This window comes from Nycticebus coucang, chromosome 12, assembly GCF_027406575.1.
Source record: "Nycticebus coucang isolate mNycCou1 chromosome 12, mNycCou1.pri, whole genome shotgun sequence".
NCBI classification, from domain to species: Eukaryota; Metazoa; Chordata; class Mammalia; order Primates; family Lorisidae; genus Nycticebus; species Nycticebus coucang.
Window position 1 is genome coordinate 50,171,140 of NC_069791.1, and position 72,089 is coordinate 50,243,228.

Below are 72,089 nucleotides of genomic sequence, written 5' to 3' on the forward strand. Positions count from 1 at the left end.
TCTTATTTCAGAGTGGAGTTCTGACACTTGGCCTCTCCTACTCCAAATCCCATCATTCCCAATACTCTCTGTAAACTTAATTCTCTGAGAGAATTTCCTTTTGTAGTGCTTGGCTGCAGAGGCGAGCCCCACTGCACGTCTGAGTGGTGCTTAAGAAGGATTTATTTACATTCCTTCTCCAGAGTGTTTCTTATTGCATTGATAAAGAAGGTTCCCATCGTGCCATCCCACGGAACATAGTAACCTGGTGGATTTCCTGTCCTTATGTGGTCTATCCATTATGTCATGGCCACTTCTCCAAGTCTTTTTATATTCTCAACTACCTGCCACAAGGATTCTGACATTTTAAGGGAAAGACTTCATGAAGAAGACTGCCATGGCAATTGCAACAACAAAAATAAACAAATGGGATTTAATTAAACTGAAAAGCTTCTGTACAGCTAAGAAGACAACAAACAAAGCAAATGGACAATCTACCCAGTGGGAAAGGATATTTGCATATTTTGAATCAGACAAAACCTTAATAACTAGGATCTATGGAGAACTTAAATAAATTCCACATGAAAAAGGCCAGAAATCCCATACATCAATTGGAAAGAGAGATGAACAGAACCTTCTCTAAAGAAGACAGACAAATAGCTAGCAACCATATGAAAATATGCTCATCATCCCTAATTATTAGAGAAATGCAAATTAGAACCACTCTGAGATATCATCTAACCCAAGTGAGAATGGCCCATATCACAAAAATCTCAAAACTGCAGATACTGGCGCAGATTTGGAGAGAAAGGAACACGTTTACACTGCTGGTGGGACTGCAAACTAATACAACCTTTCTGGAAGGAAGTATGGAGAAATCTCAAAGAACTCAACCTAGACCTCCCATTTGATGCTGCAATCCCGTTACTGGGCATCTATACAGAAGGAAAAAAAACCTTTTATTATAAAGACACTTGTACTAGACTGTTTATTGCAGCTCAATTTACAATCGCCAAAATGTGGAAACAGCCTAAATGCCCCTCAACCCAGGAATGGATTGGAAAGCCGTGGTATATGTATACCATGGAATACTATTCAGCCATTAAAAAAATGGAGATTTTGGGCAGCATCTCTGGTTCAAAGGAGTAGGGCGCCCTCCCCATATGCCAGAGGTGGTGGGTTCAAACCCAGCCCCTGCCAAAAACTGCAAAAAAAAAAAAAAAAAAAAAGAAAAAGAAAAGGGAGATTTTGCAGCATTTGTATTAACCTGGATGGAGGTGGAACACATTATTCTTAGTGAAGCAACACAGGCATAGAGAAGCAAGAATCCTATGTATTCAACTTCAATATGAGGACAATTAATGACAATCACACAGTGGGGCTGGGGGAAGGGGAGAACAGACAGAGAGAGAAGGAGGGAGGGGGTGGGGGAGAGGAAAAGAAAAAAGTGACTAATTCTAACATAAGTTGGATTTAATTTTGACCAAAGTACGGTATTTGAACAATAATTTTTAATTCAACTTGTTAATATGTTGTTTAGTGAGATATGTTTGTAATTTCCTCTTATAATAATATATTTTTTCTAATTTTAATATCAGGTATATCCAGATGAAGTAGAATGAATTTCAGGTATTTCTTCTTTTTCTATTGTCTATAAGATTTGGCATGATCTGTTTTTTTTAAATTATCTTTGATTTTTATTTATAAATATTAGTTATCTATTTTTTGAGGCTTTGGAGAAATAAAGAATAAATAAATAAATAAAATAAACAAAAAATAACAAAACCAACTCTTACCATTTGGAGTAAATAAAAATTTCAAGCATTCGTTTTCAGGTCTGAAAAGATATATGTTCATGGGGTTCTTTAAACTCTAGAGTTTTCAAGGCAATTTTATCTTCTGGAAAAATAGATATCTCTTTACAGTTAAAAAAAAAAGATAATGATTTCCAGTTTCATCCAAGTTTCTGCAAAAAATACTATTTCATTCTTTTTTAGTTTGAGTCATACTCCATGGTACACACACACACACACACACACACATACACACACGCACGCACACCCCTCACATTATCTGCTAATCAGTTGAGGTATTTAGGATAGCTTATTCATTTCTTTGTAATTGTGAATTGTGTTGTGATATATATTTGGTACAGGTGTATTTTTTATGAAATGACTTCTTTTTCTTGGGTAGATACCCAATAGTGGGATTGCCAGATTGAATGGTAGGTCTTAGTATTAGTTCTTTGAGGAATCTTCATACTGTTTTCCATAGAGGCTGTACCAGTTTACATTCTCATCAAAAGTATTTAAGCTTTCCTTTTCATCACATCCATGCCATCATCCTTTTTTTTTTTGGCCGAGGCCGGGTTTGAACCCACTACCTCTGGTATATGGGGCTGGTGCCCTACTCCTTGAGCCATAGGCGCTGACCCCCCCCCCTTTTTTTTTTTTGAGACAGAGTCTCACTATGTTGCCCTAAGTAGAGTGCCGTGGTGTCACAGCTCACAGCAACCTCCAACTCTTGGGCTTAAGTGATTCTCTTGCCTCAGCCTCCCAAGTAGCTGGGACTACAGGCACCTGTCACAATGCCTGGCTATTTTTTGGTTGTAGTTGTTGTTTGGCAGAGAAGCTGCCAACTCCAGTGTATGTAGTTGGCGCCCTAACTACAGGTGCAGAGCCCCCCCCCTTTATTTTTTTAAATAATGGTCATTCTGACAGGGGTAAGGTGACTATTTCCGTCTGGTTTTAATTTGCATTTTCATGATGTAGTGATATTGAACATTTTTTCATGTTTTTTTAGCCATTTGTCTATCTTCTTTTGAAGAAAACATGTTTATGTCTATTTATACTTTTTGATGAGGTTATTCAGTATTTTCCAATTATTTTATAGCCAAAATATTTATCAGGGAGGAAATGGAGGAGAAGCCAATGTCCTTTAAGCAACTCCAGAATTATCAACGCATTTGTTCTAAGAGAGAAGCTGTGAAGGGGAAAAGAAAAGAGAATGGAGAAGAAAGTATACTACAAAAGAATGAAAAAATAAGATACAGCATTAAACGCTTATGAGTGGCCTCAATTATATAACTCTGGTCACTTTTGAACAAGGAAATTATGCAGTATAAAATTTAGAAGTAATGGACAGATGATGAAATTGTCTTTCCATTTGGGGACAGAGAAAATATAGAAATTTTTCTGGAAAATAAACACATCCTACATTTATTAACAAGAGATGCTATCCAAGCAGTATTAGAAATCCATGTGTAGAGAAACACCGAGATAACACAGTCATGTTTGAGTGAAATCTAGTTTTGTTCTTAAAAGAAAAAGAGTCAAAATATAAAAATAGACTCAATGTATTAAAAATGTCTATCATTCCAGAACATTCCTTATGTTGCTTTGCAGTTTATCCCCCACCCCTACAACCACTCAGTCACTGACTTACTATTAATAAAGATGAGGTTTGCTGGTTTTAGAATTATATGTAATTCTAAATTACATATAATAATTATATGTAATTGCCTTCTTGTAAGTTTGTTGTCTTTGACTCAACATAATATTTTTGAGTTTTATCCATGTTCTTGCATAGATCAGTATTTAATTTATTTCTATTGCAGAGTAATACTTCACTCTGTAGATATGTGGGTCACTATAAAAGTTTTGAGACAGACTCTGTTATGGTCCATTTTTCCATTTGCAAGCAACAGCATCCTTTCTGATTCACCCACGCAAGTTTCACCTTGCTGGGCTTATTGGTATTACTAGAAGGGCTTCATTTGTTTCTACCACAAGGATTTTTTACATTTCTTGATTTTTATGTATCTGAAAACTTTTGCAATGACCCATGTATATAACAATTTGCATTACTCAATGAGTTTTTTTCCACTTTTTGCCTATTATAAGTAAATTTAATATAAACATTTGTGCAAAAGTCTATCTGTGGACATATATTTTCTGATCTTCTAAAGAAATATCTGGAAGTGGAACTGCTACGTTATGTAGAAAATATGTTTTATTTTATAGATACGTAAAGTTTTCAAATCTATGTACAAAGGACTTAATAAAAAAAAAAAGCTTGTGCTATTCCCATCATTAATGCAAGAGAGTTTCTTTTGCTTCACATCAATAGCAATGTTTGATATGGTCAGTCTTTTAAATTTTAATCTTTCTGGTAGGCATGCAGTGAAATATAAATGTAATTTTAATTTACATTTATACTTGTAAATGTAAATGTAGTTTTAATTTATCTTGTTTGTGACCCGTTTAAATATTTTGCCTAATTTATTAGGGTTATTTGTTTTCTTATTATGAGTTGTAATATGTATAAATATAAATAAATAAAATGGGTTACAAAATGGTACAGAAATAATATGGAAAAATTCCATTGTCAGATACACATATTACAAGTACTTTTCCCATTTGTATAGGACCTTTCACAAAATCATTCTCAAAAATCTTAAAAATCTGGAACTTTCTAGAACATTCTAAAAATCAAGAACTTTCTTTTTTTTTTTTTTTTTTTGGCCGGGGCTAGGTTTGAACCCACCACCTCTGGCATATGGGATCAGCGCCCTACTCCTTGAGCCATAGGCGCCACCCAAGAACTTTCTTAATATTAAATGCTCTAAGTCTGAAAGAGTGACATATTACCTGGTTAAGGTCTAGCCTTTTTCCTTAAAAGAATGTTTGAGTCCTGTGCCATGAAAGAAACTACATACCTTTGTTATAATCTTCCCTTCCTGGCCAGTAACTAAGAGTAAGTGCTAAGCCTTGTAGGACACAAGTGACTGTACTCAGAATGAATTTGGGTTTAGCTAAGGCCGATATTTTCCAGTGTTTTTCTTATGCTTTCTTTGAGGATTTTTTTTTTTTTTTTTTTATTGTTGGGGATTCATTGAGGGTACAATAAGCCAGTTACACTGATTGCAATTGTTAGGTAAAGTCCCTCTTGCAATCATGTCTTGCCCCCATAAAGTGTGACACACACTAAGGCCCCACCCTCCTCCCTCCATCCCTCTTTCTGCTTCCCCCCCCATAACCTTAATTGTCATTAATTGTCCTCATATCAAGATTGAGTACATAGGATTCATGCTTCTCCATTTTTGTGATGCTTTACTAAGAATAATGTCTTCCACGTCCATCCAGGTTAATACGAAAGATGTAAAGTCTCCATTTTTTTTAATGGCTGAATAGTATTCCATGGTATACATATACCACAGCTTGTTAATCCATTCCTGGGTTGGGGGGCATTTAGGCTGTTTCCACATTTTGGCAATGGTAAATTGAGCTGCAATAAACAGTCTAGTACAAGTGTCCTTATGATAAAAGGATTTTTTTCCTTCTGGGTAGATGCCCAGTAATGGGATTGCAGGATCGAATGGGAGGTCTAGGTTGAGTGCTTTGAGGTTTCTCCATACTTCCTTCCAGAAAGGTTGTACTAGTTTGCAGTCCCACCAGCAGTGTAAAAGTGTTCCCTTCTCTCCACATCCACGCCAGCATCTGCAGTTTTGAGATTTTGTGATGTGGGCCATTCTCACTGGGGTTAGATGATATCTCAGGGTTGTTTTGATTTGCATTTCTCTAATATATAGAGATGATGAACATTTTTTCATGTGTTTGTTAGCCATTCATCTGTCATCTTTAGAGAAAGTTCTATTCATGTCTCTTGCCCATTGATATAAGGGATTGTTGGCTTTTTTCATGTGGATTAATTTGAGTTCTCTATAGATCCTGGTTATCAAGCTTTTGTCTGACTGAAAATATGCAAATATCCTTTCCCATTGTGTAGGTTGTCTCTTTGCTTTGGTTATTGTGTCCTTAGCTGTACAGAAGCTTTTCAGTTTAATGAAGTCCCATTTGTGTATTTTTGTTGTTGTTGCAATTGCCATGGCAGTCTTCTTCATGAAGTCTTCCCCCAGGCCAATATCTTCCAGTGTTTTTCCTATGCTTTCTTGGAGGATTTTTATTGTTTCATGCCTTAAGTTTAAGTCCTTTATCCATCTTGAATCAATTTTTGTGAGTGGGGAAAGGTGTGGGTCCAGTTTCAGTCTTTTACATGTAGACATCCAGTTCTCCCAACACCATTTATTGAATAGGGAGTCTTTCCCCCAAGGTATGTTCTTGTTTGGTTTATCGAAGATTAGGTGGTTGTAAGATGTTAGTTTCATTTCTTGGTGTTCAATTCGATTCCAAGTGTCTATGTCTCTGTTTTTGTGCCAGTACCATGCTGTCTTGACCACTATGGCTTTGTAGTACAGACTAAAATCTGGTATGCTGATGCCCCCAGCTTTATTTTTGTTACTAAGAACTGTCTTAGCTATACGGGGTTTTTTCCGGTTCCATACAAAACGCAGAATCATTTTTTCCAAATCTTGAAAGTACGATGTAGGTACTTTGATAGGAATGGCATTGAATAGGTAGATTGCTTTGGGAAGTATAGACATTTTAACAATGTTAATTCTTCCCATCCATGAGCATGGTATGTTCTTCCATTTGTTAATATTCTCTGCTATTTCCTTTCTGAGGATTTCATAGTTTTCTTTATAGAGGTCCTTCACCTCCTTCGTTAGGTATATTCCTAGGTATTTCATTTTCTTTGAAACTATGGTGAAGGGAGTTGTGTCCTTAATTAGCTTGTCATCTTGACTGTTATTGGTGTATATAAAGGCTACTGACTTGTGGACATTGATTTTATATCCTGAAACATTACTGTATTTTTTGATGACTTCTAGGAGTCTTGTGGTTGAGTCTCTGGGGTTCTCTAAGTATAAGATCATGTCGTCAGCAAAGAGGGAGAGTTTAACCTCCTCTGCTCCCATTTGGATTCCCTTTATTTCCTTGTCTTGCCTAATTGTATTGGCTAGAACTTCCAGCACCATGTTGAATAGTAAAGGTGACAGAGGACAACCTTGTCTGGTTCCAGTTCTAAGAGGAAAAGCTTTCAGTTTTACTCCATTCAGTAAAATATTGGCTGTGGGTTTGTCATAGATAGCTTCAATCAGTTTTAGAAATGTGCCACCTATGCCTATACTCTTCAGTGTTCTAATTAGAAAAGGATGCTGGATTTTATCAAATGCTTTTTCTGCATCTATTGAGAGGATCATATGATCCTTATTTTTGCCTCTGTTAATATGGTGGATAACGTTTATGGACTTGCGTATGTTAAACCAGCCTTGCATCCCTGGGATGAAGCCTACTTGATCATGATGAATGACTTTTTTGATGATAAGCTGTAATCTATTGGCTAGGATTTTGTTGAGAATTTTTCCATCTATATTCATGAGTGAGATTGGTCTGAAATTCTCCTTTTTGTTTGGGTCTTTTCCTGGTTTTGGTATCAGGGTGATGTTTGCTTCATAGAATGTGTTGGGGAAGATTCCTTCTTCCTCAGTTTTTTGGAATAATTTCTGCAGTACAGGAATAAGCTCTTCCTTGAAGGTTTGATAGAATTCTGGAGTGAAGCCATCTGGACCAGGGCATTTTTTAGTTGGAAGCTTTTTTATTGTTTCTTTGATCTCAGTGCTTGAAATTGGTCTGTTCAGGAGGTCTATTTCTTCCTGGCTAAGTCTAGGGAGAGGGTGTGATTCCAAATATTGATCCATTTCCTTCACATTGTCAAATTTCTGGGCATAGAGTTTCTGGTAGTATTCAGAGATGATCTCTTGTATCTCTGTAGGATCAGTTGTTATTTCCCCTTTATCATTTCTGATTGAGGTTATTAGAGATTTTACTTTTCTATTTCTAGTTAGTCTGGCCAATGGTTTATCTATTTTATTTATTTTTTCAAAAAACCAACTCCTTGTTTCATTAATTTTCTGAATGATTCTTTTGTTTTCAATTTCATTGATCTCTGATTTGATTTTGGATATTTCTTTTCTTCTACTGAGGTTGGGCTTAGATTGTTCTTCTTTTTCCAATTCCATAAGATCTCTTGTGAGATTGTTGATGTGCTCTCTTTCTGTTTTTCGAATGTAGGCATCTAAAGCGATGAATTTTCCTCTCAAAACTGCTTTTGCAGTATCCCACAGGTTTTGGTAGCTTGTGTCTTCATTGTTGTTATGCTCAAGGAAGTTAATGATTTCCTGTTTTATTTCTTCCTTCACCCATCTGTTATTCAACAGAAGATTGTTTAATGTCCATGCCTTTGGGTGGGGTTAAGCACTTTTGTTAGAGTTGAGTTCCACCTTTAGTGCCTTATGGTCTGAAAAGATACAAGGTAAAATTTCAATTCTTTTGATTCTGTTGATATTTGTTTTGTGTCCCAGGATATGATCAATTTTGGAGAATGTTCCATGGGGTGATGAGAAGAATGTATATTCTTTATCTTTGGGGTGGAGTGTTCTATATAAGTCTATCAAGCATAATTGTTCTAGGGTCTCATTTAAATCTCTTACATCTTTGTTTAATTTCTGTTTAGAGGATCTGTCCAGCTCCGTAAGAGGTGTGTTAAAGTCCCCTGTTATGATGGTATTATCAGATATCATATTGCTCAGACTGAGTAAGGTCTGCTTCAAGAATCTGGGAGCATTTAAATTGGGTGCATAAATATTTAGAATTGAAATATCTTCTTGTTGTAGTTTTCCCTTGACCAATATAAAGTGACCATCTTTGTCTTTTTTGACTTTAGTTGCTTTAAATCCACATGTATCTGAAAATAAGATTGCAACTCCTCTTTTCTTCTGAATTCCATTTGCCTGAAAAATTGTCTTCCAACCCTTGACTTGGAGCTTTAATTTGTCTTTTGAAGCCAGGTGTGTTTCTTGCAGACAGCAAATGGATGGCTTGTATTTTTTAATCCAGTCAACCAATCTATGTCTCTTCAGTGGGGAATTCAAGCCATTAACATTTATTGAGATAATTGATAAGTGTGGTAGTATTCTATTCGTCTTATTTGGTGAGAGTCCATTGCTTAGTTTTATCTTTTGCATCAGTGTGGAGGTTAGGTTCTGTCCTTTGACTTTTGAGTTCTTACTTTGCTGCTGATCCATTGTGGTGGTCAGTGTGCAGAACAGGTTGAAGTATTTCCTGTAGAGCTGGTCTTGTTGTGGCAAATTTCCTCAATGTTTGTATATCCGTAAATGATTTGATTTCTCCGTCAATTTTGAAGCTTAGCTTAGCAGGGTACAGAATTCTGGGCTGAAAATTGTTCTGTTTAAGTAGATTAAAGATAGATGACCATTGTCTTCTTGCTTGGAAAGTTTCATTAGAGAAGTCTGCGGTCACTCTGATGGATTTGCCCCTGTAGGTCAACTGGCGCTTACTCCTGGCAGCTTGCAGAATCTTTTCTTTTGTCTTGACTTTGGACAGGTTCATCACAATGTGTCTTGGAGAAGCTCGGTTAGAGTTGAGGCAACCCGGGGTCCGATATCCCTCTGAAAGCAGTGTGTCAGAATCTTTGGTGATGTTTGGGAAATTTTCTTTTATAATATTCTCTAGTATGGCTTCCATTCCTCTGGGGCATTCTTCTTCCCCTTCTGGAATTCCTATAACTCGTATGTTGAAACGCTTCATAAAGTCCCATAATTCTGACAGTGAACGTTCTGCTTTCTCTCTCTTCTTTTCTGCCTCTTTTACTGTCTGAGTTATCTCAAGAACTTTGTCTTCTACCTCTGAAATTCTTTCTTCTGCATGGTCTAACCTGTTGCTGATACTTTCCATTGCATCTTTAAGTTCCCTAATTGACTGTTTCAGTTCCTTCAGGTCTGCTATATCCTTTTTATATTCTTCATATCGTTCATCTCTTATTTGATTCTGTTTTTGGATTTCCTTTTGGTTATTTTCCACTTTATTAGCAATTTCCTTCATTGTTTCCATCATTTCTTTCATTGTTTTCAACATGTGTATTCTAAATTCCCTTTCTGTCATTCCTAACATTTCTATACTGGTGGAATCATCTGCAGTAGCTACCTCATGGTCCCTTGGTGGGGTTGTTCTAGACTGGTTCTTCATGTTGCCTGGAGTTTTCTGCTGATTCTTCCTCATGAGTTATTTCTTTTATCTGTTTCCTTGCCCTAATTTTCCTTTCACTTCCTCTTGCTCTTTAAGTTCTTGTGCCTGTGGAAGTTGTGGGCGGGTTTAGACGGATAGAACACACGCGATCACTTGCCGGTTTTCCACGGTTTTAGTCCTCCTCTTCGGGTCCAGAAGTCTCTCGCTGACTCCCTGTATCCTCATAGGAGTGATGATAGGCAGTTCCCACCAGCCAGAGATGCCTGGAGTCCTATCTCCCCAGACTCACGGTGCCCAGATGCAAGGAAGCTGTTACTCGGCTGCCATCTTGCTCCGCCTCCTTCTTTGAGGATTTTTATCATCTCATGCTTTAAATTTAAGTCCTTTATCCATCTTGCATCAATTTTTGTGAGTGGAGAAATGTGCGGGTCCAGTTTCAGTCTTTTACATGTGGATATCCAGTTGTCCCAGCACCATTTATTGACTAGGGAGTCTTTCCCCCAGTGTATGTTCTTGTTTGGTTTATTGAAGATTAGGTGGTTGTAAGTTGTTGGTTTCATTTCCTGGTTTTCTGTTGGATTCCAAGTGTCCTGTCTCGATTTTTGTGTCAGTACTAAGCTGTGTTGACCACTATGGCCTTGTAGTATAGACTAAAATCTGGTATGGTGATGCCCCCAGCTTTGTTTTTATTATTAGAACTGCCCTTAGCTATATGGGTTTTTTTCTGGTTCCGTACAAAACGCAGAATCATTTTTTCCAAGTCTTGAAAATAGGATGTTGGTATTTTAATAGGGATGCCGTTAAATTGATAGATTGCTCTGGGAAGTATAGACATTTTAACAATGTTGAAATCAAAAAATACGGTAATGTCTCAGGATATAAAATCAATGTCCACAAGTCAGTTGCCTTTGTATAGGCCAATAACGGCCAAGATGAGAAGCTAATTAAGGACACACTCCCTTCATCATAGCCCCAAAGAAAATGAAATACCTAGGAATACACCTAACAAAAGAGGTGAAGGACCTCTGAAGAAAATTATGAAACCCTAAGAAAGGAAATAGCAGAGGACTTTAACAAATGGAAGAACATACCATGCTCATGGTTGGGAAGGATCAACATTGTTGAGATCATTATCTTTTAAGTGAAGCATCTCAGCAATGGAAAAACAAATACCACATGTTCTCACTTATCAACGGGCTAGGTCATAAAGTGTTGTCATTAATGAACTTAAAAACTAAGGAGGGAGAAGGTAGGGCTGGAATAAGGGCTAAAAAGCTACTTATTGGGCACAGCGTACCGATGTTCTGGTGACAGTGCACGAAAGCCCTGACGTTAGCATTGTAAAAGTCATTCATGTAACATAAAACTCTTGTACCCCTAAAAAAAGAAGAGATTTGAAAAAGGAAATTTTGTGTTTGTGGCACCTAGCACTAACATAATAGCTTCCTAGTCTTGTATGTTAATAATGATTTGGGCACTTGGTACTTGTTTTCTTTTTTTTCCGTGTGTGTGTGAGTGATAGTGTGTGCCTGTGCTCCTATGTTTGTCTTTGAGAGAGAAAGAATAGCTTTTGTCCTTTCAGTAGCCAAAGTTTAATGCAAAGTTTAAACTTTATAGTTCAAAGTTTTCTCTGATTTTATCACATTTAAAGTGGTCTTTCTGAATACAAGATAATTAGGCAAGTATGTTCCACCAGGAACCAGAGGCAGCTGACTCAGACGTAACAGAATAGAGAAGTGCGATGCTGCTGCGAAGTTCCCCAAGGTCGGGCTGCGCGGCCCTCGCCCCTGCGGACCAAGCCTCCAGCTCACCCCGGCGAGCGCGCCTGGCAGAAGAGTGCCCGGGCCCTCTACGGCCCCGCGCCCAGCCCCGGCCTCCCCGGTCCGCGCCCAGCCCCCGCCCCGGGCCGCCCGGCCTCTCCGCCCCCGCCCCCTGCACACAGGCCACGGGTCAGCGAGCTGGGGTGGCGAGCGCCTGCAGAGGAAGCCGAGCCCGCCTGGGCCTCACGCGGGCCCCAGAGACATTTTATAATAATTAGCGTCTGCAGCTCCCACCGCTCTGAAAGGAAACCAGTTATGTACCACACTTGGGAGAATTGGAAAAATCGCCACTGGAGTAGTTTTGTGTTGTGTGTTTAGATAAGAATCCTTGCTGAGAAGTAAAAAAAAGGGTGTGTGTGTGTTCTTATCTACCTTGTATTTATTTATTTACTTATTTTCCCTAAGCTTTTCTCGCCCCTCCCACACTTCCTTTTTATTACTGGTGTGGTTGACATGACTCATTAGTAGTTACACGGTTATTGACGAGAAATACTGTTTAAAACTTGAATTAATCTTCGAAAGTTGCATAACTAGTCTGGAGCTGTGGCAGAAAAACAACCACAGCATTTTAATATTAAAGTAAAGTTACAACTTTGAAGAGAGGTTCTGGAAGAGATGACACAAAGCATCCAAATGAAAGCCTTTACGGAAAGGGCGTCCAGCTCTGAGACCAACGGCCAAGGGGCTGATAAAAAGAAACAAGGTAAGGACGTTTTCCGTTGTTAAGAATGAATTCTGTTTATTGTTCATTATCAGAATTATGATTCAAATGTTCATCAAAGCCTTTGAGGAAAAGAATGGTATTTTGTGGTTTCTTTTGTCAAACCAGAAAATTCCTTCTTTATAACAACAGAATTAAGATTTGTAATGGACTTTTGTCCTATAAATTAAGATTTACCCTTTGTTAATTACACAGAGAAAGATTCAACATGATTTAAAAGTGCTCAAGATTCAGTTTTATTTTCACTAAGTATTTCATGAAACATGACCAGAGAAGATGTTAAACATGACCAGAGACTCATGTAGTGCTCATACATAATATATATAAGAAAAAAAACTTAGCCAACATTTCTAATATTTTCAGAGATTGATTTATTGAGTGGAGTCAAGATAGACTGGGTTTTAGAAGTACTTAACAGCTCCCCTTCCCAGTCTTACTAAATAATTGCCGGCACTCTGATAAGCTTGAAGATGTCTTTACTAACCCCAAGAAGGAGAAAGAAAGAAACGAACTTTAAATAAAGAACATTTATAAAACAGGTTGGTAGTATTGGATATTTATTAAGTTCAGAGAATGTAAGACCCAAACCCTGCATCTGAGTAGAAAATCTTTGTCATTTTAACAGGGCTTATAAGGGGAGGGGATGAAACTAAGATGCATTAAATATGACAATCTGTGCTTGACAGACTATGACGAGTTTTAAATATTTCCAATTTAATTTGATTTCAACCTGCTAGTGTATGCTACAGTTAAAAAATATATTGTTGCAGTACAACAGAATACATAGTTACAGCCACCCCTGACTCCCACCAATGAGAATTGGGAGAATGAGATCAATTATTTGGTGATCACATAAAAATATTGCCTCAACCAAGAGTTTTAAAAATGTTATCTAGCCTGGCTCGGCGCCTGTAGCTCAAGCGGCTAAGGTGCCAGCCACATACACCTGAGCTGGGGGTTTGAATCCAGCCTGGGCCTGCCAAACAACAATTAAACTACAACCAAAAAATAGCTGGGCGTTGTGGTGGGTGCCTGTAGTCCCAGCTACTTGGGAGGCTGAGGCAAAAGAATCGCTTAAGCCAAGGAGTTGGAGGTTGCTGTAAGCTGTGATACCATGGCACTCTACCCAGGGCGACAGCTTGAGGATCTGTCTCAAAAAAAAAAAAAAAAGTTATCTAGCCACTAGCAAAACCAGTGTTATTTTCTGCCTTCCACATCAATCAGCAGTATGAATTGATACATTTGTGTGTATAAATGTTGTATATAATATTACATTACATATTATATTACCTATGAGTGTATTTTAAAAGTTGCTGAATACAGTACACTGTGTATATACACGTGCAATCTAAAATTGTGAACATTTTAATACTAATTTAGGGCAATGTGATATAATTTGGTTACTGTATATTTTTTTTTTTTGGTTTCTCTGCTTATCAGTATTGTATGATTTTCCCTACAGCTGTGAGATAGGAAAAAGGTATATTTTGTTTGATTTTTAATTCATTGGTTACCTTGTATCTTTCTCTGTATCTCTCTTAGAGATCAGAATCAGAAACATATAAAATGGTTAGTTGGGTCAGGGAGGCTTCTTTAGGCTTCTAATTGTAGTCCTTAGCCATTTAAGTTAAATACCCTGTTTCCCCGAAAATAAGACAGTGTCCCAAAGATGCACTACATCTTATTTTCAGGGGACATCTTATCTTTCCTGTAAGTAGGTCTTATTTTCAGAGGATGTCTTATTTTCGGGGAAACAGGGTAGGTTTGAATAGAGAGCTATTTCAGTTACATTGTTAATTAAATAGGTTGTTATTGAATTTATCTGGGAAGTTTCCTTTTTTCACATAGCTTCTTCAAACGGATTAATCAAGAAGGCTCAAAAACTTTGAAATTTATACTTCAAAATCAACTTCATAGTAGGAAACCATTTTTTGTTGTTTTGGAGGGCAGCTGTGCTCATGGCTATGCTGCCAAAGCCACTCATTTTTTTATGTTGTGGATAATTGGTGTAAATAGTTACAGCCTTCTAAATAGGTATTGAAGATTGAGTAAAGGAATAGAAAGAAGGGTAAAAAATAAAAAGATAGAAAATGAAAACAATTTATATTGAGTGTTGAAAACTAGATTTTAGGTTATGAAATGCATTATAGAATGAACATATAGCAGGGATAAATGTGTACTCGCATATTCAGAAGCACAGTAAATATTCAGTTCATTAGCTCTTTCAATTAAATTAATCATCACTCCAAGGTCCTATCCTCCTGCACGAACAAGGTACTTGCCTTTTGTCATTTGGTGGTGGTGAGAGTGGGAGGTTTCTTCCAGGTTTTATGCAATATCAAAGAAAAGAGATGATTTTTGGTTATCTGTTTTCACTGATTACTTCTGAGAAAGCCATGTTCCAATTTAAATTATCTCTTTGGTTGGTTGTAGCTCTGCTAGTTTGTGCCACGTTCACAACAAAAGCCCCATTGTTTCCTTGCCTCATTTGAAGCTTCCTGCGTCGTCTTTGAAGCTGAGGTCATCTGCATCTAGGATCTAGCGTCCCTATAGGCGCCGTAAACTCTTATGCTCTAATATCTCACCACCTTTGCTGTGTGAAAGGCTCTTGTTGTAACTTGTATGTGAGAATGATCATTTCTCCTATTGTCAGGATGTGCACATCCTTTTTTCTTCCTGTTAGCTCAAAGGCTTTTCCTCTTTTCCCTCCACAGTTCTCAGAAACATCACTTAAAAAAAGCTAAGATTTATTCTTTTAATGAAAAGACCTTTGAGTTTTCAAGCAGCTGTGAATTTTCTTTTCTACTATCATGCTGAAGAAAAGGATATCAAAGTGGCCTGATTATCCCCTTTAAATAATGAATGTGAAACTATATAAAAAGCTTTTCCCCTTGCTACAACTGTAAATAATGGTCACCCTCTACACACAGACACTCAAACACGGATACATAATAACTAAAATATTGAAAAACAGGATGGCTGTAATGCAAGAAAAATTAGCAAAAGCAACTTTTTCATTAATTCGTTGCACATAATTCTTTCAAAAACATAGCATACCTCTCCCCTTTAATTAACAAAAATAATCATGGTGCTATTTAATGGATAAAGAAATATAGGATCAAATGTGGTATTGAAATAATATTACACACTACAAATACTTGATCAAGATTTTTAAAATTTATATTTTTATTTCAGAGTATTATAGGGGTCCACACATTTTGGTCACATAATTTGCATTTGTACATTTTAAGTGGATGTTGTAAGATTGTCCTTCACATAGAATATGTGCATTGCATCCAGGAGATGTGAATTTTCCCTACCTCCTATCCCCTCTCTTCTACTCCCTGTTTGATTCCTGTTGTGTTTCATTTCCATACGTGCACATAAGTATGGATCAGTTAGTTCCAAATTAGTATTAAGCATATGTGATGTTTGTTTTTCCATTCCTGCGATACTTTACTTAGAAGAATGGTCTCCAGTTCTATCCAGGTTTGTTGCTGTCCACACCTGTTTGTGGCTTAGTCAGAGACACAGTGGCAAACACTGCAGACAAAATGAATGATTTATTAAGGGATGGCTGGTGCTCGCTAGGTCACAGCAGCAATCAGCCTTCTTTATTCACTTTCTTATATACCCAAACTCATCAGATAAAAATAATCCAAGAACAAGGAAGACAAAAGGTAAAGATTCCTTATCAGCATTAACACAGCAGAGTACCTACACACCATTCTAAACCAAGAATATCCTGTTTGGAGATAAACAACAATCGAGATGAACCACAAAGGGCTGGGTTGTCTGTTCTGTTTGCCCACTTCCCTATATGACTAACTGAAAGTTATTGTGTAAATAGAGGTAGGGGATTAAGTGCAACGGACCATTGCCCCAGGCAGATGATCTGTCTCCAGCTACAACTTGGCGAGGGCTCTCAGGCACATTCTTTCCTTTAAGGCATGATTGCAGCCCAAGTACTGGAAATGGTCCTTCTCAGAGTCTAGTGCTTCAAGGAGTACAAATGAGACTGATTCACCTTTCAAGGGTGCAGTGGACTGTGCCCCTTCACAGGCTGTTATAAAAGATACTCAGTCACCATTTTTTTTACTTTGGGTAAATACCTAGTAGGATCAAAAGGTAGGTCTACTTATAGTTGTTTGAGATATCTCCATGCTATTTTCCACAGAGGTTGTACTAGCTTGCAGTCCTGCCAACAGTGAATGAGAGTTCTTTTCTCACCGTTGTGGAACTTTTTGTTAAAAGCCATTCTCACTGGAGTTAGATGATACCTCATTGTGGTTTTGATTTGCATTTTCCTTATAATTAGGTTGTATTTTTTCCTGTGTTCGTTGGCCAATAGACCATCTTCATTGGAAGAGTTTCCATTTATGTCTTTTGCCTACTTTTTACTGGGGTTGTTTGACTTTTTTCTTGATGATTTGCCTCAATCTCTTGTAGATTCTAGGTTATTAGACATATAGCATGCAAATATTACCTCCAAGTCTGTAGGTTATCTATTTGCTCTATTGGTTAAGTTGTTGGCTGTGCAGAAACTTTTTAATTTGTTCAGGTCCCATTTGTTTATTTTTGTTGTTGTGATTGCCATTGGGGTCTTCCTCATAAATTCTAGGCCAATATCTATAAGAGTTTTACCAGCACTTTCTTCTAGAATTCTTATAGTTTCATGCCTTAGATTTAAGTCTTTTATCCACAGTGAATTAATTTTTGTGAGTGATGAGAGCTGCAGATCCTTGTTTAGTCTTTTACACATGGCTATTCAGTTTTTTTAGCACCTTCTATTGAATAGGGATTCTTTTCTGTATTGTATGTTATTGTCAGTTTTATCAAAGACCAGATAAGAGAATGAGGATGGCTTCACTTCTGGGTTCTCAGTTCTGATCCATAGGTCTATGTCTCCATTTTTGTGCCAGTACCATGCTGTTTTGGTTACTGTAGCCTTGTAGTTTAGCTTGAAATCTAGTAAAGTGATGCATCTCGATTAGTTCTTATTATACAAAGTGTTGTGTTGGCTATTTGGGGTCTTTTCTGGTTTCATATGAAGCATAGAATCATTTAACTAAAAAAGTACCACATCAGATTGTTTCACACCTGAATTTTACCAAACTTAGAAAGAAGAACTTGTACCTATAATGCAGAAATTATTCCATAACATTGAGAAGGATGGAATCTTCCCCAACTTGTTAGAAATAGCTCCCTAATACTCCTTCTCAGATAATTGAATTTGATGGCTCAAAAACAGTGCTAGTACTCTTTTTGTTGCATTTGTCCTTTCCTCTTATGCTACTATCAAAAGTGTACTTCATTATGAATTTTTATGGGCATTATTATTTTCATCCATTGTTCATAATATTGCAAATAAGTACAATACTTTTAGAAGAACATTCAAAAATATCTACCAACTTTATATATTTTTTGAAAATTGTCATAAGATAATTACACAAGTATATAAGACACATTTACATTATATTTGCTCCAATTCCAGTTTAAAAAGGGATAGAACAGTCTGAATTTCAGAAGACGATTAGTTTGTTTCTTTAATGGTATGGCCATCTAATAGCTGTTATAATTATGAAGTCAACTATAATTTTTTATGATGTGGATAAATGTATCTATTGCTCTGAATGAACAATAACCCCCTAGTGTAGTTGCTTAAACCAAAAGCCATTGTTTTCTTTGCTGTTCTGTGGGTTAGGAACATGGATAAGGATCTGTCAGGATGGCTCCTTTCTCCTCTGAGGGATGCCAGCTGGTGATTCTGGGCAGGTGATAAAGTGAAAAAGATAGAAATGCTAAATAATCTCACTATATACTAGTACACCTTGAAGTAAATTCTGTAAGTTTTTAAATTTCAAAACATTTTATAATGAAGATGAATACTTTAAAATCATATAAAATAATAAAACAATGATGTAAAAAAATTATGTTCTCGGCTTGGTGCCCATAGCTCAGTGAGTAGGGCTCCAGCCACATACACGAAGGCTGGTGGGTTCGAGCTCAGCGCTGGCCTGCCAAACAACAATAACAACTGCAATCAAAAGATAGCAAGTGTTTGTAGCAGGCGCCTGTAATCCCAGCTACTCCAGATGCTGAGGCAAGAGAATCACTTAAGCCCAAGAGGTTAGGCTATGAGGTTGCTATGAGCTGTGACGCCATCATACCCTACCGAGGGTGACATAGTGAGACTCTGTCTTAAGAAAAAAAATTATGTCCTCTATTTTTATTTCCCCCTGAGTGGATAATAATAGAAGAACAACAATATTTTGCCAGAGATTTACTTTGTTCTACTGACTTTGCAGGTAAGGAAATATAGGATCAGGAAAAAAATAATGATGACTTATCCAAGTTCCTTTTGCTTATTTGTGGCAAACGTCTCAGCTCTTCTGACTGATTGTTCTCATATGGTTTTTGTTCTTGGTTCTGTTAATGTGATGGATCATATTTATTGATTTATGTATAATGAACCATCCTTACTTACATCTTTAAGGTGAAACCCAGTTGATAATGGTGAGTGATCTTTTTAATGTGTTACTGAATTCAGTTTGATAATGATTTTTGCGTCTATGTTCATCAGGAATAGTGGCCTATACATTAATTTTTTTTCTTGTGTTCTTGTCCGGTTTTGGCAGCTGGGTAATACTGGCCTCCGAGAGTGAGTTTGAAGGTATTTCCTCCTCTTTGAAACATTTGAGTAGAATTGATATTAGTTCTTTAAATATTTGGTAGAATGCAGCAGTGAGGTCATCAGGTCCTATGCATTTCTTTGATGAGACACTTTATTACATCTTTAATCTTGTTACTCATTATTGGTTTGTCTAGGTATTCTGTTTTCTCATCTTGGTAGGATGAAGATCATAGCCTTTGTTTTTTTTTATTTTTCTTTCAGCACTTTGTAAACGTCATCCCAGTCCTCCATATGGAAACCCATATGGTTTCCATCAAGAAGTCTGTTGCCAGACTTGGAGCTCCTTTAAGTGTTACTTGCTTCTTTTATCTTGCTACTTTTAGGGTGTTCTCCTTGCCTTTGACCTTTGAGTGTTTGATTATCATATGCCTAGGGATAATCTTCTTTGTGGGGAATCTGTATGGCCTTCTCTCACCTTTCTCTACCTGGATATTTATCTCTAAAAGTTTGGAAAGTTCTCTGTTATTCCTTTTTTAAGTAAACTTCTTACCCTTTCTCTTGCTCAGGTCCCTCTTGAACACCAATACTTAATACTTAGATGGTTTTTTTGCGGGCATTCTTCATTTTTTTTTAATTCTTTTTTCTTCTTTGACTATATTTTCAAATATCCTATCTTTAAGCTCATTGATTATTTCTTTTACTTGATTCATTCTGCTGTTGAAAGCCTCTAATGAATTTTTTATCTAGGCAAAGTATTTCGGTGTTCCAAGATTCTGAATTTTTTTTTTTTTTTTTGAGACAGTCTCACTTTGTTACCCTTGGTAGAGTGTTGTGGCATCATAGTTCACAGCAACCTCAACCCCTGGGGCTTAAGCAATTCTCTTGCCTCAGCCTCTCAAGTAGCTGGGACTGTAGGCGCCCACTACAACGCCTAGCTATTTTTGGAGATGAGGTCTAGGTCTGGCTCATGGTGGTCTTGAACCTATGAGTTAAGGTAATCCACCTGCCTTGGCCTCCCAAGTGCTGGGATTACAGCATGAGCCACTGCGCCTGGCAAATCTGGATTTTTTTATTATTATTATTTAAATCTCTCTGTTAAATTTTCCTGATAAATTTACGAATTGCCTTGTCTGTGTTATCTTGGAGATCACTGAGTGTCTTTAAAACTTCTATTATGAATTCTTGGTTAGAGAGCACACATACTGCTGTCTCAGTATGATCAGTCACTGGGTTCTATCTCTATCCACTGAGTTTCTGGTTCCCTGTTTGGTGTATACAACACCCATGTCTTTGTGTTGAAGGATTAGCTATTTATTCCACTCTTCTCTATCTGACTTTCTTTGATTTATAGTGGATATGTTGGTTTAAATAGTCTTTTTAATTTACTTGTTGATTTTCTTTTCTTTTTTTCCCCCACTAGGTTACTGCCGCCTGTTCATGACTACATGGCACTTTATTCCAGGTCAGCCTCAGTTCTAGTAAGCAAGTAGGGGAAGTCCCAAAATATTGTGGTAGTGTGGGAAGGCTGGTTAGTGGTTTATTTCCAGGGGACCTGCAGAACAAATCTCCTACTGTGTGGCTGCTGAACATCAAACCTGATTTAGCATCTTTTTTGGTTGAGTAACAGAATGGAGTTTCCAGGCCTGAGGAGAGTAGCCCCACCTACTCCAAGAACTGAATCATCCTGATATTTGAGTTCTGGGATATTACTGGTGATAATCTCAGTGCTGGTTTTCTGTTTGCTTGTTTGTTTGTTATATGGGAGAGTGAAACTAGCTTGTTTCTACATCATCTTGGAATCAGAAGTTTCCTAAATGTATTTATTTTTATTTTTCAGGTGCTATGGGCAGACATAAAAAGACTATTGCAACTAGTGCTGCTTTAGTAATAATTATGGTAATTTCTGTACTAGTGACTAAAATAGGTAAGTTTCATCCTTAATTATCTCACTTTTTTGTTTGTTTGTTTTTTTTTGTGGCTTTCAATTGTTTGATTACTTATTTCAGAAAATAGAATAGTATGGGATATTTTCCAACTCAATTTTAGAGGACAGTGCAGTCTCAGTGTTAATCACTGACATCAGTATTATATGAAAGGGAAAATGTGTGTCAAACTAGATTATTATTGAAATATTAAGATAAACTATATTTCCTTTGTAAGTTGCGCTAACATTTGTATTATTCTAAGAATTTCTCTATGTTTTCACTTCTGGAATTGCTAATTTGTGCTTTATTTCTCTCTTTAAAATTTTTAAAAATCAGTTTTCCTACTGGTCTGTCCTACTTTAGCTTATTCAACAAAAGCCAACTTATGACTTGTTGAATTTTGCTATATTTCATTGATTTGCTAGTCAATTGATTTTTGTTCTTTTTTAAAAAAATTGTCATTCTACTTGAGCTTTAATTCATCACTTAATAACTTTCTGAGATAGATATTTGTCTTTTCAAAAAATCCATCTTTCTATCTTTCTTTTAAAAACATTAATTTCCCTCTAACCTTTAAAGGAGTACATGTGTCTCAAAAGTTTAGTTGTTATCCCTTAAGTTTGGATATGCATTGTGTGTGTATATGTATATATGTGTGTGTATTAACATGGTATATTAGGTGTGTGGGTATATATTCATAGCACATATTAGATATACCAAAATTTATAGTGTAGCTGTCCTCCAGTTCCTTTGATGACTTCTCTGAGTTGTGAGCTGTATAGCCTTGCATTGTTTAATTTAGAAGTTTTGTGATATTCTAATTTTATTTTTGTTATTGACATATGGCTTAATTCTACTACAGTCAGATGACATGCTGTAAATGTCTTCAATCTTTTAAAATTTTGGTTTCCACTTTATTGTCCTGTATCATGGTACGTATTCTATACATACCTTAAAAGAATGTGTATTTTATAGCTGTTGTACCTAGCTCTCTAGGTATGTCAATTGGCTTAGCTCTGTTAGTCGTGGTGTTCAGATATGAGTATCCTTATATGTTGACAGTAGGTGACAATTTAGCTAATTATTTTGTTACTGTGCCCATAGGCCACTGATGTAGCATTCATAACTGATAATTGGACCAATGCCTTAACAGTGAATGACACTGGAAAACCAAAATCATATTTCATCCTTCAGGTTCTGTTCCTTTAGTGTCACTCTTGGTATCAAAAACGGATTCAGTCTGTGTGTGCTCAGAAAAACAAACACATATTAAGAATAAGACTTGGATATAGAAATTATGTGAATGTGAGAGAATCTGGGGACTGATGCATAACTGAAGTCTAGTGCTGTATGGCTATAGGAGAAATTATCGTTAATGATACTGGCTTGAGGTGCCAATGTGTTTGGAGAACACAGATAATACTAGAGGAAATTCTTAGAAGCTAAGATATCTAGCTGCCAAGAGTGCAAGAGGGAACTCCGAGGTCCATGAAGCCCCTACCTCAGGATCTGTAAGAATAATATCTTTCGCTTTAGTTCCACTTTCCAAGTCTCAACGTGGGTTCCTTTCATTAACCAACCTAGAACTACACAGTGATGATGGTACCTCGCTGACAACAGGAAATCCGGTGTCTTGTTACATATTCTGTTTTATTGTTTTAGTTATTTCTTTGAACATTGAAGCATGTATCTTAGATTTATTAGAGTCTAAGATTTTTTTTTTTTTGAAACAAAGTCTCACTTTGTTGCCCCCAGTAGAGTGCCGTGGCGTCACACCTCAAAGCAACCTCTAACTCTTGGGCTCAAGTGATTCTCTTGCCTCAGCCCCCTGAGTAGCTGGGACTACAGGCACCTACCACAACACTTGGCTATTTTTTAGAGATGGGGTCTCACTCTAGTTCAGGCTGGTCTCAAACTAGTGGGCTCAGACAGTCTGCCCACTTCAGCCTCCCAAAATTCAGGGATTATACGAATGAGACTTCATTGTATTTCCTTTACCCAGAAATGGCAAGGTTGATGCATAGAAGTAGAATACTACTGGTTTTCCAGTAAGGAATGCTTGTATGTCACGTAAGGTTGGATTTGAAACGAATGTAAGGGCCCTGCTAAATTCTAAACTTATGTTTTACCTAACATGACCAAAGGAGTATAATTTTTTTCAACCTATTATGTGAAAGGTTATACAAATCTGGTTATGAACATAGTCTTTTACATCACAATCCTGTCTTTCTCTAATGATGCAAAAATACAGTAGCATATTCTTCTATATGGTTTTTAGAAGATGTCTTTGTCATTTTCATTTGTAGCAGTTCAACATCCTCGAAGTTTTTGCCCAGATGATTGGATTGGTTTCCAAGACAAGTGTTATCATTTCTCTGAAAAAGAAGGGGATTGGGAATCAAGTAGAGGCAACTGTTCCAAAGAACATGCTGACCTAACGACGATTGACAATGAGAAAGAAATGGTAAGTAATTTAATAAGTATTCCTTCTGAATTACCTTGCACTGAGCATTAGAAATATTTAAATATTACAGTTTGAAAAGCCTTTTATTCATGCCTATCTATGCAGAATGTTGAAGGTGTTTAGAATATGCTGTTTGAGATTAAAAGAAAAACTGGGGATTTTTTTTTTTTTTGTAAAGTGTAGCACTTACATTAAGTAATAGACTTGATATTTAGCTTTGTATTTTAAAGAGTGTAAGTAGAAGAGATTGATAATATTTGGAAATCTTTTACTCTACCAAGAAAAGGGAATTCAGTTCTCCATTATACTTGCTTTGAATAAATTTACTCTTCATTATTCTCTACCTTGTTTTACCATCGGAACACTTCATCAAAATGCTCTATACCACTATTGCAAAAGTGAAATCGAAAATTCCCCCAGACGAAAATATGAGCTTCCACCCTATATCTTATCTGAAACTGCATCCTTGGCTGTATCACACAAAATCAGATCAAATGAAAAGTCTAATGGATCCTTGTTATCAGTTACATGACAAAATCCCTGTGAGTAAGAAAACTTTCCAAGAATTTTCACAAGGGATAGTAAAATGGTACCTCTTTGTTTGAAATTCGTTCTTTTCCCCTACTCCCTTAAATGGTACCTTTACCTTTATTTAATCTCCTTAAGAGACATATTACACAAAAGGTAATATAACTTGATTAATTTTTTTGGCAAATAATGAGCAATCAAGAAGTATTTCATGTGAAGCAGAATAGCACAACATTCAACATTGTTAAAAGACAGCTGTGTGTTATTTCTGTGGTGAGCAAAGTATATTTATACAATCTACCTGAAGATTGGTTCACATTTAAATGTATGTCAATCAGGCTGGTTCATTTATAGATCAGTGCAAAGAAACTAAACTATTTTGCAAGCAACTAACTATGGAAAACTTAATAAAACATGGAAAGCTAGATGTGGGGTAAAAGGTTATTCAAGCCTATTAATTCCAGCACTCCAGGAGGCAAAGGCAGGTAGAGTGCTTGAGCTCAGGAAGTGGAGACCAGCCTGAGCAACGAGACCCTATCTCTACTAAAAATAGAAACAACAGCTGGGTGTTGTGGCAGGTGCCTGTAGTCCCAGTCAGGCGTCCTCAAACTTTTTAAATAGGAGGCCAGTTCACTGTCCCTCAGACTGTTGGAGGGCTGGACTATAGTTTTAAAAAACACTATGAACAAATTCCTATGCACACCGCACATATCTTATTTTGAAGTAAAAAAACAAAACGGGAACAAATACAATCACACCACCTCATGTGGCCCAGGGGCCGCAGAAGCAAGAGGATCATTTGAGCCCAAGAATTTGAGGTTGCTGTGAGCTATGATGATACCACAGCACTCTACCCAGTGTGACAGAGTGAGACTCTGTCTAAAAAAAAAGAAAAGAAAAGAAAAGGTAAATGTGTTAAAAGACTGAAGAACTGAGGTGGAAGCATAATTTAATAGGAAGGGCTTCCATAGCCAGTGGTGTCACTGCTGAATTTTGTAGGAGTTTTGAATATGAACATTCTAAGAAATCCTCTGACTGCTCCCTTATAGTTCCTCTTGAAGGAAAGAAAGCTAAATTAGCAGCAAGAAAGTGTTAATGAAAAGTTTGAAGGATAAAGAAATGAAAACACAATCAATATTAAAAAATATTTACTATAGGAATCCTGTCAACAAAGATTGACAAAAAATAGTGAAAATCGGGGAACACAACGAAGTACGTAAAAATAATTAATGTTCAATCTGGAAGAAATCATTAAATGTTTCAGGGAAGAATGGTTGTATTGTTTGTATCAAAAGACTGATCATAAAATATACCAATGTATTTTGAAGATCATGGGTAGCTAATGAACTACACACACTGGAAAAGTTTAAGTGACAAATGGAATGAGGTAAAGCTGTTTATGAAGGAGTGAGGAAGTAATTTATAGAAGACTGTTAATAGATTGTTTATTTAAAATTGTTTAATTAAAATATTGTGTATTTAGAACTATAACGTTTTTCTAAGTTAAATAAGTTTGGATGAAGTTTGTTTATAAAATATTTTTCATATTTATTTCCACCAATTTATAATTCTTGCATTTTAACAAGGAGCTAAATGGGGCATTGCTTTATTGAGCAAATATTGGTTAACATTTTTCACGTGGCAGGCTTTGGGAAACACACCACCCAGTTCCCTGTCACCAAGACCATTGAATGTCATTGAAAATTCTCAATTATCTAATAATATGTACCCTGTTGGTTTCTTCGAGGGTGAGGGGAAACTTCTCCTTTCCCTTAAAATTTCTCTGAAAGATCAACTCACAATGAAGGAAAATTCATAAGTGGAAGCAGTTTATTTACTGTGTGCATAGGGAGAATCACAGATTATTCCATATCCCAGTGGAATAGAGTAATTATTATTATTATTTTTTAAGAGACAGAGTCTCACTTTATTGCTCTTGGTAGAGTACTGTGGTGTCACAGCTCACAGCAACCTCCAACTCCTGGACTTAGGCGATTCTCTTACCTCAGGCTCCCAAGTAGCTGGGACTACAGGCGCCCGCCACAATGCCCAGCTATTTTTTTTTCGTTGCAGTTTGGCCAGGGCTGGGTTTGAATCCACCACCCTCGGTATATGGGGCTGGCACCTTACTGACTAAGCCACAGGTGCCACTTGAATAGAGTTATTTTTATATACTCTTTTTGGAGGGGCCAGGAAGATGACAAATATGGGTAATTCTGTTTAGGGGCTATAAATAGTTTCTAAGCAGGATGAATGGATGGAGGAAATACATTGACTTGTAAATGATTCTCTTTGCAAATTAAACTTGAGAGACAGGTATTGTATTTAAAATAATTTGAGCCAGGTTTGGTTGTGTTCTTGATTTTCTTTTCTGCAATATAGTGACACCACAAGTAATAGAAGTGCATTATTCTTTTTATGGGTCCCTCTGATTATGCAGATAGAAGGAAAATGATTTCCAAGGGCCTGTTGATCTCTAAAAGGCCTTTAATTCAAAATACTTTTTGTATCATGGAGACATATTCCAGGGTGAAATTTCTTGAGCTCCTTAATTTCCAATCTATGTATCATTTCTTACATGTTTTTGCATTCATGTAAGCTCTTTCCTAAGCCTAGAATATGAGTTGCCCGCTTCATCATTCCCTGTGTCTACCATGGAATCTTGCATTATTTCCTAAGAGCATATCCTATATGAAAGTTTTCCCTTGAAGACTCAGATGTGCTTTCCACAAACTGCAATTTCACCTTGTATTTATTATGATGACTGTCTTCTCTTTGGTAGAATACCTTCTAATGTTATATTTACATAATTTTCTTCACTACAAATGAAGTTCTTTGAATCCAGGGACAATGTTTCATTAGTCTTTTTCTTTGTAAACCCATAGCCTAACCCAAAGAATTGAATTATTTTCAAAGAAATTTATGAAATGCTGCAGAAGATGATATATTGAAATGCCAAAGCTATTAGTATCATTGTTACTAGATAGGATTTGACCATAGCATTTCGATCTGGCCTAACTCCTTCATATTTATCACAAAATTGAAATAATGGAGTTATACTACAATGTTAAGCATATACTTTCCCAGTTATTTAGTAACAGAGCAGACTCAAGAACTTTCTCCATATAATATAATTTTATGCTCAAAAAAAAATAAAGAAAACAGATAAACAAAAGTCTAGGTTAGCAAGAGAATTATATAATGCATAGAAGGATCAATGTCAAGAAAAAATATTATATATATCCCCCAATGATGTATTTGGAAATTTAAATGTTTGGTAGAAAAGTAAAATTTGATAGTCAGAGGTATTTGCTGGGAAATGTAAAAAAAAGTCATAGTGAAAACTGAAAAGTAAAAGTTTGAAATTAACATTAAGGGGAGAATGGGAGAAAGGGAATGTTAAACCCTTGTGTCATAGTTCTTGTTGGGCTTGCATTTTCTAACCAAACTATTTCTTTAACTAACTATCTTAATTGCATTGATTTACTTCTTACTTTTATCACTGCATTACTTTTGATCCTAACACAAACAACGTTCCTGAGACAGGAACATAGTTCAGGTGTAGGACGTCAAGGCCAACCCCAATTAAATCTCAGGCACAAACCCCAAGATGAGAATTGGATATGTGAGAGGCGTGTGTGTTTGCATTTATGCATGCAGTTTGGGGAGAGAAATTGTACTAATTTGATGATGGAAGAGACAGAAAATGAAATTATGAAAGACTTAAAGAAAAATTATTTGAGAAAAGAAACAAAGTTGTATTTATATATCAGTCTAGTTTATTTGTGAATCCACCTAGAATGTAAAGATCTGTTCAAACCTCAGTAAAATATAATATTAAACTGAAAATACTGGTATTTACTAGAAATGTAAAAGCACAATTATACATAGCTGATGATTAGCAATGGTATGTGAGAACTCAATTGCAAATCTTGGCTTTCCAGGAGCTAATAGTTTGAAAATTCTGGAGAAATAGATTTTCAAATTAAATATTTTTATCAGTTTGCAATCAAAGAAAATCTAAAGAAATTATATCCTATATCTTTTTTTTTTTTTTTTACAAAGAAGAAAATTGTAGGGTAGAGAAATAAGAAGTACTTTTAAAAAATTCCATAGCTGTTTTCTATTGAAGTCAGGAATTAAACATTTGTTGCCTTGTATATTATAACTTTCGAAGTAAGAGATATTTACTGGGACATGTAAAAAATTGTAAAATCAACTGAAAAGTAAAAGTTTGAAATTAACTAATTTTATCTCTAAAGTCTTTTCTTCTTCGGTACAAATGTGCTTTTGATCACTGGATTGGGCTGAAGATGAAAGAAAATCATACAAGACAGTGGGTAAATGGAACCATATTTACCAGAGGGTGAGTTTCTTTCTGAGATGACTTAAATTTAGATAGTGCAACCTTTACTAGGACCTGCGTGTTAGCAGGTGAAGTGGGGAACTGTATCATTGGTTGAGATTTGTTCCAATAGTCAACAATTAAGGTTGGACATTAAGATATAAGGGAGCAGATCTCCTAGTTTATTTTGGACATGAAGACCTGAGTTTTTGTATATAGCTACACCAAAATTAAACTTTTGCCTGATTTTTACTTGGTTTTATTTGTAATTGCACTATCATGAAATTTGTCCCAGGTTTCACATCTTCAGTGTTATAATATGAGAAATCTGCATACATACCTGAAATGGTTTCTCCTAATGACTTAGCTGTTTAGCTTTAGTTTCCCAGTAGCAATACTACTGGCATTTTTTTTTTTTTTTTTGAGACAGAGTCTTACTCTCTCACCCTGGGTAGAGTGCCATGGTGTCCTATAGCTCACAGCAACCTCAAACTATTGGGCTCAAGAGATCCTCTTGCCTCAGCCTCCCAAGTAGCTGTGACTATGGGAATATTCCACCACGTGCAGCTAGTTTTTCTATTTTCAATTGACATGGCATATCACTCTTGCTCAGGCTGGTCTCGAACTCCTCAGCTCAAGCAATCCACCTGCTTCTATCTCCCACAGTGCTAAGATTACAGGCATGAGCCATCGCACCTGGTCATCGCTGACATTTTTATATTTCTTTGCTGTGGAAAAAGGATAGTTTTTTGTGCATTGTAGGATGCTGGTAGCATCCTTCTACCACAGCAGTTCTCAACCTGTGGGTTGCAACCCCTTTGTAACACTGAAAATACATCACAGCATTAGGAAGGTTGAGAACCACTGCTTTACCAGATGATAATAATTATCCATCCCACCTGACCCCTACCTCTAGTTTTGGCAATCAAAAATTTCTTCAGATATCTCTTCCATTGCCAAGCGTCCCTTGGAGGGAGTGTCAAAGTCTTCCCTAGCTGAGATCCATTGGTTTTCTTGAATTGGTAGCTCTACTAATTACATGTAAGTGACCTAATATCAGTTTAACAATTAGAAATTCTTATAAAAGATCCTCTTTCAGTCCAATTTAGCATAGGTATCTTAATCCTAGCAAGAGAAGATTGTGTCACAGGTCTTTGAATAGATAGCATTTTTGTTGAAAAGCATCACTGAATAGGGAAGAAATCACATGACTCCCAAGCACATAATGGCTAATTCTTTTATTGCAGGTTTAAGGTGAGAGGGAGTGAAGAATGTGCTTACCTTGATGATCTTGGTATTACAACAGCTAGATGCTACGCAGACAGAAAATGGATTTGCAGAAAAGACAATGTACTAACTTGGTGATGGAAGAGGTGGAAAAGAATGTGAATTAGATCTAATTGGCTTTTCACAATTAGATGTACCCAGGGCTACTGAGTAGTGATAACAGAAGCTGAAGCCATGAGAGATTGCCCCAGGCACCCTCAGTTCAGCTGGGAGGCTGACAGACGCACTGCTCCCGTAGGCCTCCACCTTTGGGGACAGGGTGCCCTCCAGTGGTCACCCTCACATTATGGATAAAAGCCTTCTGCCTTGCCCAGCAGGTGGTGCTGCCTGGGGCAATCTTTCTTGAAGTGGCCAGTTTGACCACATTGAAAGCACTTGTTCTTAGCTCCTTTGGCTTCCTTCTGTCCCTGAATGATGCCTGCCTGTTGGAGAGCTAATTCCTAGAGTTGGCATCCTTTTTTTTTTCTCTCTCTTTTTTCTTTTTTTTTTCCTCCTGATCTTGATTATAAAGACCATTGTGGTGGGCTCAGTGCCTATGGCTCAAGTGGCTAAGGTGCCAGCCACATACACCAGAGTGGCGGGTTCGTATCCAGCCCAGGCCCACCAAACAACAATGACAGCTGCAACCAAAAAATAGCCGGGCATTGTGGCAGGCGCCTGTAGTCCCAGCTACTTGGGAGGCGGAGACAGGAGACTCGCTTGAGCCCAGGAGTTGAGGTTGCTGTGAGCTATGATGTCACAGCACTCTACCCAGGGTAACAGCTTGAGGCTCTATCTCAAAAACAACAACAACAACAACAAAAAACATTGTGGTGGTTTTAAGGGGATTTTCCAGATTATGGTCAGGGCCTAGAGCCAATTTTTAAAGTTTCCTACTAATGTCTGAGGCTGCTTGAATGATAAACTTATTCTTCAAGATAGTTTGGGCCTCTTAGGAGTCAGGTGTCTCAACTAAGTGTTTTCTTACCACCTTCTTATGGTGCTCAAGAAAGGCTAAGGGACTTTCATTATGTAAATGGTAGCTAACTTAGAATAGTTCATAGGCTTTTCCCTGGATTGGCATAAACCTTCTAAGATACATGTTAGAAAATGTTTACGCCACCAGTTGCCTTGTTTCTCAGGGTCCCATTCAGGATTCTGAAAGGAAATTGCCTGGCTTCTTTTGGGGTATCTGTCCTTTTCTTCAGAAGACATACTGCTATCAGTATTGTACATGAGCCACAAATCATCCCACTTTCTAGCCTCGCCTAAAACTTCATGCTTCTCATTTAATGTTAAAGTTTGATCTAGCAATAGCATCACCTCTGTCCCAATCCTTGTGAGAGAGGATACCCGAAAAGGGTGAGGTTTAGGAGAGTAGGTCTTCTCAAGGAGACCACAAGGATACACCTGCAGGGTCCTCTCCACGGTGACTCAGCTCTTATGAATTTGTAGACTTAACTTCCTGGAACTTGGAAATTTCCACTTCTGTGAAATCCTGTAGTTCTGTGGGGGCCTGGAACAGCATCTCCCACTTGATTCAAACTGGCCAATGAAAAAGGTACCTATGGGTTGGAACTTTTTTTTTTTTTTTTCAGTTTTTGGCTGGGGCAGGATTTAAACCTGCCACCTCTGGCAGATGGGGCCGGTGCCCTACTCCTTTGAGCCACAGGCGCTGCCCTGGGTTGGAACATTTTGACTGGAGATAAAAAGGGAAAGACCAAGCCAGTCGGGGAGTGCAGCCATTTGGAATTGTCTATGCCGTAAGCTCCCAGCCGGTGAATAAAGCCCTTCCTCTTATAAACATGGTGTTTGGATGCTTTTTCTCTCTATTGGGTCTCACCTTCCTGCAACATTTTTGGTTCCCTGACCAGGAAGTGAGACCAAACAAGGAGAGAACAGGCTCAGATTCACCTGGTAGTTGCTGTCAATCCTCTGGACACCCACGTGGGGGACCCTTGATCTGCCTGGGCAATGTGAACCACTGAGGGCGCCAGGGAGGCAGCTTGGCCTCCCTGTGTGGATGTCTTGTCTGGGCAGATAAAGGACCCTCTTGGTGGGTCTTCAAGGAGTCAAACACCAGGAGGAACTGGCATGCAGGAACTGGTACCTGCGCAGGGAGATGTCTAAGGCAAGGTATGATCAATTTGGGTGGAAGTGGGTGTCTAATCAACCTCTGGGGTGTTAGATCAAGGGCAGGTCTGTTGAGAGGTGTATGAGAATGTGTGGATGTGGTATGACTGGGTTGAACTCCAAGGGTGAGTCAGACCTCCCCGCACAGGGCCTACGCGAGTGTTGGTTCACCTCCTATGGCTAAGTGGCAGCTTGAGTGGGAAATCGAGGCTTCCCAGGTTAAGAAATGGGTTGGAATTGTGTGCATGTGAGTACTCGGAGGCTGACTGAGACAGACAACAATAGGTGGGGTTTCATGCCCCCCACCTTCACAGGGCAAAACGATAATGTGAGTGGCCCTTTCTTCCCTGCTCCAACTTTGCTTCCTGGCTATTCTGAGAGAAACCGGATATTCCAGGTTTTCTGCTTTCTGTGTTGGACATAAGTCTTGTCCTTGGCAGCCACATGGCCATGTGAAACTTAGGGGGAAAATGAAAAGACATCAGAAAGGATGACTGTGTTATGGTTTTGTTACTGGAATTTCATGACTGAGTCCTATGTCTCCGGGATTCGAGAATTTGGCCCACAGACCACAGACCAGTGATAAAATGGGATTTTCTTGGATGGAGGGGTATACAGAGGGAGTGGAGAGTGCCAGATCTATTGGCATGGTAGAGAAAGGTTCCATGTGAACAGCAGTTGAACATGGGTCAGTTGGTCCTGAGAGATGGGTGAGCACTGTTGTGAAGGGATGGGCAATGGCCTCTTTTGCCCTCAGCCAATTGAAAGGGAGTCAGGTTCAGATCCCTGGAGTGGTGGAGATGGGCACTGTGAGGCATCTGATGCAGTAACGTGACTGATCCTAGAGAAGCCATCAGGAGCCCTGAGGAGACTTCTCTTTTTGTGTGAAGGGCAGGGTGCCCTGGAAGGGGTTTGCTCCAAGAGAGGGGCCGTGCCTTGGAAAATGCTGGGGCTCCGGCAGTCTGGTGAGCTCTGGATGGCTCTTGAAAATCTGGGGGAGAGGGTATAAATCTCACGCCAGACCACGCCATACCTGTGTCTACAGCAGGTCTCCAAGGTGAACAGCCTCTGCCACTGGGGAGGTCTCTTGTATGGGTCCTTTGTCTAGGGGTAAATAATTGGCCCTGAGAGATATTTTGGCCAGAATTTGTTGATGGAAAAACACCTTTACAAACCGAATGTATGTTTTAACAAATAAATGAATGCAGTTCCTCACCTTGGGCAAGGTTATTAGGTCTTTACATTTTTTGTCTAGGGAGGGGTCAGAGTGTGTGCTCCCTACACAGGGTGGGGCCATCCAAAACATTTCAGGCTGCTTTGTTCATGACCTTCCTCAGAGGGTGTGGCCTGCAGGGTGCAGCCGATTTGTGCCTAGAGATGGGGGTCTGATTTCTGAGCTCACCTGAGCCTGAAAAATAGGGGTTCCCTGTCCAGCCTTGAGTGGGAAAATCCTCCATTAATTTTACATTTCATAAAATGTCTCTCATTTGTAAAATGTAATAATTTGGTTGTTTAAATTGTTGGGGAAACTGAGTTTTTGTCAAAGAATATGATTCTTGCCTTTTAAACCTTGTGATTATCAGTTTAGCCAAGTGAATAATTAACTTTATAGTAAACTGTGATCCTATTTTGTGAAAAGTCGGTTTTTGAGAGTAAGAGAAATTATACATAAAGAAAAATAGCATTGTATAAGAAAAGAATCTTGTGTGGTAAACTTTGTCCTGAAACAGAATGATTATTTAAGAAAATGAAAGAGGTCAAAAGTTAAAGTTTAGAATGTTTGTAGATTGTCTGTGCAGGTTAAATGAAGCTCATAAAAGAGAATTTGTGAAGAAATTTACATGTGATCCAGCTGACTATGTATTGCCTTTAAACTCTTTTGGCTTGCAGTCTGTTTGAACAAATGTTTTAAGCCTTTGTTATTTGACAAACTTTCCAAAATCAAAACTCTAAATTTGGGGTTCGGTGCCCATAGCACAGTGGTTGTAGTGCCGACCACGTGCACCAAAGTTGGTGGGTTTGAACCAGCCCGGGCCAGCTAAACAATAATGACAACTGCACCAACAAAATAAACCTCTAAATTTGGTGCTTTTGAAAGCAGGAGGGGCTTTTCTGGGGAGGGGTTTTCTCTGGGGCAATTACCTAACATTCCTCCCTTCTTGAAATGTTAAAAATAGGGGGTTGGCCTTGGAATGGGGGACATAGAGTTCGCTCTTCTGTAGTTTCTTCCTGCTGAGAGGGGCCCGTAGTTTCAATTGGCCAACTAGAGGACGATTATGATTTTTTTCGTTGGGAGGATGTAAGTTTTTGCTTTCAGACTGTCCTTTTAGTGGTGGCTGTTTAGAAGTGGTGTTTAGGAAAGTCTTGTGGTTCGGAGTAGCATAGTCCGTTCACAAAGAACAGTTTCTCTTGTTGTAGGTTTGGAGTACTAATTGAGTACCTGTTGAGATAACTTTGAGAGTTGAGTTTGAATAAAATGAGTTATTGAATAGTAAATGTTAGCTGTTCCTGTGTCTATGTTAGCCGTGATTTTCACCATTGTTAGTAAGGGAAGTATGGCAACTTGGGTTGTTCATTTTACACAGGTTGTTGGATAGAGAGAAAGAGGAGGCAATGGAATGGATTTATTTTCTGTAATAATTTTAAAATTAGGTAGTAAGATAACTATAGATCAGAGACTCTGAATGTGGACCAGGGGAATTGGGTATAGTTTTTTTGCAGAGAAACTGGAAGGAAGGATGACACTTTCTGTGTAACTTCTTTTTTGGTTTGAAAGGGAAAGTGACTATATTAGAGCACTTTGATGGGTTTAGGCCCAATAGGGGAGTGGTGTCGGTAAAGTTGAAGCAAAGAGGGTATGACTGGATGACTTGATTGAGTGAGGGTACAAAAGGTTTAGTTCATGTGTGCAAGTTGTTAAATTAAGAGATGTGGAGTCTGAAAGGTTGAGAGATAAAAAGTTAGGAATTATGACTGGGGCAGTTTGAAGTTTAGTGTGTAGGAGACCTTGAAGATTTAATGCAATCCAGTAGCCCAGTTTATATTTAGGGTGATGTTTTAAAAGTGAGTATGTTCGTAAGATGGAATCATAGGTTAGATTAAGATTCAGTTGGGGTGTGAGGGTGGAGAGATAGAAACTTCAGATTTGATTTTTGGCTAATTTCTTTTAAAATTTGAGAATGAGTTTTAATGATTTTGATAATATCTGTTAAAGGGGGGGGAATAGATTTTTTTTGTGTGTGATTGTAAATTCTGAATATGCATTTTCTGGACCCCATTTCCTATATGTTCTTATTTCCCACTTTTGTCCCTTAAGCCAAGTAGGGTTATTTGGTTTTAATACTGTTATGGTGAGTTTGTAAAAGTATGGCCAAGGGCATGGAAAAGAAGTTGTTGATAGTTGTATATCCGTGTCGGTGACCTTCCAGGGGGCTATGGATTCATAGCCCCAATAGGCACATCCTTTGCTACATTTTGAGGCAGGATTTTGGGTACTGCAAGCATATATTTGGAGGGTGTAGTTTAGATAATAATGTTTGTCTAAAGACATTAAGGTATATGAATCACTTTTAAATAATTCACATATGGTAACATTAAATAATACATTAGAGTGATTTGATTTTCTAGTTAATGTTTTATCAATAGAGGTGTGATATGACTTTCAGGTGTCAGATCACGAGTCGATGTGTAATTTCCATGTTTCTTCCCAGTGGCCAGAGAGTGAGAGACGTTGAGGGTTTGTAACCGAGACCCATAAGTATTAGGAGAGATTATTAGGAATGAGAAAATTATGAGAGACATTTTAGGAAGGTAAGAGAATACTTTATGAACATGGAGTAAAGGGATAGAGAGTATTTTGGTTTTGTGATTATTATGGTGGAGTAATTGTGGTTGGATTAACCTTAAAGAGTAACATTAGGAGTATAGTTATTATTATTATGAAGATGTCTATTGGTGAGTATTAAGGGAGGTAATGATTGAAATTTTATGAGATGTATCTTTTAGTGTATTGGGACCTCAGGTGGAGGATTAATTTCGGTTTCCTGGACCTCTGGAATCCGAGTGAGTTTAAGCTTCAGGGGACCTGTTTCTTGAGCTGAGTATGAGGGAAGATTTTTAGGTGTCATCTGTTGACCTGTAGTAATAGTTGGATTAAGGAAAAGCTTAATGCGAGATATATGAAACCATCCAGGAAATGAGGCTAATTTTACTGCGGTGGGAGTTGATAAAATTACTCTCTGAGGTCCTTGCCATTTTGGCTCAAGTGGTTTTTTTGGGATGATTAGGAGGAGCTACTAGAACTTGATCTCCTGGGTGAAAGGAGGTGGGTAATGAAGGTGTTGGGATAGGAAGAAGTGTGTCTGTTTGTTTCCATAAAAGGGGTCGGATATACTGAAGAAGAGAGGGTAAGATGGAGGGAGATAATGGGCTATCTGATGTTGTAAGTCCTGGAGGAAGAATGGGTCTACCAAACATTAATTCAAAAGGAGAGAGGTTAGAGGGTTTCTTTGGAAGGGAATGTAGGTATAGAAGTGCCAGGGGTAGAAGAGTGATCCAGTCTAAGTGAAGTTCAAGGGAAAGTTTGGTTAATATAGATTTTAGGGATCTTTTAGAACTTTCAACCTTCCCTGAATATTGAGGATGGAAAGGAATATGGAAATGCCAGGGGATACCTAAAGCTTTGGTTAAGGTTTGAGAAATGGTGGAGGTGAATTCAGGTCCATAGTTGGACTGTAAAGAACAGGAGATTCCAAAGCGGGGAATAATGTCTTGGAGTATGATAGAGGAAATAGTGGTAGCCCTTTTGTTTGTAGCAGGAAGGGCTTCAATCCAACCTAAGAAGGTATCTACTAATACTAAGAGGTATTTATAACATTTGATTTTAGTTATGACTGGTACCATATAGAATCCTTGTTGAATACAGAAAGAGTCAACCACGGAAATAGTGAGGGGTCAGCTAGAAACTATGCATTCCTATATCAGGCACATTAGGAGCAAGTACAGTGATTGGTACAATATAAAATCCTTACTTTACATATAGAAAGAGCCAATCAGGAAAAGGGAATGTATAAGAAAACATACAAACTCTTAGAAAAAAAAATAAAAGTGGCAACCCACTTGGGACCCCTTTGCTGCACCTCTTACCTTTTATAAATCTATAATAAAATCCTTTGCTTTTGTTTACTTGTGTTCCATGAATGCATTCTTTGATTTCCAGACCAAGAACTTGGAGGGAACATTCTGGTATCATAGATGCTGATTCTGAGCTGGAGGCTTTTCTCTAAAGAGTGTTAGTTTGTCATTTGGAAAACTTGCAAGGAAGTCTAAGACTTATATGATAACTCAGTGTCAGTGTTAATATACTGATTCTGATAATTGTATTGTGGTTGTGTAGGAGCTTTTTAATTACACATTAAAGTATCCGATTCTACTTGATGTTTTGTAATGAAATGTATTACAATGAATTCTCAAGAGGTTTGAAAAATAAACTATGGTCTTTTTCTGTACCTGGTGTCTTCTTGTAAGTTTGTCAGTTTCTAAATATAGGTAAAAAAATGGAACATATAAAAATCAGATAAAATCTAAAACAAACAGCATGCTTTAACACTTTTTAGCCCATACAGTTACTGCTTATATCATAGAAATAAAATTGCTACTATTTAACAGTTTATTCATGATTCTTATTGTAGCAGAGTACATAGTAGCAAAAACCTGGAAACAAAGTTAATGTTCAACAATGAAAGGGTGAAAAATATATAAACCCACACCATAAATCAACACTTAGAACTATATGAAATTTGCTTAGGATATTGCTGAGAATAAAAGAGGCAAGATACAGTAAAGCAGGCGTGATATGATCACATCTGGCATAAAACAAACAATGAATAAAAATGCTGGATATAATTACACGAGTTCACATTGTATTACATTACCACACACACACAAGTAACTGAAGGGAACACTTGAGTTTGTTAATATGTGTTACTCTGTGCTTAGGACCAGTATAGATGATGGAAGGAACAGAGAAGAGAGATTTTAGTGTTTAATCTCATGTTAAATCTTATTACTGGAGATTTATATTACAAGCTGATAGGCCCAAACAGTCATTATTATTTCATTATCAATTTTATTAAACTAGTACTGGCAGATCCATTTGAAAACACTGCTGCATGTTTCAGAGTACATTTTGCTTTCCTTAATGGCAGCACAACTGTTTTCTTTAGCCGGTCCCTTTATGAGGAATCTAGGGAAGGGAGAATAAATTCATTGTTAATCATTGTTGTGAAAGGCATCCATTAGTGTTTCAGCTAATAAAAAGGTAATTTAAAATTTCAAAAAAACATCAAATACCTTGACTGACTAACCATTACAATTTTTCTATAACTTATTATCAGCGATTTGAACAGTGTTCCCTGGGTATATCCTCAAATAACTGAGCTAAGAATCAATTTCCCTCCAGGTTCTCATTCTAGTATTATTTCTATTACCCCTGTGGTTCACTTAGACTAAAAAATAATATTAAGTCCACTTGGGAGGCTCATTTAACAACCTCTCTTGACTTCTTGTGTCTAAATGTACAGCGGTGATGATAATATGTGGTATTTACTTCATCATATTATTACAAGAGTACATTAATTGAAGTTTGTACAGAACACAATAGACAAACTGACCCATGTAAGTGCTAAATAATAAATTGTATTTTTACTGTATTGTTTACTTCTAAATATGTTAAATCCAGTAATAAGGCAATCTATAAAGTACTGTAGTGTTACTAATTTATTCTGTGAGGAATTTGAACTGTGAAAAAAGTTCAAGAAAGAATATTGGAAAAGGTACACATGACCTTCAAAGTTTCCAAATTGGGCTTTGTGTCTGTAGTTCAGTGGTTACGGCACCAGCCACATACACTGGGGCTGACGGGTTCGAACCTGGCCCTGGCCTGCTGAACAACAATGACAACAACAACAACAATAACAACAACAACAACAAATAGCTGGGTGTTGTGGTGGGCACCTGTAGTCCCAGCTACTTGGGCGGCTAAGGCAAGAGAATTGCTTAAGCCCAAAAGTTTGAAGTTGCTGTGAACTGTGATGCCATAGACTTTATGGAGGGTGACATAGTGAGACTCTGTCTCAAAAAAAGTTGCCAAATTGATGGGGGCAAATAAGTACTGAATTTTCATTTTGGAAAATAGACTTTGTTCAAATTCGTAGTTGAATTTTGTAATGAATATATATTGGGCAAAAATGCCCAGACGAAACTCAGTCTTAAAGGTAATGTTGAATGGAAACAGTGTGAGGACAAAACCAAGATTAACAACTTCATAGGCAGCTGGCCCTCAGGTGGCACACAGGCATAATTTTAGAATTTATTCCAAATAATGTTTTGATTCATTTCCTTTGATTAATTGAATTTAGTATGAAAGAAAATACATAATATTTAATGATGAAGAAAGAGTAAAAGGAAAACAACCCAATAGCATAATTCAGCTGGTTAGGATAATGAATGTGTTTCCTTTTGCTAGTGTAACAAATTACCATAAATTTAGTGTCCTAAAATAACGCAAATTTATTTTCTTACAGTTTCGGATATCAGAAATTCAAAATTGGTTTTACAGGGCTAAAGTCAAGGTGTCGGCAGAGCTGCCTTCTGAGTGCACTAGGGGAGAATCTGAGGCTGCCTGCACCCCTCGGCTCACAGTCACATCATGTGAACCTCTGTGTTCCTCTTATCTTCTCTGACTCTGACCTTATTTCCTCCCTCTTATAAGGACCATTATGATTTAGTTGGGCTCACCCAGATAATCCATGATAATATTCCTCCTTCAAGAATATTAACTTAATCATACCTGCAATATCTTGTTTGCCATATGAGATAACACATTCTTAGGGTTTGGGGATAAAAATATGGCCATCTTTGGAGAACTTCATTTTCCCTACTGACATTGGAATAAGATTTTGAATTGACCTGTTTTGCTATTTGTATTTCTCATTAATGTTGGATTATAAAATAAAGCACACAAAAAATGTTAATGAGATTTTTTAAAATCCTCAATAGTCTCATACAACTGTTGAGAGAATTTTGGGTTATTTTGTTCTATCATCTTTTAACTTATGATAATCATACAACACAAAAACATTTACATTTTTTTTCCATTACTAAACATGGGTAAAGTAAGCATTGGGAACTTTGAAAATATAACAGAAGTTTACATTGGTTCAGTTCACTTTTCCGTATAAGTTATGAGTAATTTTTTTCTTTTTCTGAGACAGAGTCTCAAGCTGTTACCCTGGGTAGAGTGCCGTGGCGTCATAGCTCACAGCAACCTCCAACTCTTGGGCTTAAGTGATTCTCTTGCCTCAGCTTCCCCAGTAGCTGGGACTATAGGCACCCACCACAACACCTGGCTATTTTTCTGTTGCAGTTGTCTTTGTTGCTTTAGCTGACCCAGGCTGGATTTGAACCTGCCAGCCTCGGTGTATGTGGCTGGTGCCTACCCACTGAGCTATGGGTGCCGCCTGTATGAGTTATGAGTAATTTTTTTTTTTTTTTTTTGTAGAGACAGAGTCTCACTTTATGGCCCTTGGTAGAGTGCCGTGGCATCACACAGCTCACAGCAACCTCCAACTCCTGGGCTTAAGCGATTCTCTTGCCTCAGCCTCCTGAGTAGCTGGGACTACAGGCGCCCGCCACAACACCTGCCTATTTTTTTGTTGCAGTTTGGCCGGGGCTGGGTTTGAACCCACCACCCTCGGCATATGGGGCCGGCGCCCTACTCACTGAGCCACAGGCGCCGCCCCGAGTTATGAGTAATTTTTAAACATTAGGTAACCATTATTCTTCAAATCCTTTTGCTTTGAAAGCCAAATTAATATTCATCATTACTCCCATGAATATTAATTTTCATTTTTTTGAGTTCTTATTACCAAGTACTATTTCAGAGTTAAATTGGATGAACAGAGGTATTTTCTGAAAACATATTCTACGATAGACAATCAGGTTGCCTCTTAGGAATGACTCACATCTTTGTATCCAATGCAGAACCATCCACCCAAGTCCATGTCCCCTTTGTGGAGGTTAAGTTAAGGCCAATCCACATGTAGTTTGATTGTCTCAGGTTTTTCTGTATAAAAGCCTAAAGAGTAGATAATGAGTAACAAAATGAATAGAATATATTCATAATTCAGACACACTAAAAAATGTTTTAGAATTTTATTGAAAAACTAACATTTTGGATGATTCTTATACTAATCAATTTATACCTTAATTATACACTCATTATACATACAATATATATAGTATGCAAAAGCCAGGTCTGTCATGAGAGAAGTGAGGCACTTACTTCTAGCACAAAATTAAATCAGTTGCCCTCAACTCAGCAATCAAGATAAACGATGGTTTCACGCAAGGATGGGAAGATAATTGAGAAAATCCATTTTTAACTACAAAGATGTTAATGGCATAACCACGATACTAAACCAATTACCATTTCAGGTTGGTCCTGTATGATAAGTAAATGAGATTTTCTTCCCAAACAATACATGTAACTGTCATTCCAATTTTTCATCTCAGCAGAGAACCAATAACACTTCCCATGATATTTGAGCCACTCTGATGGACATAGTACTATAAAGATATGGAAAAAACAAAATAAAATTAAATTACTTATGCATATGCATTTCTGTAAATTGGCAGTGAGGGCAATACTTACATATTGCATGAAGAAGAGTGAAGTCATAATATAATCACTCACAGCAAAGTGTTCAGAAGGTAGTCAAAACACAAACGATAATTCATAGTAATTTCAGATAATTTCCTAAGAAGAAGCAAAACCTAGACATAAAGGGATTTTTTATGCCAAGATCTAGTTGATCGATTGACTAATATTAACAAATTAAAACATGTTATATTAATGCTGTTTGATATTTTAGGTAAAATATTTCTATAGCACTTACTTAAAATTTATCCACTAAAACTTCTAGAAACTCCTTATAGTTTTATGTCTGTATCCTCTTCTCCCTCTTGGTGCTAAATAATATCAAGATTAGTAACAATTTAGTTTCAACATCTTTTTAATTTCTAGAACACCAGGTCCTTTATCTTTTCTAAATGAAAATTAAGTTTAGGCTCGGTGCCTATAGCACAGTGGTTATGGCACCGGTCACATAAACCCAGGCTGGTGGGTTTGAACCCGGCCCACCCAGCTAAACAACAATGACAACAAAAAATATCCGGGGGATGTGGTGGACACCTGTAGTCCCAGCTAGTGGGAGGCTGAGTCAAGAGAATTGCTTAAGCCCAACAGTTTGAGGTTGCTGTGAGCTGTGATGCCATGGCACTCTACTGAGGGTGACAAAATAAAATTATGTCTAAAAAAAAAAAAACAAAATCAACAAAATTAAGTTTAGGTCTTCTCATTGGAAAATACTGACATTTTTGGCATAAAACTCAAAAAAAGTGAGGTATATAGGAAAAAGTACACAAGCAGGCAAATACAACTATTTTAACATGTGGACCATTATAATCTTTCTTTTTTTTCTTTGAGGTATAATAAAATTCATCTAACATGAAATTCACTATTTTACCTATTTTAAAGTGTAAATACAGTGGTTTTTAATACATCCTCAATGTTGTACAACTATCACTACTATCTAATTCCAAAACATTTTCATAGCTGCTAAATGAAACCTCATAAGCATTAAGCACTCACTATCTATCCTCCGATTTCCCAGTGCTGGCAACCACTAGTCTAATTTCTGTCTCTATAGATTTGACTATGATGGATCTTTCATATAAATGAGATCATATAGTATGATCCCATTTTGTGTCTGGTTTTTGAAAAAAATTATTATGGGTACATAATAGTTGTATATATTTATGGGATACATGTTATGTTTTGATATAGAAAGGCATACAATGTGTAATAATCAAATATGGATAATGGGGGTACCCATCACCTCAAGCATTTATCACTTCTTTGTGTTAGGGAAATTCTAATTTCACTCTTTTACTTGTTTTAAGGTAGACTATAACTTATTGACTCTGTTGTTCCAATTCCTAACAAATTCCAATTGGAATTCCAAATTCCAATTCCTAGGAGGTTCTTCAAAAAGCTAAAAATTGAAACCCTTGGGCAGCACCTGTGGCTCAAAGGAGTAGGGCACTGGCCCCATATGCTGGAGGTGGCAGGTTCAAACCCAGCCCCAGCCAAAAACTGCAAAAAAAAAAAAAAAAAATTGAAACCCTCATATGGTCATGCTGGCAATGCAGAATGGTGTGGCTGCTGTGTAAAACAGTTTAGTGATTCTTTAAAAAGTATCACATGACCCAGAAATTCCTCTCCTTGTATACCTGAGAGAATTGAAAATTGGTACTCAAACAAATAGTTGTACACAAATAATTTTAACCACTATCAATCACAATAGCAAAAAATAAAAACAAGCCAGTGTCCAGGAACAGATGAATATATAACAAATTATGGTGTGTGGGTGCATATGTATACACACACGTTATATATAATTATATACACACACAATGGAACATTATTCATACATAAAAAGGAATAAAACGCAATGTGGATGCATTGGAAAACATTGTGCTTAGGGAAAGAAGCCAAATACAAAAGGCCAAATATTTTATGATTCCATTTTATGAAAATGCAGAACATGCAGACAGAAAACAGATGGGTGGTTGTCAGAGGCCAGGAGGAAGAGTATTCATGCAGTTTATTTTTGAGGTCAGGAAAATGTTTTGCAACTAAATAGATGTGGGAATTGCACAACATTCCGATGTTCTAACAATATAAAATTGTATACTTTTACTTCTCTATTTTTATTTTTGAGACAGAGTCTCACTCTGTTGCACAGGCTAGAGTGCCATGGTGTCATGGTGGTTCACAGCAACCTCGAACTCCTGGGTTCAAGTAATCCTGCCTCAGCCTTCCAAGTAGCTGGGACTACAGGCACCTCGCAACACCCTGCTAATATATATTTTTTTCTGTTTTAGTAGAGGTGGGTCTCACTTTGCTCAGGCTACTCTCAAACCCCTGAGCTCAAGGAATCCTCCCACCTCGGCCTCCCAGAGTGCTAAGATTAGAGGCATGAGCCCCCTTGCCTGGTCAAATTGTATACTTTTAAATGTTTAACTTTATTTGTGAATTTTACCTACATTTAAAAAGAAGAATAAAAAGGAGTAAATCTCTTACAGTTTAATACACAGTACTTAGATCTGCTTTAATGAACATCGAATGGCATGTATACAATTTCATGTTTACCTGACAAAGCTGCCTCACCTTTGCATTATGATAGGTGTCATTGCTCATGACAGACATTACAGATCGTCAGACAATAAAATACATGGTAAAGCTAAAATATTACAATATTTCAATTGGTTTTAGACTTAAAATGTAAAATAAATAATCCAAAAGAAGACTGTCAATAAGTACACTACAGAATATAAGAAATTTTCATATATGATAAAAAGGGCAGCACAAACTAGTATATTAGAGAAAAATTATTTGATAAATAATATATCATGTAAATTATAAGATATCATGCAATAAATCTCAAAATGTTCAAAGAATTAAATATTAAAATGTTGAACTAAAAAAATTGAACGTAGAAGGTAATGTTTTCAAAAATCTCTGACTGGAATTTCTAAGGTTAAAAATCTCAACTTAAAGTCACAAGGGATAATTTATTAGATATAATGACTTTTATCCATTCTGTATTTCAGAAAAAAATTAATGACCAATAAGAATGGTTATTTACATATAGCTTTTAAATAATAATTAACTTTCCATATTTACATGTTTGAACTTGATTTTAAATTCCTGGAGGGCAGAACCTATTTCTTTTGTTATGATTTACAATTCTTCTCCCATTGCAAAAAATAAAAAATATTTGAATCAAGTTTTAGATAAAAAGTACATTTATGTCAAACCTTTATTTGTTAATGTAATCTATTGCATACCTATTCAACAGGATTTTTAAATATAGAAAATCTAAAAGATTAAAGGTAATACAGGCCAAGGCCTTGGGACATACCTGTCTGGTCTGTAGTTCCTGAAAGACAGTGGCCTGTGTCTTTATTGCTCACATTTCCTCTTGTGTCATTCACTTTCAGGTTTCCAGTGTCTTCATACTGGGTGGTATCTGAGATGCTTCCTTTCTGGCATTTTAGCAGTATTCCCTGAGAAACTTGAATACAGGATTATTTTATGGTTAGGTAAGTATCTTCTTGATGCTGTTTTGCTTCCTGTCTAACATTTACTAAGAAAACAAGATATAATTGAAGGGATAAGTAGAATTTTTAAAAAATGTTCTTATCTACTAACAAAAAATAATTTCAGATGTTACATGATTGATCCTTTTATAGAACACATATTGGAGAATGTGTCGAGCATTCCCTAAAACTGGTGACAAAACAGTAAATAAAGCAGTTTCTGCTCTAGGCGTATTATACAAAGGCTTTTTCCATGTTTTCTTAATAGTTTGCTAAACCCTCTGATGTATTTAGCACACTAGATCACATTTACTTCACATCTGTTTTCCCCATTAGAATATGAGATTCTTCACCAAGACTATTCTTTTTCCTAAATAGTTGGAGAATGTGTAATAATTTGGAGCATTGTATTTATTCAGTAAATATTTCTTGGACAAAAGCTAAGTAAATTAAATGCAACCTTACATAAAATATATTAAAATATTTAAGAAAAAAAGTAAAATTTTACCTTTTCACAAGTATCTAAGAAACCCAGAGAAATGATTTCAAACATCACACACACACACACACACACACACACACACACACACACACACACACCCTCTTCTTCCTATTAAACTAGGAAGAACAAGTTACTTATCTGATTTGACTACATATTAAATGTGGAGTATAATATAAAGCTTTGCATGTAGTAGCTCCTTACTAAATCTTGGCTAATATAATCAAGACTGACTGAATAAATATCAAAAGATTCTTAAGAGAAAAGTAAACTTCTATTTTTTATTTATTAAGATCATGTAACTTACCCAACAGGATCAGGGAGATCAAAGTCAAAGCCAGAATGCCGTTTACTGCTCCAGATATTCCCAGTATGGTTCTATACCAGTGCAACCTTGCTGAAGAATCTGAGACATTAATCACAAGAATTAGCTTAGAAAAGTCAGTTTCTCAGAAGTCATAGCAATTGTAGTGGTAAGACTGTAAATTAGTTTTGTGTTTTAAAGAATATTAAGCAATCAAAAGCATAAAGGCTAAATAGAAAAAAGTATACATTTAGTTTATTTAATAATGATAAAATATTAGGATCAGGAGCTATGCTATGTTACATAAAGTCTTAAGAAATTGCTACTATTTGAAATTATTAATCAGTGGAAAAAAGAATTTTAATCTATACACATAATAATTCTCTAAAGACACCCACACACTCATGCACATCCATTTACAAAAGCACACATATATATTCACATAAACACTTTCTCATTAGTCATGAGCTTTAATATAATACTCACAAGTTATTCACATTCGTTTCATTTATTAAGGATGTAATATGAATTAGAACGAAATGTGGCTGTGGGTATGCTGCTATATTGTATTTTATTATTTTTATTTTATTTTGTTTTTGGAGACAGAGTTTCACTCTGATGACCCAGGCTAGAGTGCTGTGGCATCAGTCTAGCTTATAATAAACTCCAACTCCCAGGCTTGAGCATCCTTCTGTCTCAGCTTCCTGAGTAGCTAGAACCACAGGTGCCCACATAATGCCCAGCTAATTTTTCTATTTTTTAGTAGAGACAGGGTTTTACTCTTGCTCAGGCTAGTCTCCAACTCCTGAGCTCAAGGGATCTGCCCACCTTGGCCTCCCAGTGTTCTAGGATTACAGGCGTGAGTCAACATGCACCTTGCCTATAATGCTATTTTAATGTAAAAAAAATCCTAACTCTTTCCTAACCCATGTAATATTATTTCAGCTTCTTATTAGATGGTAAACTTTTTAAGAAGGAGAACTGTTTTATTTTTCATATACCTACATTGTCAGGTTCGTAAGAGTGATTATTGAGACTGTTACTAATCATTGATCTGCTATCATTAGAAAGTAGACAGTCTTATGCTGTGCCCTGAATTCATACTTTATTATTTTTCTCAACCTCACTAAAAAGGATTTAGATCTGGTGGGCACTGACTTATGAAATCGTATAAATAATATACTGCATACAAAACATCTATACTTTGCAAAATAGTTTGTCCTTACAAGGATAATTTTTATGCTAATGTATGATCAATAAGCATTGTTCCACATAATTGATTATTCTTATTGTTATGTCAACATGGTGAATTATTAATAGTGAAATTCATATTTGAAATACTCTTTGAACCTGAGAGAATAGACAAACTACATTTGAAGTTCTTGAACCCTTTCAAGAAAGAACATGAATTCACACAATGACTGTAATGACTGTCCTGCATTTCTAATATTATTTATGATTTTTGATATATTAATAATGGTAAACAATAAATGCAAAGAAATAAAGCATATGTATTAAAAAGTCATATATTTGTTTTTTTTAAAAAAAGAGAATAAAGTAATTCCCAGAAAATATGAGAAGAAACGGTTTAAAGACAGTTTAAATTCAACTCAGAATCAATTATTTCTTCTGTGTACTACAGGATGATCTTCATAACATGCACTTAAGGCATACTAAATTTCAGAACAATGGAGCAAATAAAGTATTTTAATTATCCTGTATTTTTGCCTTATAAGAAAGTGGTATAATTTAACTTACAAAGATTAAAACATAAGTCTTCTACTACTAAAAAATAAAAATAATAAAACAAAATTTAAAAAGTAAAACGCAGTCTTAGGAATATGGAGGATTAAACATCATACTTACTATAACAGTTACCAATACCATAACTCATCTGAGGAATTACTGAGAATAAGACATTCTCCTGGCAAGCCTGGAAATCTCTTGTGACTTGGAAGGCAAGCCACCAAGTAACTTAGTAATCCTGGAGGAGCAAAGTTCAGTCCTGCAGTATTAAGGCTATTGTTAAACATTAAGCATTTTATGACAGTTCTTTAAAGGATTAGTGGAGAAAAATGCATTTTGTATTTTGGAGATCATTTTCTTACCACCCTTCAAGATCATTTCCTTGAGTACATACTCTATAGAGAGGCACCTAATGAGATCATTTCCCCAAGCCCCTGCATGTCTTTGCTTAGTAATATTTCTGCCTATTTTGTATCTTCTCAATAAAAGGACTCTGCGAGAAGTGCTCAGTGCTATCCTGCACCTATGGTTAGCCTCACCTCTTGCAGCATGTACTGTCAATCCGTATCTCGCATGATCATTTATGCGGTCGTGACATAAGAACGACCATACAAAAATGTTAAATATACAACTGGTAACCAAAATATATTTCAACCATGTTAGGTTTATTCTGGAAATATAAGAATTACTCAATTGTAAGAAATTCATTAATATATTAATACAGCTGGGGAAAAAATGTATCATCCTTGTAATAGATGAAAAAAATAAAATTGATAAACTTCAACACTGTTATACTAAAAACAAAACAGGAGTTAATAGATGAATACTTGTTCAACCTGATGGTTTAATGTCTAACAAGCTAACATCTTATTTAATTGAGGAACACTGGAAGTTTTTTACAAAAGTCCAGAAAAATAAAGATAAGGATATCTCAAATCTTCATTATTATTTAGGAGACATTATCTAATAAAATAAGACAAGATAACCAATCCCAGGTAGAAACATTAGAAATAAGGAGGTAACCCAGCAGGTACATCGCACCAGTATATTACACAGTTCCCTGTGATGGATACACCTACAACTTGGACTGCAAAAGCAAACCATATGACCTAATCATGTGTACCCTCTATTAATCTGAAATTAAAGAACAATGAAAGTAAAATTATTTGAGGATAATATGAGTATATATTTGGCGAAACCAAAAGAATCAACTAAAAAATAATATAATCCCACCGATAATAAAATAATTAGTACCTGGAGTTATAAAATTAACATAATAAAATCAATTCCCTATATTTATCCAGTAACATTTTATTATTTTTATTTATTTATTTTTTTAATATTCTTTTTTTTATATTAAATCATAGCTGTGTACATTAATGCGATCATGGGGCACCATACACTGGTTTTATAGACTGTTTGACACATTTTCATTCATTCTTTTTTTTTTTTTGGAAATCCTTATAGCACTTTTTATTATTTCTGAGAAATGGCAGAAAATTCCTTCTAAGAACGTTAGTTCTTTTTTCACTACACAAGATAAAGGGACTCATGCAATTGCTTTCAACCCTTTGCTTCTTTACCAAAACCCAGCTGAAATTGTAAGCCAGTTATTTCTCTTTTAGCTGAAGCTTATTTTCTCAACCTCCTGGAGATCCATTCTTAGTAATTGGCCTTACCAATTCATTGAACTTTTCTTATTTCATAATATAAATTTTTTCTTCCTCTCAACTTTCCTGGGTATAGAAGCTTTAAATAAGCATCTTTTAGTACTCTTTGGAGACTATTACTTACATAGTATTCCCTTGCAATAGGTTTCTTACGTTTGACACATTTTCATCACACTTATCCGGTAACATTTTTAAAGAACATAGCTGAGAGGAAGGCATTGCTTATGGATAGATAACCGAACAAAAACAGAAGACTAGACATAAACTCAACAAGTGGTGCCAAGCAATACGAGGAAGATGAAACAAATAAACTAAAGACTAATGTAAATGCAGACTTGAGCAAATGAAAATATAACCATGTATTTGGATAAGAAGGTTAAGTATCAAAATGATAAATTCTCCCTAAGTAATTGATAAATTAGGAAGTAACTTAGCAGACTGAAAAGCTACATGGGGTTTTGGTCTTTACTGTTTGTGGTAAGTGAGCCTGCTAAATTTACTATAAAGTTATTTAGAACAAAGAAATGAGAATAGCTGAGTACTGAAAATATGGGAATACGAAATGATATAATCTTATGAAAAGATATTGCCAAAAGTATATAGGCAATACCTTGTTACCCAGAAGTTTCTCTTCTAGAAGTCTACCCTGATGACATATTGGTAATATAAGAAAATGTATATGTGCAAGGTTATTCATTGTAACACTATTTATAATAGGAATATAATATGAAAAACATGAAATCATAAATGTCCATCAATAATGTAGGTGACTGGTAGAATAAATTAAAATATGGCCACATAATCAAGAAATATTCAGCTACATGAAAGTAGCCATTGTTAAAATACATTTTTCTTTTTACATGGCTGTAGACCTTCCAGACAGCCCTTGTATATAGGGTAGAAGTGTATCTCTTTGAGCTACTATAGAGTAATCTACAGGATATTATTTCTAAGTGATACACACAGATCTATATATACATAATATTTTTATATATTTTCAATATATGTAAATATTTCTTTTTCTAGTAGGGAAAGAGAGAGGATAGGGTGGAAGGAACCAGATGGGAGCTGGATTTATGGAATGTGAGTTTCTCTAAAAGTACCTTCTTATATAGTTTTGACTTTGAAAACATATGAATGTTTTATATAATTATGAAATAAGTTAAACCAAAGTGAAAAAACTAATCCATGAAAATTAAATGAAAATGGAAGAAGAAGAACCTAATTAGGTATTATTAATGGTTTCCCTGTAGGGAAAGGAATCATTTCAAGTGATTGTAAAACATAATTTAACTCTACTTGCCCAGTGGAATATATACTAAGGATAAAACGATCTGTAAAAACATTTAAAGTAATTATATTATTAGTAATGTGTTCTATACAATGAGTCTTAACTGCTATATCTAGATATAGACATATAGTAGTAGAATAGAACAATTATGTAATTTGTTACTATCATTGGCAACCAAGATTTTCAACATATGGGAACAAATATATAATCACAAAATTAAGTGAAACTCCCTTTATAATCAAAAGGCTCAAACTGTCAATCTAACTCACATGAAACATGTCTTACTTCAAGCTTTTCTGCATATTAGCAAAAGGTACAATATATGAATATTAGCATGTGTCACTTAAATATCTGGTAACTGCAAATCTACACATGTTGGCTTCAGAGAAACATCTAAAAGAGTGTGAAAAAAAAGTCTACACAGAGAAGATTTTGTATTTTATGGTCTCCCAGGTCTTTGTTTTTCTTTTTTAGAGATAGGTTCTCCAACCTTGCAATCTTGTGCTCAAGCAATCATCCTCCGTCAGCCTTCCAGGAGTTGGACTCCACTATGCTTAGTTAGTATTTTTATTTTTTTATTTTTTTTTAGTTTAGAGACAGAATCTTGCCAGGTTGATCTCAAACTCCTGGCCTCAAGGGATCTGCTTGCCTCAGTTTCCCAAAAGGTGGGGATCATGACGTGAGCCACTGTGCTCAGCCTATTCAGCTTTAATATCACTGGTTCCCAAAATAAAATAAAAACTGATGACGGTAAGAAGTGAATGAAGGACTTTTGAAAATGTGAGAATCTGTAAAAATCCACATGAAAGTGGCAGTACATCTTTTATAGATAGGAACATCTGTAACTCTGAGATGAGTCACTTTGATATGAGTGCTATAATAAAAGGTCGGTGGAAGAAATGAAAATAGTATAAGCAAATATTTCTCTAGCGAAAGTAATGGATTTTTAATGATCTGGATGATACTTGAGGAAGAACTCCAAAGTAAACTTCCCATGGGTAGAAAAGTTGGGAAGTGTATTCTGAGTGGTACTACCTCAACAAAAATCCAGAAATAAGATAAAAAAGAACTATTTAGAAAGCAATAGCATGGGACATAGAGTCTCTATAACACTGATTATTTGCCTCTTTCATTTCTGTTTATTTCCTTTTGCCAAATCACATCAAAGTGGCAGGCTGTATTTGAATCACAGATGGAAGGTATACTTGAAGTCCTAAGTTAAAAGTGGGTTGTTAGTATACAAACTTTGTTCTGAGTCAAACAGGTGAAAAATCTATTTTGACATTTTTGACAGGTTGAATTAAAAATTAGCATTAAAATGCCATATTTTGTGAATGATGGGGGGTGAATGACTGGCACCAAACAGTCATTAATTTTAAATTATTAATTTATTTATTTTGAGATGGAGTTTTACTTTGTCACCCTCCGTAATGTGCCATAGCGTTACAGCTCACAGCAACCTCAAACTCCTGAGCTTAAGTGATTCTCTTGCCTCGGCCTGCCAAGTAGCTGAGACTACAGGCACCTGCCATAACACCCGGCTATTTTTAGAGAAGAGGTCTCATTCTGGCTACTTCGGCCTACTTCGGCCTCCCAAAGTGCTAGCATTACAGGCGTGAGACACCACACCTAGCCTTTATTAATTTTAGTTGACTATATTTCCTGAGAGAATATCCATAAGCAATTGTACCAAACAAAATACTGCAAATAAGTGGTAGTGCCAGATTGAAAAATGAGACAGAGGTGGGTGGAGAACAGGGGAAAGAGACAAACAGAGATATAGAAAGAAGCATTAAAAACAACAACAACAAAAAAAAAACAGTTGGCTGGGTGCAGTGGCTCATGCCTGCTAATCCTAGCATTCTGGGAGGCTGAGGCAGGTAGATTGCTCGAGCTCAGGAGTTTAAGACCAGCCTGAGCAAAAGTGAGATCCTGTCTCTACTAAAAATAGAAAAATTAGCCAGGCATGATATCCTCCTCCCAGCTACTTGGGAGGCTGAGGCAGGAGGATTGCTCAAACCCAGGAGTCTGAGGTTGCTGTGAGCTAGGCTGACTTGCCATGGCATGCTAGCCTGCACAACAGAGTGAGACTATGTCTCAAAAAAAAAAAAAAAAAAAAGAAAGAAAGAAAAAAAAGAGGGAGAGAAACAGTACAAGAATACAATATATCAGAATATTGGAAACTACTGTATGAATCCATACCAATTGAAAAAGAAAACTAAATTTCATACCTTTGAAGGTAAGTTGGGATGTCTGCACGGAGCTCCTTTTCCTCGGTTGCACATACAATGTCATGTATCTTTCCTCATCTTGCATCTTCAGTGTGAGAATGTGTGTGTATATGTGTATGTTTTGCTTTAGTAAGTATGATATGAAATGAGAAAAGAATCATAAAGCCGCAGCTCGTCAGAGATTCTCCTCAGATTATCTTTTCATTGTACATATAAGGGTTCACAGTTTCATGTATAGGTGAAAACCTCAGAGGAAATGTGTATTTTTTTTAAAGTCTATTTTCCATGACCTAGTTAACACATTATTTCTCAACTCTCCACTACATATTGCATTGAATATTTTATTGAATGTTTTAAAAATTTATCCTGATATGTCCCTGAAGTCAGGGAAATAAAAATTATGCCCCTTTTCAGAGTTTGGGTAAACATTATGTAGTTGTCTTTTGTTGTACCATAACTACATAAATTTTGAATTGTATGCCCTAATATATTGATATTTAATCTAATATAATAACTTTCAATTACCTAACAATTCAATTATGTCTGTATCCTAAAAAATTGACCATAGATCATGATAATAATTTAATAATATAATATGAAGAGGAAATAGAAATACTGACAATTTCTTCACATTCTAAGAATTTATCCTAAATACAAATAATAGTAATAATAACATCAGGGTAGAGCTTAGGGGAAAAAACTTACATATGCCATGACCCTTTTCTAGTATTTGAAGGCACTATTGACACCAGCTGGTATTAAAAAAAAAAACCTTATAAGTCTGGGATTGGGTGCTACAACATGAAGTATTTGCCTTACCAATATATGTTGCTGTCCTTGCCATGGCCAGAATGTACAAGTTTGTGAGCCAACACGGAGAGTTTGGATTCAAATTTGTAGTGGCCTCATTCTATTACACCTAATAATCCACTTAAACATTGCTTCCTTTTTCCAAGATCCTGTTTTTGTTGGGTATAGAGGTTCTAATGCCTGAGGGAAGACTATTATAATAAGGATATGATAGTCATCCTGATGAACTGGAAACTGAGGCTTCCTCTTCACACTTCATGCCCCTCAATCATTGAAGCCACTGGCAGAGAAGAAGATCACTGTTCAGGTATAAAGTGGGTTATTGTTACACAGTGTGATAAGGAGGACTTTTCCTTGAGCCCAGGAGATTTACAGTAGCTTATCTTAGGACCGCTTTCCCCAATAGTTGTGGTAAGTAGAATGCTGAGCCAATCCAACAAAAATGCTAACAAGAATTCTGATCTCACAAGAATGATAATGTAGGTCATTACATGAGCCACACGCATCGTACGATTAACTTGTCAGAGAGTTAAATAAAAGAAACATGGAATGGATAGCACTCTATTATTATACCTTGTCTCAGGCTATTCAAGTGGCAAGCATCTGCCCGCAGAGAAATAGATCTCAATGATACAAAAAAGACAAAGAAGTCTGTCTATGGCTCAGATACAATCATCCTCGATATAGGTAGCTTTTAGGTCCCAGAATTCTGTTAAATTTTCTCTTAGAAGTTAGTATAGAAATGGCAAATCAAATGCTGAAAAGTTTCTAATTACTTCCACAAGTATTTTTTTATTCATTGGAATAATTAGCTTTTCACATTTAAATCAGAAACTAGCATATTAAAAAATCAGTAGGATTTGCCAAGCAAAATACGAATGCCTGATTTCTGTAATTCTTATTATTTATCATCAAGATTTGTAAAGAAAGTGTTGTTTTATTTCTTTTATCTTTTATTTATTGATACATGATATATGTACTTCTTTACAGGGCATATGTGGTATTTTGATACAGGTATAACATGCACAGTGATGATGTTAGGTATTTAGGATATCCATTACTTTGAGCATTTATCATTTTTGTTGTGTGGGTACATTTCAAGTCTCTTACAGATGTAACAGTCACATACCGGTTGTTTCCACAGGTCTCTGATCCCCTACCCATTGGTTTTGTGACTTTTCAAATATAAAATACATTACCATTAACTATAGCCATCCTACTGTGCTATGGGACATACTTATTTTTTCTATCTAACTGAAACCATTAACCAGCTTCCATTGGTAACAGTCATTTTACTCTTTGCTTCCCTGAGGTTAGCTCTTACAGCGGTGACGCCAGGAACCCAGGGGTGTGCAGATGTCAGGTGGACGAGGCAGGGCGGTCCCCAGCCCCCTGAATGACGCACTGGGGGTGGTGCCAGGTGGCAACGGTCTAACTGCAGGCCCCTAGATAGTGCGCTTGGAATTAGGCACCAGCGAGCAGGACGTGTCTATCCTCCACCCTGGGCTGGCTGGGCCTGTGTTCCACTCCTGGCAGGGCTGCTGGTTTTCTTGTCAGGCCTCCTGATGGGCACAGGCACACACGGAGCTACAGAAGGGACAGGGAGATCGCCAGGCTCCCGGGCAGGGGAGGGGAGCTGCGGCACCGGGAGGGACTGCGCCCGGCGGGACTGTTTTGTGCTCTCCCAGCCCAGACATTGCGCATGGGGCAGATGGAGCAATCCGCAAGGTCCCGGGCTTGGGTGGAGAAAGCGTGTCCTCACCGGAATTGCAGGGCGGCCCTGGTACAGAGGTGTGGGGTTGATGTCAGTGGCAGCGACCTTACGTGGGTGGCTCTGGGGCCATGGGGTTCTAGGGAGCGCACGCTTTGGCCCTCTCTGTTTCTGGGGCAGCCTCCCTGTGCTGTGCTGCGTGTTCCCTGGAACGTGGTACAGCACGTGGGCTGGAGTGCTGGGTCCAACCAGTGCCTGCTGCTGCAGCCCTCCAGGTGAACCCGGGGCGGACGGGGCGGGGGCTGCCAGCCGGGCTGCCGGGATGTGAAGATGCTGGAGCGGCTCTGCTTCGGAGTAGGATGCAGGCTTGTGGGGGATGGCTCCCCAAATGGTGCTGTGCTGCTAGGGGATAGGTGTTGGAGGAGGGTGTGGAACCACGCCTGCGCGCCTTTTCTGGAACAATCCCCCATGCAGACTCTGAGCAGCTCCCTGTCCTTGTCTCAGGGCTCACCTCTGGCTTGGATTGCAGGAGTGTGATGTGGGCACGTGGATTGCTGGCACTCGCTCACACTTTCCCGGAAACTGGAAGTCTCTGCGATCCCGGACAATCCCTGCTGGGCTGTTCTCCTGGCTTCCTTCTCCTTCCTGCCTTAGAGGTTTCCTGTCATTTCCTGCATTATTCCATTGTTTCTCTGATGCTGTATTTGTAGTGTGATTATCTCCTAGCTGGTTTGGTTCTTGGTTGTGGCGAGGGCAGTGCTGGGTACCTCTAGTTAGCTATCTTGCAGCTTCTTTATCCGGAATACTATTTTACTCTATTATGGAAATATGTGAAACATCCCGAACTGCTGCATGGCCGTTCGGGATGTTTCACAAACAATTAAGTTTGTCATTCTAAATAAGTCCTAGAGCTGGTTCGGTGGCTCATCCCTGTATTCCCAACACTTTGGGAGGCTGAGGCTGGAGGATTGTTGAGGCCAGGAGTTTAAGGCTGCAGTGAGCTGTTCTCATGTCACTGTGCCCATAGAGGAGATATGGGATAGATAAATAAATAAATAACATTTTTGTTAGATTTTTATGTTAGTCAAGTCAAGCATTTAAAGTACTTAAATGACATTAAAAATCCTAATTAACAACTAAGATCAAACTGCACGAAAGGAGACAGCCACAGTATTTTGTCTCTAAACTGTCTCTCTTCCTTATGGACTTTTCCCCCTACATCTTAGGAAATTCCCGTATTTTTTCCGTTGTCTTTCAGATAATATTGCCGTTTCTATTTAGCATGTTAAAATACACCCTTCTCTACTTAGTATGTTAAAATATACCCCAACAAATAGAAGAAATGGACTTTCTGTGGCTAACATGAGACAAACTTAACAAAAGATTAAAAAAAAAAAAAAAAAAGCAGGCGGTGCCTGTGGCTCAGTGAGCAGAGCGCCGGCCCCATATACCGAGGGTGGTGGGTTCAAACCCAGCCCCGGCCAAACTACAACAAAAAAATAGCCGGGCGTTGTGGCGGGCGCCTGTAGTCCCAGCTACTCGGGAGGCTGAGGCAGGAGAATCGCCTAAGCCCAGGAGTTGGAGGTTGCTGTGAGCCGTGTGGCGCCACGGCACTCTACTGAGGGCAATAAAGTGAAACTCTGTCTCTACAAAAAAAAAAAAAAAAAAAGAAGCCCCAAATCTCCATAATCTCATGTTTCTGGGGATTGAAGGACTGGTCTTGTGTCCCACTGTCATTAATTGGCATAAGGTTTTTTCTTGTAATTTAGAACTCAGCTCCTGAAAGCACTACAGAAGCAACTACAGCAGGAAGACTTCCTAATGGACCCTGACAGACGGCTGTACACTACCCCGTTCCCCTGCTTTACTGTCTTGCCATAACTCCAATTGGACAGAGAGAGAGTCGGTCACTTGCTCTCTTAAACATTCTTTATTAATGACTGGCCACAGACCTTAAGCTGGTTTCAACAAGCTTGTAGAGACTGTGCACAAATTCTTTGTGCCTCATAGTTCTCCTTTCCATTTGGCAGAGCCACATTCCACCTCGTTTTAGTGCTAAAACCACACCTTACCCTGAATATGAAATGTATATTACACACAGGTTTACCTGTTACACGAGCATCTGTCCTTTGTGAATATTCACAGACTTTTTTCCCCGACCCTACTCAATATGCAGGTTAGACGGACTCTGAGGTGTGTGTACCAGCTCTGTGGAGGTGTAAAGCAGGAAACACCCTTCTGTGGAACACCCATTTTGGTTTCTTTAAAGGCACGTTGTTCCATCCTGGGATCGTTTCTCCTCTGAAAATAAAGTCTTCTTTCCTTCCTCTGTGGATGCCGTGGTCTTTCGTTAATGCAGATAATAAAAGTTCCAATCCAGTCTTATATCTGATGTCTAAATTTTATCTAATTTAACACTTCTCCCCTCCCTCAGCTTAGATTGTTTCTGCTCACCTTTTGAGGCCAGTGAGCTCTGCATGAGTTCCTTCCAGCTCTAGTATTATCCTACAACCCCCAATTCAATGCCCAGGTAAAACCGAACATGGTGAGACCGGTGCTCGGAGACAGAGAAAGGTTTATTCAATTTGGACAAAGTGAGAAGTCAGGAGGAGAGCCATCTCACACATCTATTTTGTCGCAAACATGAGGTGGGAAGGTTTTTATGCTGTGGGTAAGGTGGGGAGTAGATCCTAGGGAACCAAGGGTGAAGTCTCAGCATCTTGAACAATCAGACTTATGAGGGTCAGCTGCCAGTTTCCTCAGCATCATTCATTCCTTTTACAAAACAACTTCATAAATTTTCTCTTGACACTGTAGTCTCTTAATGCTTGACAAAAACAAAAAACCAGTACACTGGCAGTTGATATTAATCACTGTGATAATGAAGGGCCTTGGGCAGGAAGCTTGGTTATCAGGTGCCCACAAGTAAGAGAGAGCCTCGTCAGAATTTACACTGTGTCAGTCAGTAAAAATGCTGGGGGATTAAACTCTTAAGGGCTCAGCTACAGTTTCCTTATCTGATCCCTGACCCCAGTTCCAACAATCAGTGAAAGTAAAACACAGGACATAGACATGAACATGCAGGAAATGTGTTACCAGCCTGGACAGTTTTGTGTGTTGATACTCCCAATGTTTTCTTTTTCTTTTGGACTGCTGCTGAGGGTTTCTCAGAAATTCTGCTCCTCAGGAACTCTGGCTGTTCAACAGGTGCGGTGTTTCCATTGACAATCCTGCTTACACATCACTGCACCTCAACCCACACAATCCCCCCCGCCAGTCCCATTTTCTGTTTTCTGCTTTGTACCTCCAGCTTCTTTTCATTGAGGCTGGCTTGCCCATGTCAGGAAGCACATTTACATCGGTTTCATCTGAGGATGTTTCATGGCTGGCTGTTTTTCATGAGATACACACTTGGCCCAAAGGAAACATTCCCTTCAGCCTCACCACTGCTGGAAGTGTGGCTTACTTTATCACACCCTCTTTTATTCTGTGGTTATGCATAGTTTTAACCACACAGCCTCTCCTACTGAACGTATCAATCACTGCAACCTTCAATTCCCAGAGGATACTTGCCAATATGACAGAGATCTAACATGGCTTAAAGTAAGAGAGAAGTTCTTTTCCTTTTTTCATGAAAAGATATGGGGAAATGTGAAGTGGACTGCTGATAACTCTCTTCATGTAAGTTCTCATTTCCCCACCTCTGAACTCTGATAAACTCTTAATATACCCTGGTACAGAGGATAGATTAAAATTTGAAAAACAAGTCTTGCATGCTTGTCAGCACATGCTATAAAGGAAGCCTAGAACATACAGATCGTTCTTGACATTTTCAAGTAAGATTGAATGACAGGAATGACCACATTTTAACATACTACTAGTCATTCCTTATTTATGAAATATTTTCTGAGGACTTATTACATGTCAGACAGTATTTTGGAAATGCATTTTAGATAAGTTTTTTAAAAGCAAAAATTTCATAAAAATATAGGTGAAAAATGTAAGTGTATAATCATTAAGTTTGTGAATCAGACTCATATTTGAGAGGAATTTAATCTGTTTAAATTAATCAAAGGACACTAAAAGCTAAGCCATAGTTATCCTAACTGTTTAGTCACCTCTGAGATATCTGAGAACTTAACTTCTGGTCAGACTCAGAAACTCCTAAATTTAAGAATATACTTGGACAAGGTTGTTAACTTTGAAAGGCTCAGGTAAAGTATGAGAATTGCTTTCATAGCAGAATGTGCCCACATCAGATTATATTGTACAACTCCGAGAATAACAAGACCCAAAGAAAGGTCCCTGAAATTCACCCTGACTAGCCTACAAATAGAACTGGTCATAAAGAAGAACTCTCACGCTTGCAGGAAAATCTATCTTGATTCATTCATTCATATGGTATCATTCATAACTCTGGTTTCAGTGATGAAAATTTAGGACCTAGAAGCTTGTTACTTATTGATTTATCAACCTTCCTAATTGATCTTCACTCTACATTTTGCATACTTTAAAACATATAGATAAATGCTATTTTATTTATCAATAGGGTATCAATGTTTGGTTCTTACATCAATTCACAGCTATAATAAATTTTTTTTATATGTTGGTCTTACATCAGTGAAAGAGTAGTTTTGTTTTAGTTAAAAAAAAAATAGCAGATTTATCCATAGAATAACAACTTTCATAAGTGGAACTTTTCTTTTTTAAATCTAGTTTCCCTAACCTAATTTTAAATGCAAAAAGTCATAGTTTTTTTCAAAAACCATCAATCAAAGTCCCTTTTTGAACACTACCAAAAATTTCATTAACATTGGTTATGTCATGGAGTACAGGAATGGATCTTTACATTTCACTTACTATGCCTATTAATTACTTGCCTTAAATGAAGCTAAATTCTCCATGAATACATGTATAGTCAGTTTTTAAGAAACTCCCAATGATGAAAAAGTCATCAGATGCTGAAGCTTGCTTCTTTCAAATATTTGCATCAGTTCTGCCTTTTAACACCATTAAGTCAACTGGAACACCCTTTACTAGGACGTCTATTAGAGCAATTTAACAAATCTATTCTCAGCAGCCCTTTTCCTGATCCTGGCCATATAGTCTCAGTTCCTTAAAACCACCCATACATTATGGTTTCAACTAATTTGACTCCCTTTCGTTCTCCTCTGGACTCTTAAAAATGGACATTCACAGACCTGTGTGTAATGCCCAGAAGAACCAAGAGGAGGATAAGTGGGTTTGAATCAATCAAAAGCCCAGGCTGGATTCAAAACCACCAGCTCGGTGTATGTGGCTGGCGCCCTAGCCGCTGAGCTACAGGCGCTGAGCCAACAAACTGTACTTTTAATGATGCAATCTATTCACTGCTACCTAAAGCTTTTAGCTCCAAAATATATATATTTTCTGCAACCTCGTATGGATAGCATTCTATCAGATGAATGCCAGCCCTAATTGATATCAAAGTTCTTTGGAGGCCAGGAATCTTTTATTTTTATTGTTCTGTCTAGACTAATTCAGCCCTATGCATCATAACTGTTTTCTCCCCAAGCAAACTTGTATGCATAACTCCACCTTGTATTTTATTCTTAGCTCCACATAAAATCACTCAAGTTGTACAGACATCTCTAGCTACAGGTGCATAACTAAGCTTTCAGTTGTCCTTCAAGAAATCCTAGGATACCTTTCCATCCTACATGCTAAAACCAAAAGCCTGGACATCCTGGGAGGGAGGTGGAGTTTGGCTGGGTTCTCTGCCACCCACGGCTAGGCAAAGGGTTGAGAAGTAAATCAAAGACAGCGTGAGCGTGGGCCTCTACTTCGCGGCTCTCGCCCTCTCTCCCTCTGGATCTGCAGAGTTTGTTTGGATTTAATCTTCAGGTTGCCGGCGCCCGCCTGCTCGCCCGCTGGCCTCTCTGCGTGCGAGGTAAACACTCCGTGCTTCCGGCTGGCGTCGTACGGGTCTAGATACCGGTCCGTCTGCGCTACTTACCCGCAGCAGCCGCATCTCTGAGACGCTAGGCCGTGTTTGTGTTAGACCCGTGGGCGCCGACGGCAATGCCGCCGTGACCGGGCGTGGCGCGGCGCGGCGTGGCGCGGCGCGGCGTGGCGCGGCGTGGCGTGGCGTGGCGCGGCGCGGCGCGGCGGGGGCGGGGCGGGACGGAATGGAGGAAGAGGGAGCTGAAGCCCTTGGAGACCTGGCGCCGCGGTGGAACTGCGCCTAGAGTCGTCGCTTCGCCGCCGACTGCTGTTCGCCTGCAGCCTCTCTCCGGCGCCACAACCCGTCGTGAAGGCGCTGTTGGTACGTCAGCCGCCGGGGGACTGTCGCCTATCACTAACCTGACGGTCATCATGGACCAGCTGCAGGGTCTGGGCAGTGAGTCTGAACAGCCACTGGAATTGAAAAACAATAGCAAACTGCAGAGAATGGGTCCTTCTGAGTCCACCAATTCAGGTTTCTGCCTGGATTCTCCCGGGCCCTTGAAAACAAAAGTCTATATAATAATAACAAATAAACAGCTGGTATAAAATATGTGTGGCTTTGACAAATTTTTATAAATTGAAATCCTATGAACTATGATCTCCTACCATAGTAGAATATGATTAGATATTAAAAAAGAATGTTTAAAATTCATAAATATGTGGAATTTAAATGACTTCCACTGAGGTTCACCAATGAGTCAATGATAAAATTACAAGGGAACTTAGACAAGAACGGTTGACATAAATAAAAAATAAAGCAAACACAAAAAGTCATGGGATGCAGATAAAGCAATTCTTATTGAACATTTTTACCTAGCAAAGCTTATGTGAAAATAAAAGAAAAATCTCAAAAAATAACTTTGTTTTCTACCATAAGAAACGTAAAGTAAAAAGAATAGTAACAAGCAAGCAGAAAGTAGGAAGAAATAAAGATTAGACTGAAAATAAATAAAATAGAGGACAAAATGCAATAGATAAAATCAAGAAACAAAAAGCTGGTTCTCCTAATGATCAACACAATTGATGAAATTTAGGTGAAATGACCAAAGACTCAAATTACAAAAATTCTAAATAAAAAAGGAAAACATAAACAATAAAGTCTTAAAAAAAAAAAGAATTATACAGGAGTAACATAAACAAATGCATGTCATGAATTATAAAACTTCCATGAAACAAATTTCTGGAGCGTTAAAACTAATACAAATGTCTCAAGAAGAAATCGAAAAAATCAAATGGAAATATAAAAATAAAGAGATTCAGTTAGTGATTAAAAAGTTTCCCAGAGAAAAGTCTAGATCTGGATCACTTCTCTGGTAAATTCTACCACATATTTAACAAGCAATTAATATATGTATCAATCTTTCACAAACTCTTTCATAAATAGAAGAGAGAAGAATATTTCTGCTATGGTTTAAATGCCTGTGCCACTTCCAAAATTCATAGTGAAACTTAATCTGAGGGGGCTCTTTAGGGGTTATTAGGACTTGAGAACTCTGACTTCATGAATAGAATTAGCAACCTTATAAAAGGGTGGTTCCTAGTCGGTTCCTCTTGTCCCCCCATCCCCACCATGTGAGGATGTAGCATTCAATATACCATCCTGGAAGCAAAGACCAAGCCCTTCCCAGACAACAGATCTGCTAGTGCCTTCATCTTGAAATTTTTAGCCTCCAGTATATGAGAAATTAATTCCTGTTATTGTAAATTACCCAGTGTAGCATATTTCGTTATAACAGCAGGAATGGACGAAGACAACTTTCCACCTCATTTCTATGAAGTCAACAACACGCTCATATGAATACTATAAGAAAAGAAAATTACAGACCAATATCTCTTATGACATAGATGCAAAAGTCCTTAGTCAAATATTAGTAGACCGAGTCAAGCAACATACGGAAGTATTATACAGCATGACAAAATAGAATTTATTTAAAGAGTGTAATGTTGGTTGAACATTCAAAAATCAATTATTTAATATACTGTATCAATAGAATAAAATACCAAAGCAACATAATTATCTCAAATGATGCATTAAAAACACCCTTCTTCAATAATACCAGTCAACAAATGAGTAATAGAAGGAAACTTCCTTAATCTGATACAAAACATCTACAAAGAAACCACAACTAACATCATAGTTAATGGCAAAAGTCTTTAATTCTTTCTTCCTAAAATCAGGAATGAGACAAGGATACTTAATCTCACTTTTTCTTTTTCTTTTTTTGAGACAGTCTTACTCTGTCACCCTGAGTAAAGTGTCGTGGTGTCATCGTAGCTGACAGCAACTTTGGTCTCTTGAGCTTAAGTGATCCCCTTGCTCAGCCTACCAAGCTGGGACCACAGGTGCACTCCACTACAACCCAGCTAGTTTTTCTATTTTTAGTAGAGATGGGGTCTCACTCTTGCTCAGGCTGGTCTCCAACTCCTGAGCTCAGCCAAACTACCCACCTCTGCCTTGACCTCCCAGAATGGTAGGATTACAGGCGTGAGCCACTGCACCAGTAAAATCTCACTTTTTCTTTCCAATACTGGACTAAAAGTTCCAATCAAGGTATTAGGTAAGAAAAAAAAAAAAGATTAAAAACCATCCAGGTTGAAAGAAAAGTAGTACAAATAAATGGATTTTCAGGTGACGTGAAAATGTATATAGACTGTATATAGACTATCTCACTAAAAACCTATTAAAACTAATGAATTCAGCAAGTTTGCAGAATGTCCTGCCAATATATAAAAGTAAAGTGAATTTCTATACACTAAGAATAAATAGTTAAAAAGTGAATTGTAAAAATAATTCAATTTATAAGAACATCAAAAATAATAAGATACATAGGAATTATTTAACAAAAAAGATGAAAACTTGCACACTGAAAACTGTAATACGTTTTTTAAAAATAAATGAGACCTGAATAATAGAAAGCTATCCAGTGTTCATGGATTGGAGCACTTAATACTCCTAAAATGAGAATATAACTCAAATTGATCTAAAGATGCACACAATCCCTATCAAATTCTTAGCTGATTTTTCCCCCATAATTTGATAAGATGATCCTATGATTCAAATGGAAATCTGAGGGACCCAGAAGAGCTAAAACAATCTTGCAAAAGAAGAACAACTTTGGAAGTTTCACACTCACAAATTTCAAAACTTAATTACAAACAATGACCTCTGAAAGGAAATAGGTCACCCTTGTATTTACATGTGACCAGAAAAAAAATAGGTATCATATAATAAATGAAATGGATGATATAATTTCATAAGATTTCACATCACACGAAACTGAAAATTATAGATGAAAATATATTAAATCCAGATAATTGAACAGTCACATAAAGTACAAAAGAACAACATTTAGAAAATGAATTGCCAAGTCCTCGATTTCTGCTTACATAAATACAAAGGACAGAAGTTTACAAAATGCATTGCAAAGCCCTCAGTTTCTGCTTATGTATCTATGCCTTTCTCTTGGTCATAAATGCTGCATAGATAGAGAAGGTAGCTTTACTCTCAATGTGTGAACATTGAAGACTGACATCCATTCATTCATCCACTCAATCATTATTATTTAGTCTCTAGGTGTTTCAGACCTTGTGAGTGCATTAACTTAATTTATAATTAATAAAAGACATTCCAAAGATTGATGACAAAGTTTATGCTTAGCCAATCTCTACTTTATATTCATATGACATAATTATTTATCAAAAACATGAGGTAGTCGGGCGGCACCTGTGGCTCAAGGAGTAGGGCGCCGGTCCCATATGCCGGAGGTGGTGGGTTCAAACCCAGCCCCGGCCAAAAGAGAAAAAAAAAACAAAAAACATGAGGTAATAAAGAATCTATTATTTTTTAATTTTGTATTCCCCAAATCTATCCGTTTGTGACCCACTCATTTGTTTACTAAGTGTTTGACTAAAAGTTGGATGGGAAGATAGATAGAATCTGGTGAAGATACTCAGATGTGGAAAGGAAGGTTTTGGCCCCAAGAGTAAGCTGAGAACCCAGCACTTCATTCTCTCCATGTAGTAGGTAGTCTATTGCTGCATCACAAAACAGCAGACTCTTCTTTGAGGCCTCACACAACCACTAGAGGACACCAGTTTACAAACAAAAGTGAAAGTCTACACTTGAGCGTTCTTGAGGAAATGAACGTAGAAGGCAGATGAAAGGCAGCGTTGTGTTCAAAATCAACCCGTGGAACTCGTAGGCAGTGACTTGGAACACAAAATCATCATGGGGTGTGCTTTAACTGAATGACCCTGTGGCTTCTATTAATTAATCTAATTATTTTCTGGAGGCATGATACAAAGGATCCAGTTATGTTTGTTTAGTATTTATTAAGCGTCTACAATGATCTGGACATTGTGCTCAGTACAATTATGATCTGACAATTACGTTCACCAACTCTGCGCTATGCCCTTATGGTGGGAGCACTGTGTAAATAACCCCTAAGGTTTCATAACCTTGGTTTATCAGTGTCTCACAGCTATGTTCTTGTCAATCTGTGGCAGTTGTCTTGCCGAGTGACATTCATTAATGTTTTTGTGTGCTTTTGTGCACCGTCACAAGAATGTCAGGGCTCGAATTAAAGCAATGAACAAACATTAGCTGGCTTCTTTAACTTGGCAAGAGTGGTTCAGGGACATGTTAATACAAGCTTTGGGGCATAATGCCATGAAGAAAACAACAGTGTACAAATGGATTAAATGCTTTTCTGAGGGAGAGAAAGCATCACTGATGAAAAAAAAGTCAGGGTGGCCAATAATGAGTAGGACTGATGAAATCATTGCAAAAATTCGTCAAATTGTACATCAGAAACATCAGCTGACTGTGAGAAGCAGAGCAGACCAAGAACACCAACAGAAAAACAGGAAAATCTTAACTGAGAATCTTGGCCAACAACTCATGGCTTTTGCATCGTCACAATGTACCAGCTCACATGGCATTGTCTGCCAGAGAATTTTTAACCAGTAAACAAATAACTGTATGAAAACACTCTCCCTATGCACCTGATCTAGGCCCCAATGACTTTTTTCTTTACCCGAAGATAAAGGAAATATTGAAAGGAAAACATTTGGATGACATTTAGGACATCAAGAGTAATATAACAATTACTCTGATGTCCATTCCAGGAAAAGAGTTCCAAAATTGCTTTAAAGGGAGGCCTAGGCACTGGTGTCAATGCAGTTTCCCAAAGGAAGTACTTTAAAGGTGATTATAGTGATATGCAGCAATGAGATATATAGCATTTTTTCTAGGATGATTTTGTGAACTTAATTGTCAGACTTCAGTACTGTCTAATGACATCTGCCTATATTCACCAAGTTGGTTATATAGCAAAAATAATAAAAAGGTTAATTTTTTAAAAATTTAGCTTTTATGATTATCTTCTCCAAAAATTTAAAATAATAAAATTTATTTTTAGAATTTCTCCCTTTAATTATTGTTTGTTTGTTTGTTCTTGTTTTGTTTTTTTGAGACAGAGTCTCATTATATCACTCTAGGTAGAGTGCCTTGGCATTGCAGCTCACAGCAACCTCCAACTCTTGGGCTTAAGCAATTCTCTTGCCTCAGCCTCCCAAGTAGCTGGGACTACAGGTGCCCAACCACACACCCTGCTATTTTTTTGTTGTAGCTGTCATTGTTGTTTAGCTGGCCCAGACAGGGTTTGAACCCCCCAGCCTGAGTGTATGTGGCTGGTGCCCTATCCACTGAGCAATGGGTGCCTCCCTTCCCCCTTGAATTAAATGCCATATGAGATAATATGCATTTTAAGTTTATTATTGAAAACAAACATATATATTTTAATTAGTGACTCTCTTGTGTTAAAGTCAATTGCCCTCAAATAGATAAATTATTTTTCTCAGTTTTACTCTATGAAAATTTTATATGCCACAAATAGACTAATTTATTACTTTATAAACATACTTTATCTTTAAAATTCAAAGTAAAGTGGAAGGGGTGGCGCCTGTGGCTCAAGGAGTAGGGTGCTGGTCCCATATGCTGGAGGTGGCGGGTTCAAACCCAGCCCCGGCCGAAAACCACAAAAAAAAAAAAAAAGTAAAGTGGAAAAGGAAGTTGAAAATTCTTAATGACAATCTGTTCTAGGAGACCCTATGCCAAATCTCCCTCAATAGGCCTGAAGACTCTAACATTATTGTAAATTTGCTTCTATTCTTTCTTTTTTTTAAGTAATAAAATTAATGAATTATGTCTGTTGGTCCTTGTGCCAAACTAAGCACACTGAGATCTGTTGAAAAATTTCAATGTGATGAAACTACCTTTGAGATATGAAAATCTGGGTAATAAGCTGGTATGAAAGGCAAAATTAAAAGTTGAGTTTTGAACATTTTACATTCAAGAGTCTAACTGACATTGAAGTAGAGAGGGTGACTAAGCAGTTGTTAGACAGGTATGGAATGCAGGTCAAGGCTAACAAATTTATGTTAGAAGAATATGCATAGCATTATTGTCACGGGAGGGATAAAATAAGAATGTGATGGAGATAAGAGTAAATAGAAAAAAATTAAAAAGGGGGAATTCGGGATTCTTCTGAGAAATGTTTAGTAGCATAGAAGTAGAGAGAGTTTCATACGAGCCAAATCGAAAGAAAGAAAAAGAAAGAAATAGAAACCAAGATGAGAACAGAGAATTAGTTTCAGTCACTGGGTTTTGCAAAATGAAGGTCATTGGTGATCTTGACAAGAGTTTAAGGTGAAGTGCTAAATACAAAAGCCTATTTAAAAGGGAATACATATTTCAACATGGTTTTGTGTTCTTTCCCCAGGTAGATAGACCTATTTGGGCACAGATGTAATGTAGGCAGAGAGATGGATTTAATACCAGGGGAATATTATATAAGCCAAATTAAATTAGTCAAACCATACAGCTGTGACAAAAGACAGCAATTTCAATATTGTCATAATGGAAAAGTGATTCTGCTGTTACTGAAAGAATTTTAGAATTTCTACCCACGTAGTGCTTATATAGACACAACCATTCTAAGAAAAGCAATTTGTTGCTTCACAAGATTTTAAGGTACTTTGGGTTCTATATTTATACTTCTTATTAATGTCCTCGTTTCATCTTCTTTTAAATTAATTCAGTTATTTACTAGTTTGGTATATAGTTTATATTAAGTTTTTCTTTAATTAGCACTTAAAAACTATGATCTTAAGTAGACAATTCTTTTTCTTAAACCTTGAATGAAATTGTAATGCCTCTAAAAATACCCTTGAAATTTGTAACTTCTTGTTTTTAGGAAAAGAAGTTAAATTGACTTCCTATAAATTACGTAGCTTTTGTGGTCAAATGATAGAAATGTGTAAAGGAAACAGATGTGTAGGAGGTACATCCTCATCTGATTGCATATGAATTCTAAAATTTTAATGAAAGTAGAAGGTGAGTTTTCCTAAAACCATAACACTTTAAAAAATCATTCTAGCCAGTCACAGTGGCTCACGTCTGCAATCCTACCACTCTGGGAGGCCAAGGCTGGTGGATTGCCTGAGCTCAGGAGTTCGAGACCAGCCTGAGCAAGAGTGAGACCCCTTCTCTAAAAACAGCCAGGTGTTGTGGTGGGTGCTTACAGTCCTAGCTTTTTGGGAGGCTGAGGCAAAAGGATAGCTTGATCCCAACAGTTGGAGATTGCCATGAGCAGTGATGTCATGGCAGTCTACCAAGGATGACAAAGTGAGGCTCTGCCTCAACAACAACAACAACAACAAATCATTCCTACATTCCAACATTCAAAGCAAGACTGATAAATATGTTGTCTACAATTGGTCTATCATACAGCCCCTTTGCAAGGTTTATTATTAAATCTCTCCCTTTTGCCACCTTGTATAATTGTGTAATCATAGTATTTTAGAATGACTCTTTTACAGGTGAAATGATTCACTTATAAGACTTACATCTAAAACTAGACTGCAGCCACAGAAGGCAGGGACTATGGTATTCATCCTTGGCCTCCCATGTTCTTACTTTCCTGACATTCATTGTGAAATGTGGGCAACAGTGCTTTTTGATATTAAAGTCAGGTTTAGTAAAGGTATTTCTCATTTTATCATCAACTTAATATTAGATATCCTCTATTGTACATCTGGGTACTACGCGCTCATTAATTTTACAGTCACATTTAACTCAGTGCACCTGTCAAGTCAATCATTTGGTCAATGTAAAAAATACATTTATATAGATTAGGCGCGGTGGTTCATGCCTATAATCCTAGACGTCTGGGAGGCTGAGGTGGGTGGATTGCTTGAGCTCATGGGTTTGAGACCAGCCTGAGCAGAAAAACAAGGCCTCATCTCTGCTAAAAATAGAAAAACTGAGGCAAGAGGATTACTTGAGCTCAAGAGTTGGAAGTTGCTGTGAGCTATGATGCCATAGCACTCTATCCAGGACAATAGCTTGAGATTCCATCTCAAAAAGCTATCATAGTCAAAGTTATATATCTTGTCTTCCCAGCATCTTCCTTCCTATTTCTTTGGAAAAATCATCTGCCCACACAATATAATCCTAGGACGCATGCATTAGATCCTCTACTGGATTCTTCTTAGTACTGAGTATATTGGATAGTTGCTACTACTACCAAAGCAACCTACAGATTCAATGCAATCCCCATTAAAATACCAACATTGTACTTTGAAGAACTCAAAAAAAAATTTCTTCAGAAAAAACCCTGAATAGTCAAAGCAATTCTTAGTAATAAAAACAGAACTGACAGCATCACTGTACCAGATTTCAGATTATATTACAAGTCCACAGTGATCAAAGAAGCATGGTATTGGCACAAAAATAGAGACAGACATACGGAACAGAATAGAAAACCTAGAGATGAAAGCAGTCTCTTAATGCCATTTGATCTTTGATAAATCAAACAAATCATGCACTGGGGAAAGTAATCACTTTTCAATAAATGGTGCTGGGACAACTCATTAACCACATGTAAAAGACTGAAACTGGACCTGCACCTTTCACACTTACAAAAATTGACTCAAGATGGATAAGAGATTTAAATCTAAGACATGAAACGATAAAAATCCTAGAAGAAAGCATGGGAAAAATTCTTAATGATGTGGGCCTGGGGAAATATTTTTATGAAGAAGACTTCATTGGCAATCACGACATCAACAAAAATAAACAAATGAGATTTAATTAAGCTGAAAAGCTTCTGCACAGCTAAGGATACAACAATTAAAGTGAAGAGACAAACTTCAGAATAGGAAAAGTTATTTGCATGTGTGGAATCTGACAAAGGGTTGATAACTAGAATCTACAGAGAACTCAAATTAATCAACAAAAAAAGAATAAACAATCCCATCTATCACTGGGCAAGAGACATGAACACAACCTTCTCTGAGGAAGACGGATGAATGGCTAACAAACATAGAAAAAATGCTCATCATCCCTGATCATCAGAGAAATGCAAACCAAAACCACTGTGAGATATCACCTAACCCCAGTGAGAATAGCCCCCATCACCAAGTCCCAAAGTTGCAGAGAATAGCCCCCATCACCAAGTCCCAAAGTTGCAGAGGCTGGAGCATTTGTATAGAGAAAGGAACACTTTTACACTGTTGGTGAAACTGCAAATTAAGACAGCCTCTTTGGAAAGAAGAATGGAGCAGCCTCAAAGAACTCAAAGTAGACCTTCCATTTGATCCCATAATCCCATTACCAAGCATCTACTCAGAAGAAAAAAAGTCGTTTTATCATAAGGTTTAATCTCAGCTCAATTTACAATTGCCAAGGTGTGGAAGCAACCAAAATGCCTGTCAACCCAGGAATGAATTAATAAACTCTGGTATATGTATACCATGGAAGGCTATCCAGCCATACAAAAGCAGGAAACTTTACATCTTCTCTTAATAAAGTATCACAGGAATGGAAAAGCAATTATCAAATGTACTCAATACTAATATGAACTAATATATCCCCACAAAAATGAAAAACTCAGTTCAATTTAAGTTGTGGGGAGAGAGGAGGAAGGAAAGAGGAGAGGGGAGAATGGAGGGGTATTGGTGTGCTCCCAGCTAATAGCACAATGTCAGGGTTTATGGCACACCTCCTGGGTGTGGGCACAATTACATCAGGGACTTTACCTAACAAAGGCAAATATTGTAAACTAATTGTTTGTGCCCTCATATTAATCTGAAATTTTAAAAAAAGGAAAGAAAGGATGAAAAAAACATACACAATGAAAACAACTATGGAAAGAGCTGGGGCAAACACTAAGGTCAAATAAAATAGGTTTTAGGACAAAAATTATCTCTGGAGACCAAAAAAGTCAATTTACAACGGTAAAATGTCAATCCACATAAAGACATAACTGTTTTCAGCATTGTATGTGCACTTAAAAAATATGCCCCCAAAATGTATAAAAAGCAAACAGTAATGGAAGTGCAAAGAAGAGATAGTTTATCAATAATAGCTAAAGACTTCAATATCCCATAATGTACAGAACTAAATAGAAGGTCAAGGAAAGAAACTTGAACAACACCATAGACCAACTAGACTTAACCAACATTTACAATACACTTAACAATAGGAATACACCCATTCTTCTTAGGTGAATATAGAGCATCATCCAGATTGACTGTATGTTCTGTCAAAACAAATTAAAACAATTCTTAATCAATTTGAAATGATGGAGATCATACAAAGTACGTTTTGTGACCACAATGGAATGAAACTACAAATCAAAAGCAGAAAGAAACTAGAGGAGTTTGTAGATACATAGAAATTAAACCATACACGCCGAAATAACCTATGGGTCAAACCAGAAATCATGTGGGAAAATTGAAAAAAAATTTGAAAATATACATGCAACATACCAAAATTTCTAGGATGCACTGAA

The 72,089-nt window shown here is 37.2% G+C and overlaps 2 protein-coding genes across 10 annotated transcripts; one reads left to right on the forward strand and one right to left on the reverse strand.

The window, feature by feature from the left end:
• The first annotated feature begins 11,890 nt into the window (after positions 1 to 11,890).
• Positions 11,891 to 40,285, forward strand: CLEC2B (C-type lectin domain family 2 member B). Of its 3 annotated transcripts, XM_053557150.1 has the most exons (6): positions 11,891 to 12,449; positions 20,522 to 20,563; positions 20,939 to 21,025; positions 23,333 to 23,490; positions 28,281 to 28,384; positions 29,611 to 33,883. In XM_053557150.1, exons 1-6 carry the CDS (start codon positions 12,362 to 12,364, stop codon positions 29,726 to 29,728), a joined length of 597 nt encoding a protein of 198 aa, XP_053413125.1. In that variant the 5' UTR covers positions 11,891 to 12,361; the 3' UTR covers positions 29,729 to 33,883. The 3 variants fall into 3 exon arrangements, with proteins under 3 accessions (XP_053413125.1, XP_053413127.1, XP_053413126.1); XM_053557152.1 differs by lacking the exons at positions 28,281 to 28,384; positions 29,611 to 33,883 and adding an exon at positions 39,346 to 40,285; XM_053557151.1 differs by lacking the exon at positions 20,522 to 20,563.
• Positions 37,662 to 53,019, reverse strand: KLRF1 (killer cell lectin like receptor F1). 7 transcript variants are annotated; one of them, XM_053557146.1, is made up of 7 exons: positions 52,728 to 52,807; positions 47,656 to 47,794; positions 45,793 to 45,891; positions 44,809 to 44,961; positions 41,250 to 41,389; positions 40,786 to 40,898; positions 37,662 to 38,006 (listed from the first exon to the last, which is right to left on the reverse strand). In XM_053557146.1, the coding sequence occupies exons 2-7, from the start codon at positions 47,681 to 47,683 to the stop codon at positions 37,898 to 37,900; spliced, it is 642 nt and encodes a 213-aa protein (XP_053413121.1). In that variant the 5' UTR covers positions 47,684 to 47,794; positions 52,728 to 52,807; the 3' UTR covers positions 37,662 to 37,897. The 7 variants fall into 7 exon arrangements, 5 of the variants coding, with proteins under 5 accessions (XP_053413121.1, XP_053413119.1, XP_053413120.1 ...); XM_053557144.1 differs by lacking the exon at positions 47,656 to 47,794 and having other exon boundaries at positions 52,728 to 52,927; XM_053557145.1 differs by lacking the exon at positions 52,728 to 52,807 and having other exon boundaries at positions 47,656 to 47,897.
• Positions 53,020 to 72,089: the final 19,070 nt, after the last annotated feature.

Bases quoted from the DNA above. Each gene is read 5' to 3' on its own strand.
- KLRF1 (XM_053557144.1), bottom strand. From the start codon at position 52,812: ATGCAAGATGAGGAAAGATACATGACATTGTATGTGCAACCGAGGAAA. The intron at 45,892-52,727 runs GTATGAAATTTA...TTAATGTCTCAG, and splicing joins ATCCCAACTTACCTTCAAAG to ATTCTTCAGCAAGGTTGCAC. The intron at 40,899-41,249 runs GTAATTGGTTTA...TCTACTCTTTAG, and splicing joins TACAGGACCAACCTGAAATG to GCTTTTATACAGAAAAACCT.
- CLEC2B (XM_053557150.1), top strand. From the start codon at position 12,362: ATGACACAAAGCATCCAAATGAAAGCCTTTACGGAAAGGGCGTCCAGC. The intron at 21,026-23,332 runs GTAAGTTTCATC...TTTCATTTGTAG, and splicing joins TGTACTAGTGACTAAAATAG to CAGTTCAACATCCTCGAAGT. The intron at 23,491-28,280 runs GTAAGTAATTTA...TTATCTCTAAAG, and splicing joins TTGACAATGAGAAAGAAATG to TCTTTTCTTCTTCGGTACAA.